General features: G+C 37.3%; 2 long non-coding RNA genes across 3 annotated transcripts; one reads left to right on the top strand and one right to left on the bottom strand.

Annotated features, from left to right (window-relative positions):
• Positions 1-34,863: 34,863 nt before the first annotated feature.
• On the bottom strand, positions 34,864-49,534 carry LOC110345870 (uncharacterized). Its single transcript, XR_002389507.2, has 4 exons — positions 45,578-49,534; positions 45,315-45,475; positions 41,729-41,867; positions 34,864-35,569 (listed from the first exon to the last, which is right to left on the bottom strand). It is a non-coding gene; the product is annotated as an uncharacterized LOC110345870 (long non-coding RNA).
• Positions 49,523-65,950, top strand: LOC110345871 (uncharacterized). 2 transcript variants are annotated; one of them, XR_002389508.2, is made up of 4 exons: positions 49,523-50,012; positions 52,036-52,158; positions 55,542-55,588; positions 65,557-65,950. It is a non-coding gene; the product is annotated as an uncharacterized LOC110345871 (long non-coding RNA). The 2 variants fall into 2 exon arrangements; XR_002389509.2 differs by having other exon boundaries at positions 55,539-55,588.
• Positions 65,951-72,089: the final 6,139 nt, after the last annotated feature.

Below are 72,089 nucleotides of genomic sequence, written 5' to 3'. Positions count from 1 at the left end.
TTGTTATTTACAATAATGCTTGTTACTTTCTCACTTATATTGTCAAGAAGATAATCACTATCACCACAGATTTCGGCAAAGTTTATCCAAGAATAATTTTAAACTAAGGAAATTCTCTCCATTCACCTAACTTTTATCTTCAGACTCAGAAAATCTTTTCATTATTCAATTTCATCATAGGTTAAACTGAAGAAAGTGTAGGGGCTCACTATGATGCCCAAGAATCCAAAAGATGCTCTGCTAATGCCCATTAGTAGATGCCATGGGGTACAAGTATTCCTAAGTCAAATAAGGTAGAAAAATGCTAAGTAAATATCTTTACCTAAGCAGCACGCTACCACTTTACACGTGATCTCAGCCAAAAGCCCGAGAAGTGATGCTACCACTTTAACGTGCTAATCTGCAATACAAACTTGCAAAGGAAAGCAGTGACTGTGGAATTCTTTGTTCATGGAACAGGTTGTTAAATTGGAAGTCACATAGGAAAATATTCTCTAGTCACCTCAGAATGCAATCATTCTGGCAAAAAAAAAATTCTATTATAAGTTTTCATAACACATTACATATGAGTCAGCTGTAGAATTCTAGGAAGTTAAGCATAAAAACTGTGGTAACATTATTTGTTAATTTCCTTATTTTCCTGTATGTTAGTATCCCCTTGGAATTTAACAAGGAAATACACAGGGTTGACACATCCAAGAACAGAGGAGTGAACAGCAGCTACAAAGTGTAAGAAACAAATCAATCATAGTCTGTAGATTCAATTTACTATACAAGAAGCATAAGAAATACGAAAAACTGAATCTCCATGAATATACAAGTATGTAATAGCATATCATATATGATTATAGCTATATAGCATATGATATATACATATGACACCCACTATTATGGCTTAGATCTAAAATGCCCCTCAAATATGTTTGGAAAGTGACTGTGTCATGGCAGTACTACAGCTGACTTGTTGTTAGGAGTTGTAAACTGGTTAAAGGTTAGTCACTGGGGGTGTGATTTGGAAGGGTGGATCATTGTCCCTAGCTCCTTCCTTTTTTTCTCTGCTTCCTGGCTGGCATGGGTGAGTGCCTTTTCCTCTGGCATGCTGTTCTGCCATTGTTTCTGCCTTAGAGCCAACCAACCATGGACTAAAACAGTGAGCTAAAATAAACCTACTCTCCTTTAAGTTGTGAGTGTCAGGTATTGTGTCTCAGTGATGGGAAAGTGACTAAAACATTCTATATATGTACATATACTGTATGATATATATGAGTATAAAGATATGTATGTATAAAAGTATGTACTATATAGGTATGTAAATGTTTATAAGTATAAATGTATATATGAGTATAAAGCTATATGACATATAAGTATATTAAAATATATGATATATAAATGTATATATACATATATGTTTGAAAGTACGTATATAAAATTACATGAAAAACAGAATTGTCAGCTAGGAGAAAATGTTTAGGTTGCATTTTGGGAAGTGTAATTAAGCGTTTCTAGCAAAAGAGGGTAAGAGTGACCTCTTGTGGACAGAACCTCTTATTTTAATTGTGTAACCTGCTCAACTCCTGCCAGAACTTCATAGAGTGCCATTTATATATGTAATGTGGGCAAAAATCATAATGCATGAGTAAAGTGTATCTTCCCAACCCAAACTTTATTTGTATTGGGAGCCTTACTGGAATTAAATATCAGTTACTATTACCATTCTATTAGTAAGGATTACATTTGTGTTTGAGTGATAAAAATGTAAAATAGCACGTTAGAAGTGTATTTATATTTCAGGAGGATAAAACCCAGACAAAGGCTGTGTCAGGTTGGTCAGTTCCACAGTCATCCACACCATCAGCATAGGGCTTCCACTTCATTGTCCATTCTACAACTATCATGCCCTTGTTGCTGCCAAAGAGAGGGTAAAAAATGGACCAAGCCTCTCTACTTAAACAGGCTTACAAGAATTTACACACGGACCATGATAAAAGAGGCTGAGAAATGTAGTCTTTACTCCAAGCAGCCATCTGGAAAATGTGGGGGCTGAGGTATCCACATGGAGGCTTTGGAAAATCTCAGCTAAAAGTCTGGGATTTTATTTTTACAAAAGAAGGAGAAAAGGGCACATTATTTAATAAATTACTGTACCTTTGTTAAAGAAAGTAAAAGTAATCTGGGCATGGTTGTATGCACCTGTAATTCTAGCACTTGGGAGGTTGAGGCAGAACTGAAAATTAGAGGCTAGCCTGGGAAATAATGTATTCCAGGCCATTCCAGACTGTATACTGAGACCTTGTCTCAAAAACAAAAAAGTATATGAAAAACTTCAGGAAAACTGTCATCTGGAAGAAAATCTTTAGCTTTCTTCTCAGGAATTGTAAGCAAATGTTTCTAGCAGAGATATCCAAATACTTAAAAGAAGTGCCCAAAGAAAGAAATTTATTCACCCTTTCATCTGACCTTCTTCCTTTCCCTCTCCAACCTAAATTAGGGAATTGAGAGTTAAGCAGACCCCATAAAAATTGGAAATTACTAAATTATAATCAGTGGTCTACTTAAAGTAGGAGTTTCAAGTGGCAAAAAGAAATCAGAAACATCATAGTTGGGCCTGAAGGTTTTATTTAAAGGCAAGGAAAGAACTCTCCTACTTAAAACCATTTTATAGGATGGTGAGGTATCTTTTAACTATAGCTTCTGCAAAGCAAAGGTCATATAACAAGTACCTCACATATTTTTTTTACTGATTTGTTAGAAAACAAAAAGAAATGTGAGAAAGGAATGGAAAGCAAGGCATAGAGAGACATTAAGTCAGTGTTTGTTTCCTCCCCTTGATGGTTCCTACTCACTCAACATTTGTTGAATTCATAGTATTTGCTAGTTATGGTTTTCAAAAGTCTTTAAAAAATCATAGAGAACAATAGATGGATACTTTAAGAAATTGCATCTCAATTTTCCCTGTCTAAAAAGAATCCCAATGATCTCGCTCATTACCACCTGTGGGCAGCTGCTGAAATTTTAGACTCAGCTCCCAGGAGAGCCTCTGACAAACTTGAGGCTTGGAACATTAACCCCATCTTACTGACAGACATCATGATAACACACTTCTTGAGTTTTGTAAGCATATTTAATTATTTTTCTGTCAAAAGCCAATTCCAACTACCAAAAAGATATGGCACAAGAAGTTTGAAACCATCTCCTGGGAGCTGTGGGGTAGAGAGAGGCCACTTTCCAGGTGTTCGGTAAGGGTCAGAATCCAACTTTCTCTATTAATATGGTAAATTCCCCACTAACATTATGAAAATCTTTTATACTCCCATCATTATAATCTCCAATACAATGTCAGCAAGTTTTGTCTTGAGTGACCCCTTGTGGTTTCATGTTGCAATGAGAATACTTAGGCTTTGAAGGTTTCTCTGGTTAACAGGCCAAGAGGGGCTAGGTTTGAATTTTGATTCTCTAACCTTGTCAGATAGTCATATGAGAAAAAAATGACTTCGTATCATGGCAACACAGATTTCTCTCTTCTTCCTTGAAAAACTTAGTGACATTTTTTGTTACCATTTCACTGATGGGCTATCAAAACTATCTGGAAGAGGGATTCTGTTTTTTCAAGTGGTTGAGATTCTAAAGCAGTTTCTTTGTCTTCCTCAGAAACTATGGAGGTGCTACAAACTAACATGGAAGGTGAAAGAAGAGAAACAAAGATAACCATTTTCCTTTCCTGGCCAGAGCAGACAGATACTATGAAGAGTTCCTGACAGGAAGAAGCCCATAATTCACAATTTTTTTGGTTTGAATTTGAGACTATTTTTAGAAGAAAATGCAAACCAGAATTTGACATTCCATATTTGAAAATATTTTGCAATGTTTATAAAATGCCACCAGGTGGAAGTACATCAGCATCTTTTGAAACTAAAAGCTAGAACCAACCAGTTTAGAATAGTCATGGAAGCATAAACTTCACTAGGTTAAATTCTCTTTTTAAAAATATATTTATTTTTTAAAATGTTGAGAAAAAATTATATTAGCTTATGTTTGTGATACATAGAAATTATATTCACCTTTGTTATTGATATATATACATATTGCATCATTTTTAATCCTGTTTCCCCCACACACACCCCTCTCTTTCTTTACCCAAATCCCCTTTCCATCTCCACCAAGTCTATCTATTTCTACCATTTCTCTTTTATTTTGGTCACAAAATTATTTACATTTGAGCTTTTTATATTTGAGAAACCATGTAATCTTTAACCTTCTGTTACAGTCTCATTTCACTTAGTATTATGGCCTCAAGATTCATCCGGCTTCCTACAAATGGCTCAAATTTTTACTTATTCATGGGTGAAAAGTACTCCGTTGTGTATACATACCATGTCATCTGTTGATGGACATTGTCTTACTTCTCTCATTGCTGAGACAAAATACCCGATGCCCAAAGTTAAAGGAAAGGCTCACAGTTTGTACAGGTTCAAGTTAATAGTTGGCTGGCTCCGAGGCAGGATGGCATGGCAAAGGGGCATCACAAAGGAAAAACAGTTTCATAGAAGGCAGAAGGCAACAAGGCAGGAAGCAGCAAGCTGCAAAGTGACAATGGCAGCTTGTTTCTGTCCCTTTATATTCTACCTAGGCTACTCACCCTAGGGGTGGGTAGCACTCACACCCAGAGCTATGCCAAACCAATTACTGCATCAATTGAACAATCACACACACTTAATCCTAGCATCACACATTCTAGATCCAGCCACCTCTGAAAAAACCTATGACCTGCATGAGGCTTTGCAGGGACACAAGCCATAACAGACATACAGGCTACTGCCAAGATTTAGCTACTGTGAATTCTGTTGCTATAAATATGGATATGAATGTATAAATGTAATATGATGACATAAATTCTTTTGGATAGATAACAAAGAGAGGTATACTTGGGTCAATTGAAATTTCTGTTCAGTTTTTTGAGAATCTTCATACTGATTTTCATAGTGGTTGTGCTAGTTTACATTCCCACCAACAATATGGAAGCTTTCCTTTTCCTCACAGTCTCCCAGTATTTGCTGTTGAGTCATTGATAACAGCCATTCTTACTGGAGTGAGGTGGAATTTCATTGTTTTGTTTTTTTTTAATATTGGGGATCGAACTCAGGACCTTGCACTTGCGAAGCAGGTGTGGCACCACTGAGCTAAATCCCTGGCCCCTTCATTGTTGTTTTGATCACATTTCTCTAAAGGCCAAAGTTGCTGAACATTTTTTAATGTAGTCATTGGTCATCTGTACTTCTGAGAGGTGTCTATTCATTTTAATTACCCATTTTTATTGAGTCTTTTATTTTGGAGGGGGGTCTGATTTTTAGTTCTTTATATATTTCAGATATTAGTCCTCTACCCAAGGAATACCTGGGAAAAATTTTTCCCATTCTGTACATTGTCTCTTCACTCTGTTGTTTACTTTGTTGTACAGAAGCTGTTTGATATGATCCCACTTATTGATTCTCGATGTTATTTCTTGTGCAATTGGGGTTATGTTCAGAAAGTCCTTCCCTGCATCTATGTCTTCAAGAGTTTTACCTATCTTATCTTCCAGCAGATTAAGTGTTTCTGTTCCAACATTTATCTTCGATCCATTTTGTGAGATATATGGGTTTTGATTCAATTAAAACTTTTAAAAGCTCTCACCTGTGCCATTTGCTCTTGATTCTCAATGCAGAGCTGGCTAAAAGCCCCTAACTGTATTTTCTCCTCTATTTGAATTGTTGGGCTGTCTTAAAATTTCTTCCACCAGATTAATTAGAAAAGTGAATCTCATCCTTTGACTTCTAATTCTTCTGTTTCTTTTTGGAGGGTAGTTTTTTGTATGCAACATTTTGTTCTGCTTTGTTTTAATCTAAGCTGCCAATCTCTATCTTTTGATTGGGGAGTTAAAATCATTTTATATTGAGAGTTATACTGAAAAATACTGATTAAATTCTGTCACTGCATTTTCCCTTCTGTTTCTGATTCTGTTACTTTCTTTTTTACTTAACTATTTTCCACTCTAGATGTATTCTTTATTTTCAGGTATTTGGTGCTGTTGCCCTCATCATCTCTGTCTAGGGTTTCTTTGAATATTTTCTGCAGTGATGGTTTGGTGGTCATGAATTTCTTTATGAGACTTTTGTTATGGAAATTCTTTACTTCTCCATCAATTTTGAAAGATAGTTTTGCAGGGTAAATTAATCTATGTTCAAAGTTTTACTGGGGGGAGAGGGACTTAAAAATGTCACTACAAGCTCTCCTGGTATTTAAGGTTTGTGTTAGAAATCTGTTGTCACTCTGATAAGCTTGCCTTTATAAGTTACCTAATGTTTTTCTCTAAGAGCTTTAAAAATTCTATCCTTGTGCTGGATTTCTGAGATTTTAACTATGATATGTTGTGGAGAACTTCATCACTGATCATGGCTATTTAGAATTCTATATACCTCATTTACCTGGAAGTTGAATTTTTTCCCTAGACTTGGAAAAATTTTGGCTATGATTTCCATAAATGAATTTTGTATACCTTTTGGGTACTTTGTTATGATTTTTCCTTCACTTGTATACTTCCAATGTTATTATTTGAGTCATTCAGCAATTTTGGATCAAGCTTCCATGGTCTCTTGTTGTTTTGATGTTATCTCTGAATATATGCTCTGCTGCATCAAATTTATATGTTAGTTTTGACACTCTCCTCTCAAACTGGTCATTTTTGCTGCCCATACTTTCAAGAGTGGATTTCTGTTCAATGTATTTTCATGGTCACTAATTCTTTATGAAAATGATCATTTAAATCTTGTATTGTGTTGGTTAGTTCACTCAAGTTTTAATTTGCGTCCATTTAAAGCTTGCTGATAATTTTATCAGTTAATTCCTCTATTGGTTTAATTACATCATCTTTGAGCATGCTGAACAACTTATGGGTCTGTTTGTTTCTTCTTTTTTCCCTTCAAACATTTTAAAAATTTGGCATTTTACTTTCTCCCCATCAGCTTTTGGGGACTAAATAATTTTTGGAACTATGTTGTTGTCTTGTTTTTTTCATATTTCTATTGTTTTTAATTCTGTCAAGAAATGACTTTTTTTTTTTGGTACCAGGGATTGAACTTGGGACCTTGCATTTGTGAGCTAAATCCCTGGCCACATGTTTCTATTGTTTTTGTGCTGAGGGTTGAGGCTCAAATTAGTGCAGAAAATTTCTGTTTTTCGTGTGGAGATCTCTTTAGTTAGGTACATTTCCCTATGATGCGATCTTGGTTTTTATTATGTTTTGGTATTTATACATCTCTTCAATGTATTCAAGTGTGACAGGATCAGTCTCAGTCACTGTGATGCAAGGAATCACTAGCAGTTATATTTCCATATATAGAACAAAACATACATGAATCGCGTAATTTAAAACTTTAACAATTTCACTCTTTTTTGCAAATGACCCATTAAGATTGTGATATATTACTACTTAAAGGATAGGCTTAGATGTACAGCATGAAGAAAGAAAGAAAAAGGAGTGGATAAGGAGAAGAAAATTAGAAAAAAAGAGATAACAAATGAAAGAAAGGAAAAAGATCCAACTTTGTTGATTATATGATTTTTATAACTGTAGTGGCAGGCTGGTGGAGAGAAGGTTTGGGAGAACATTTGTAGGAACAAAAGGGGGACAGAGAGAGGAAAGTGCAATCAGAGATCAAGGGAAGCTACAAGGTCAAAACCTGTTAATATGGTGACAGAAACCTTGAATGTGTATCTGCTATACATAACATTTTGCAGGGGTAACCCTGACATCCTCAAGAAAACTATTAAAATTCAAGCACAGGTTAATCCTTATTCTTTTTTTTTTCACATATATAGATACTTGTCATATATATATACACACACACACACACACACACACACAAGACAAAAGGGAAAAATGAGAAAAGAATAAAAGAAAGAACACATTCAGTACAAAAACACAAAATTAAAGCATCTTCTCAGTCCTATTCATACTGCAGTCTGAATTCAACCAGTATGCTCTTCCCTTATGTTCCCAACTGGAGAAGATTTTAGTTTTAGGGGATATCTGGATAGACTGCTGTATCTGGCTCTTTCCTATACCTATACACCTCACAAAACATCACTGAGTCCACAAAGTGCTTTTCCTCCTCCCCCTTATCAGACTGTTGTCCCCCCATAATTCATTATACTCACCTCCTCTGATGTGAATCAACCTCCCTTTGCAAGCATCACTGTGCCTAGTTTTAATTTCATTCCTGTGGTTATGACTAGCTGAAGATTTTTGCCTTTGCCTTGTGATCAGACATTTTCAATTGGCTCAGGGTGGGGACATTACCAAGTCTTTCACTGATTTCCTAAAAGACTTTCTTGATCTGCTCCATTCCCTCCATGATAAATCCCAGGACTGACCTCTGTATTCACTTTCTGTAAGGCACCAGATGAGAGTGCTTTACCAAACCCACTAGGTAAGCTGTCTCTATTTCCCCCACATCATTCTTTTCACACTGAACAAAGCATCATTTTCCAGTCCTTGAATTTTTTGGTGTCTTAGGTCTCATGGTGCTTAGCTGCCTTTGGCTGGCCCTGAAGGAGTTGCCATGTGAGCACCAAAAGGTGAGCAGTGGGCAAGGTATCTCACAGGTATAAAAAACCCCAGTGTTTAGAGAAACAGTGGAAGAGTGCCTACTTGGCACTGCTCAAAATATTTTTCTCTCAAGTTTTACAGGTCACATTCACTACCTGCCTCTGCAATTCCCTGAAATGTGGCTGTCTAGAGTCCAGCTTTGGATCTTTAATCAGAACTGTGTCCTTGTTCTTTACTTTCCCAAGAGTCCACTGGTACTAGCTCTGCCTTCTAAGTGATTCTGTGGCTTCCTGTATCTTCGATGTTCCAATCTGTGAATATCTCATTCACTGGGCTCCCTCTCCCACTAAGAAAGATGAATAGGTTAAGAGCTTTTCCTGGGGATCTGACTGTCAGGTGACACTGGCTTGCTCCCTCAGGGCATTTATATCTTCCCCAAAGATGGCATGGTCACCAAACAGGTAATGTAAAGGCTGCTGTGATCCAGAGGTGGCCCTCTTTCCTTTGTAAACACATTTAATACTGGAATTGATCTGGTAGGTTCTCTTTCAGGTTGACTTTCTCTATCTAGCTTTGTTTGCATTCCCTTTTTTTTCCATACCTGTGTTTTCCCATGCATATCCTCTGGGATTCCCTCATGCAGTTCTTCCTCTGCAGTGGCTCCAGAAGCAAGATACTGCCACTCCAACTGCTACCTAATGGTGTGCACCCAATCATGCCCAGTCTGGCCCAGCCCCACTGCTGCAGTAGCTCCTCTGACCCTTAAAGTCTGTGTTGAGAAATCTGCTGTTATTCTGATAGGCTTGCCTTTATAAATTACTTGATGTTTTTCTCTGACAGTTTTTAGTATTCTATATTTGGGCTGAAATTCTGAAATTTTCACTGTGATGTGTCATGGGGAAGTTCTTTTCTGGACAATAACTACTTGGGGTTCTCTATGCCTCATTTACCTGACAGTTGAATTCTTTCCCTAGAAGCTTGTAAAGATGAGGTGATAGTTTCATTTTATTTAAATGAATATCATTTTCCAATGGTGGAAAATTTGTATCTCAGAGTACTGAAAGTAATGGCAGGTTTGACTTTAGAATAATGATCACATTCTCAAAGGATCATGGTGAAATTTCTAAGCAAAAACCATAATGAAATAGCTAGCACATTGGTTATTTATTGTAGTAAGTACCAGGTTCTCTTCAAAGCAGTTAAACAAAAGGAAAAATAAAATAAGGAAAATAGTAACAGGAAAATAATGCAATAACTCTAATAAGTCAATACCTCTCAGTAATAACTCTCAGTGTGAGCGATCTCAATTCCCCAATCAAAAGCCACAGGTTCATGGAATAGATCAGGAATAAAACTCAATGATATGACGTATATAATAAACACATTTAATTCAAAAAGAAAATCACAGATCAAAAAATCAAATGATAGGAAAAAATATTCTGTGAAATGGGAACCCAAAAAAAGCAGGAGTACCTATCCTAACTTCAGACAAAGGGAATTTCAAGCCAAAACTGATCAGAAGAGACAAAGAAGGTCACTATACATTAGCTGAGGGAACAGTTAAACAAGAAGGGATAACAATTATAAACATACATATAACAAATACTGGCATACCTAACTTCATAAAACAAACACTAATGGACACAAAAAAATCAGAAAAACATCAATAAAAATGTAACGGGGGACCTCAATACCACACAATCAGAAATGGACAGATCAATTATACAAAAAATTAACAAAGAAATATCAGAGTTAAACCAACTTTCAAATGAATGGATTTAATAGATATCTACAGAATGTTCCATCCAACAACAGAATACACATTCTCAGCAGCACATGTGACTTTCTCCAAAACAGACAATATATTAGCCCATAAAGCATGCTTAAATAAATGAAAAAGAATCTAAATTATCCTTTATCTAATCATAGTGCAATGAAACTAGAAATCAATGGCAAAAGAAACTATGCAAAGACATGAAAATTAAATAATATCCTCTTGCATAATCAATGGCCACAGAAGAAATTAAGAAAAAATTAGTTCCTACAATCAAACAATAATGCCATTACAACATACTGGAACATGTGGGACACAATGAAAGCAGTGCTAAGAGGAAAGTTTACACCAGTGAAAAAGAGAGAAAAACATTAACATTAGAAAAACAGAGCAAGCTCAAATAAATAACCTAATGATGCATCTCAAAGTTCTAGAAAAACAAGAACAATTCAAACCCAAAGTTAATATGAGGAAAGAAGTTATAAAGATCACAGCAGAAATTAATGAACTTGAGACTAAAAAAAGATACAAAGAATAAATGAATGGAAGAATTATTTCTTTGAAAGAATGAACAAAATAAAGAAATTCAGCCAATCCTACCTAAATAAGAAAAGACCCAAATCCATGCAAGCAAAAACTACAAAGGTGAAATCACAATAGATTGTGCCAAAATCCAAAAGATCATTTGTAACTACTTTGAGAACCTATACTCTCATAAAATGGAAAATTCAAAAGAAATGCATAGATTCCAAGATACATATGTACTACAAAAGTTGAACCAAGAAGACAGAAAAATCCTGAATAATCCAATATCAGTCGATGAAACTGAAAGAAAATTTTTAAAAAACTACCAACTAGGAAAAGCCCAGATCCTAACAGATTCATTGCTGACAGATTCCACAAAAACTTTACATAAGAAATAATGCCAGTATTCCTGTCTTTAAGTTACTTTTCTCATTGCTGAGACAAAATGCCCAACATGAACAAGTTAAAGGAGAAAAGGTTTATTTTGGCTCACAGTTTGTAGAGGTTTCAGTACATGGCTGGCTCCAAGGCAGAGTGGTATGGCAGAGGGGCATGGCAGAGGAGAAACAGTTCATGGAAGAGCAGGCAGGTGGCAGCAAGCAACAAACAGTGAAGAAAGCCTCCATTTTCCTTTTATACCATCTAGGGTACAAGCCTTTTGGATGGTGCCACCCACACCCAAGGTGGGCCTTCCCATTATCCACACCCAGAACTATGCTATACCAATCAATGGACTAATTTAGTACCACACACCCTTAATCCTAGTATCACACAGCCTAGATCCAGCCACTCAAAAAAGCCTTACTTATGAGTACATAAGGATTTGGGGGACATCTACATATAAGCCATAACATCCTCAAACTCTTTAATGAAACTGAAAGGAAAGCAGCACCCTTGAAATGATTCATTAGGCTGAATCAAAAACCATAAAAGGACTCAACCAAAAAAGAGAACAATAGGTCAATCTCTAATGACCACAGATGCAAAATTCCTCAATGATATACTGGCAAACAAAATGCAGCAAATCATCAAAAAGATCATATATATCATGAACAAGTAGGATACATTCCACGGGTTAGATATGGTTCACCATAAGTAAATTAATATATATAATACACAACATAAAAAGGAGCAAGGACAAAAACGTCATATTATCATCTCAATATCTGCAGAAAAAGCATTTGACAAAGTTCAACATCAATTTATGATTGAAAAAATGAAGGAAATAGATATAGAAGGTTTTTATCTTAATCTGAAAGATGCCATCTATTACAATCAAATGGCCAAAATCATACTAAATGGAGATAAGTTGAAAGCTTTCCCTTTAAAATCAGAAATAAGACAAGGATGTTCAATCTCACCTCTTCTACTAAATACAGTTTTTGAAATATTAGCCAGAGCAATGGACAAGAAAAAAAAAAGGGATATGAATAGGAAAGGAAGAAGTTAAATTATAATTATTTGCAGATGACATGATCCTCTACATAGAAGACTTCAAAAAAATCCACCAAAAGACTCCTAAAATTAATAACCAAATTCAGTAGTGTAGCAGGATACAAAGTCAACACTCAAAAATAAATAGCATTTTTGTATACAAATAATAAATTCACTGAGAAAGAAATTAGAGAAACAATATTTTTCACAATAGCATAAAGAAAAATGAAATACTTAGGAATTAATCTAACCAGGAAGTGAAAGACCTTTACAGTGAAAACTAAATTAAATGAAAAAGGAGATCAAACAGGACATCAGAAAATGGAAAGACATCCTCTGTTCCTGGAAAGGCAGAACCAATATCATCAAAATGGTGATAGATTTAATGCAATCCAAATCAAAATACCAGTAGCATTCTGCACAGAAATAGAGAATTCAATCCTAAAGTTCATACAGAATCAGAAGAGATCGAAAATAGCAAAAGCAATTCTATGCAACAAGGACAAAAGAGGGGGCATCACAACTTTTGACTTTAAGTTACACCACTAAGCTAAAGACAGAGGAGAGGCCCCACCTCACTTCTGCCACCAAGACCAGAGCTTTGTATGCCTCACAGGTCAGAGTCCCTACCTCACCCATCAACAACACAGGAGCCTTGTAGGTCCCAAAGGAGAGGAGAAAGTCTCTGTCCCCACCCCTGCCACCATCACCAAAGCCTCATGATACCCACAGAAGAGGAGAGATGCCCAGCCCTGCTCCTCATGCTGACACCAGCACCTCATGCATCCCACTGGAGAAAAGAGAGGCCCTGCCCCACCACTGACACTGGTACTTCATGGGTCCAACAGGTGAGGCATGAGGCTATGCCCAACTCATGCCACCAACACCTTGTTTGGTCCACCAAGGTGGCAGAAGTGACAACAAAAAGGCTGACCTAACTGAGAAAAAGACCAATGCCCAAGGAAGAGCTTTGCTCCAGGACTGACATGTTACCTTACTGCATAGACTGGCTGATAGAGAGCCTTGGGGAAAAGATTTGGAGAGGGTAAGAACTAGACAGACATCTCCTAAGATTCCTTAAAAAGCTCTTGCTCAGGTCAGGAGGATCACAGGGCCTGTGTTCTGTGATGAGAGGCCAGGTTTGGTGTGCACAACCTTTAACAGGGGGATCTGAAGAAGATGCAATTTAGCCCAATGGTCTGCTTGAGATTTTGCACTGCTGCCTACATGCAGCAGAAACTAGTGATCTGATTTACTATAGATCACTATCTGGGTTGCATAAGAGTCTACACTAAAATCATGGGCATCTTTGCTCTAGTTAAGGGTGGTTTATGAGTGGGTCTTAGGGTTTGTTAGTACCCAGTTTATATTTGATGCCGTCACTGACTTTACTATTATAGCCAAGGTGACATAGTTGGTGCTGTCAGCTAGTTTTCTCTGTATGCCAATATCCATATTGTTTGGAGGTCATAAACAATACTGTGGTTCATTCTTGAAGAACCAGGCACTGGACCAAAGTAGCTATAAACCCCAGCACAGAAAACAAAACCCTCCAAAAAAAATAGAAACATTAGAAAACAACTAAATGTCTCCAAAAACTTCCAACTATCCCAAATCCAATGCAGAGGATATTGAAGGGGACACTGAGGAAATCATAAGCTACACAGAAGAAATGTCTGAAAGGGTATTAATGGAAGGAACAAAACAGTTCAATAAGGTACCTGGCTAATTCAAATAAGGTATGACTAGACAGATAATGATGTAAATAAAACAAATGATCCTTGAGTCCAGAGAAGGCACTAATAAAAATCTAGCGGAACTAAAGAAAGAGATGCAAAACACAAAAACCCAACACAGAAAAGACTAGAAGTCCACAAAAAATTCTGAGCAGTAGAAGCGACTAATGAAAGAACAGAGTATCAGATCTAGAAGACAGGGATGTGGTTCCTGATCAGTTAATGAAAGACACCATAAAAGCAATAAAACATGCTAAAGTAAATGCAAAAAAATCAAAATTTTAACAAGTATATTATCAGATAACAGTGCACTGAAATGAATAATAAATAGCAAAAGAAACTATGCAAACATATGGAAATTAAATCACACTCTTGAATAATCAAGGAGTCACAGATGAAATTAAAGAATAACACAGTTCCTATATGAAATAATAATGCCAGTACAACATACCAGACTTATGGGACACAAAGAAAGCAGTCTGAAAAGGGAAGTTTATAGCTATGAATGTCCACATCAGAAAAACAATATAAGCCCAAATAAACAACCTAATGATGCATTTCAATGTCTTAGAAAAACAAGAAAAATCCAAATGCAGAGGTTGTATAAGGAAGGAAATTATAAAGATCAGAGCAGAAATCAATGAAATGGTACTAAAAAAAACAATATAAAGAATTAGTGAATCAGAGTTGGTTCTTTGAAAGAATAAACAAAATAATTTTGTTAATCAAAATTATTATGTTAATCAAAACAATTCTGATTTTTTTTGCATTTACTTTAGCATGTTTATTTGTTAGTAAGTGGCCTGTTCTGTACATAGTACCATGTGTGGCCCCCCAAAAATGTATTCTGTTGTTGGATAGAACATTCTGTTCATATCTATTAAGTTCATTGGTTCAAAGGTTAGGTTCAACTCTGATGTTTCTTTGTTGATTTTTTGTTTAACTGATCTGTCTATTGTTGTTAGTGGGATATTAAAGTTTCCTCACTCTAATTTTATTGATTTTTTTCCTGATATTTTATGTCCATTAGTGCTTATTTTATGAAGTTAGGTGCACTGTGGTTTGGTGCAAATGTGTTTATAATTGTTATCTCTTCTGGTTGAACAGTTCCATTAACCAATATGTAATGTCCTTCATTTTCTCTTTTAATCAGCTTTTTCTTAAAGTCCAACCCTTAGCCAATCTTATCAAAAGAGGAAGACACAAATCAATTCAATTAGAAATGAAAAAGGTGAAATCACAACATAAACTGCCAAAACCTAGAACATTATTAGCAAATACTTCATAAATCCATGTCAAAAAATTGAAAACCTCAGAAAAATGTGGATTCCTAGATATTTATGAATTACCAAAACTGAACTAAGAAGATTTAAAAATCTTGAATAACTGAATAATAAGCAATGAAATTGAAGCAGTAATAAAAAACCTACAACTAATACAAAACTAGGATCTGATGGATATGCTTCTGAATTCTACAAGAACTTCAGTGAAGATCTAACAATACTCTTAAATTTTGTTAATGAAATTGAAAAGAAAGGAGAACTCCAAAAGTCATACTTGGAAGCTAGCATTACTCTTCATCTTAGTTACTTTTCTTGTTGCTGAAACAAAATATCTGAAACCCAAAGTTAAAGGAGGAAAGGTTGGTAGAGGTTTCACTTCATGGTTGGCTGGCTCCAAGCCAGGGTAGCATGGCAGAAGGGCATCATAGAGGAGAAACAGTTCATGGTGGCAGAAGGCACCAAAGTAGTAAAGAACGGCAAGCTACAAGCAATGACAGCACCCTCTTTCCATCCCTTATATTTTATCCAGGTCACTCATCCTTAGGGCAGGTAGCACTCACAGCCAGGGTGGGGCACCCTTAATCCTAACCAGGTCTATGCCAAACCAGTCAGTGAACTAATTTAGCAATCACACATCCTTGATCCCAGCATCACAAACTTAAACTCAGCATCACACACTCTAGGTCCAGTCACCTCTGAAATGGCCCACATATGATCAAATGAGGCTGGAGGTGGGGGGACATCTAAACATGAACCATAACACCCTGATCCCAAAACCAGAGAAGGATCCAATCAAAAAAGAGAACTACAGGCCAATTTTTCCAATGATTACAGAAGGAAAAGTGCTCAACAAGATACTGGCAAACAGATGTAACAAATTATGAAAAAGATTATACGTCATAACCAAGTAGGGTTCATCAAGGGATGCAAGGATGGTTCAATACCACCTCCCTTTTTTATTCCCTCTTGTCCTAAATCCCATTTATCTTTATAGGGGTATAGACTGGTTTTAATAGTTCCTCAGAGACTAAGAATAAGGCTAGGGTCTTGAGGGGGTGGAAGGCTGCCCAACTTGGTTATCAGGCCTTTGATTTCTGAAAGAGGAGACTGTAGATATTTGCCTTTGGTGTCTCTTGCAATGCATGACAATGATCAGTGTCATTGTACAGGACGAGGTTCACAGGGTCCACAGTAGGGTACCCCTTCCCCAATGTGGGCTCTATGTTGGTTCTGGATTGAGGTCAGTCATGTGGACTTGCATATGCCTAAAGTGAGTGAGGAGGGGCAGAAAACGGGCTGTGAGGACTATGAGGCTCTTTGCTGACATTAGGGCCAAGGTTTGTGATCATCCCCGCAATAAGAAGGGCCAGACCCATGGAAAAGGCATAGGATTCTATGTCAAAAGGTTTCCTGGCCAGAGTGCATGGCTCAGATTCCCTGAGTCCACCCTACCTTAGCCAGAATCACCCAACACAGAAGACTGCTAGTGGAGATGGGAGATTTCCTGTGAGAGCTTTAGATGAAATTTTAATTTTGATATTATGAAGTATCATAACATAGTATTTGTTTACCCTGAAAGTTAAATTTTTTGTCTTTCATTTTTTTTAAATTCAGGTAAGTGATCAGTATCTGCATACATCTGGATGCATTTACTTCTCTCTTAATGAATAGCTTCCTAATTTACTTGCAGTTATGTTCTACTTTGCCCCCAAATTGATGTTTTGTTTGCCTTTTAGTTTTCTTTAAAATTGCTGGTAGAATATATCTTCCATTAACAAATCTCTTATACTTCCTTTGATGGATTCTAATGTTCTGAGGCTCCAGTTAAAACTCTAAGGAAATTAAGAAGATAGGCCCTCAATTTCCATTGCACTGTAGTGAGACGTATGTGTGAAAATTTATCTTTTAGTTAAAAAGTAAAACTGAGAAAGTAATGTTGTTTGGTAGGGTGGACCTTATTGTTCTACTTTTCTTCAAACAGTTAATTTTCATTTTTGTTAGATGAGGTGAAAGTTAAAAATGTCAACATAATGTTTCTATAACTTTATACTTTAAGCTCACCAGATCTTAAAAATCTTTCAAATAGTTTCCAGATATTTCACACATTTAACTGGCTTTCTCTGTAAAGGCAGAAGAGGATGCTTTTGTTTATATGCAACCTCTTGGTGACTATCACATGTGGCTCCAAATATGACATGTTGCTGATGAAACCTACTCAGAATGGCACCCCTCAGAGCTTGGGTACCACCGTGCGAAGGTTTGCAGAGTTGGCTCACTTGGTTCAGCCTCAGAAATGCAGGTAATGGGTTATTTTTATCATTATGTCCAGTGGGTGGCCAGCTCCTGGTTATCTTTCCACACTAGCTGGTGTGCCTTTTTCATAGGTCTTCCTCATCTACTCTGCCTAAACTCAGCCACCTCTACCATTCCACAATTTCACTTGACATTCCCTCCTTATATTTTCTTCATAGTACTAATCCCTGACAGGAACATCCTTGTGCATTTTATTAGTGTGCTTGTTTTTTTCCCATCCTCCCCCAAGAGATTTATGGGATGTGGACTCCAGAGGAGCAGGGGTGTTGCTATCTTGTTCTCTGCCACAGCCCCAAACTAACTGCCAATCTTATTATCACCAGGAATTACAGAAAAACAGACAATTATCTATTACATTGGTTAAAAACATGAATGTAGAAATGTGCATAGTTTTGACTACTTGAAACAGTTCTTAGTGGATTAAAAAAATAATGCAGCTCCTTCCTTCTCTAAAACTGGCAAAACATACCCATGTCTCTGAGATCCTCAGTTTCCTCCCTGAGAAACTCATAGAAGTGCCCAAACCCTCACTGTTCACATGTTAACGCCAATGTATTCCACTGAAGTTGTTCTTGAATAGGCATCTTGTGTGGCTGCAGGGGTATGATCACTAAGGAAATTTATTTTTATAAACCTTTCATTACTTTTGTATTTATGTATATACATATGTGCTGAGAATTGAACCCAGGGCCTGAGGCATGCTTAGCATGCACTCTACCAGTGAGCCACATGTTCCCAACCCAACTATCCTTATTTTGAAATATTTGTTCTATTTCTGAAGCAACACATGTCAAGTTCAACATGTAACAGCTGAAGCGATCTTAACAAAGTAATTGTCCTTGTTGTTCTCTTCCCTACACTTTCTTACTCATCTGCCAGTGCCCTTCAGATGCAATCCAGACCTCTTATCTAGGCCCACTGGCCCCATCCCTGCAGGCACATTGTGTTGTTTCATTGGCCTGAGTTTTGTTCTTCAAACAAGTTAGGTTTCTCTTCTTTCTGATGGCTGGCTCATATTTCCCAATTTCATGGGGGTTTGGAATTATCAAGGAAGATCATAAATCTAAAGAATTTAGTGTAGTAACTAAATCATCATGCTCGGTGAGAGGGAGCCACTGCTGCTCTTATATTCATTCCTCCCTCTTTGGAATGGGGGTGGGTACTCCAGGATTTGCAAGATAGAAAAGGTGTGCATCCCCTGTGTGTCTCCCTAAACACTGGGCCTGTTGAGGACAGGTGCCTTTTTTATAACTCTGGCTGTCAGGGGTCAGAGACCAGGCAGGTGGTAGGTAGTAATTTTTTTCTTTCAATACTGGGGATCAAACTTATGGGTACTCTACCACTGAGCACCAGCCTCAGCCCTTTTTGAGACAGCATCTCCTTGTTGCTCAGGCTGGCTTCAAAATTGTGATCCTTCTGCCTCAGTCCTCATGAGTAGCTGATATTACGGTATGTGTCACCTGGAGAAAGGTAGTAGGATTTTTCTTCTTTTGTGGTACTGAAGATTGAACCCAGAATCTCTGTGCTGAGTCACATCCCCGGCCCTTTTTAAAATTGTGAGACAGGGTCTTGGTAGGTCCTAACTTCTCCAGGCAGGGCTTGTGATTCTTCTGCCTCAGCCTCCTAAAGTAGATAATTTTATTTGCTCTTTTAGTTATTTTATATTATCACTATTATTGTTGTTATATTATTATTATTAGTGTATAGAGCAACCATTATCTCCTTCCAGAACCTATGGCATTTAAAAAAGTCTGTTTCTCCGCTTCTCTGTCCTTGCACATTTATTATCATTGAAATTCAGAAGTACTAAAAGTACTATAAATAAAGAATAGTAACCCCCCCTCCTCTTCTCACCCTAATCCCTGTCTCATGAGCAGACACAGCTCTTAATGTTTCCCATTTCTAAATAACATGCCTAGACTTCTACTTTTGCATTTTTGCATTTTAGACATATTACTATGGAAGAGATAAATTTAGTTCTAATCTTTCACCTATCTTTTCACTAGTTATATGTGCTACCTCTCCCTCAGGATCACTGGGATTATAGGCATGTGCCACCATGCTTGGCTCAGTGTGTATGTTTTTATGTGCAAGGAAGTAGCCACATCTGGCTATGTAGGATATTTCATTGTACAATTTTGTTTTCCTAGTTAATAACTGCCTCTTTTACACTTACTTATATTCACTGGCCATTTATGTCTTCTCATCCCATCCAGTTTTGTATGATGCATTTCACTATAGTTTTCCATATGACAGGTAGTTTATTGGACTCTTCCTCCATCAGAGTCCATCCTAGAATTCCCCATCTCTCCCTCACGTAGCTGGGCTGCTCCTGGGTCTGTTGCACAGTTGGCACCAAGGGCTTCATCTTTGTCATCATCCTGGGATTCCCTTTGCTTCTCCTATGAGATCCCCAGTTCCTAGAGGCTGTGGCTTTTATCTTGCTCCTTCACTTTGATAGAGCACATTCTCTGATAGCTTCCTAAGAAGGAATGAATTGGCTGCAAATTGAGATTTTGCATTCCTAAGAATACCTTCATTCTCTCTGATGCTATCATTTCTCTCTGGGTGTCTATAGTACTTTGAGAGGGACATTTTTCCTCAGGAGTGTGAGGTTTTTGCCCTATTGTGTAGGATCCAACCAGGCTACAGGGAAGTCACATGACCTAATGCTTTAATCTTTGAATTTGTTACTTGGTAGGCTTTTACTGTGAATGTATCTTTTAATTCTGGGGAGTTTTCTCATATTTCTCTGACAAGTTGTTTTCTGTGTTCTCTCTGAAATTAGTTAGATGTTGGTTCTTCTGGATTGAAACACATAGTCTTTACTTTTTGTGATACTGGGGATCAAACTCTGAAATGTTCTACCACTGAGCTTCACTCCTAGCCCTCTTTTATTTTTATTCTGAGACAGGATATCACCAAATTGCCCATGCTGGCCCTGATCTTGGGATCCTCCCACCTCAGTCTCCCAAGTAGCTGGGTTATAAGCCATGTGCCACCATATGCAGCTACCGGTATTATCTTTTTTCTTTCTTCTATATTTTCTAGATATCCATCCCAATCCCCTTCTGTCAATTCCGTTCCCCTGCTGTTATTTTGAATTCTTAAGCACTCACCATATTCCTGTTCTATGTCCTCTTGTTTCATACAGGCATTGTCTTCCGAGGATATCGATGAGTTTGTGGGATACCTTCTTTTGACCTTGTCTGTCTGCTCTCACTTCCCTAGTCTGTGTTTTCTGGTTTTTCTCTATGCTCAAGGCTGTCCATGTGGACTTGGTGAGACACTATTGAGGTTCTTGGAGCAGGCATATAGCAGAGCTGTCCTTTGTGGGCTTTCTCAGTTGATGGATGTAAACCTGATTTTGCACTACTGGACTTTTGGGTGTCAATAGCATTAAGTCTTTTCCTCTTGGGCCAGTAAGAATCACTAGGGCAGAGACAGGGATCCTTTTAGAGCTTTCAATGATAACAGCCCACTATGGCACTCGTGCCTTGGTTCACCACTGCCCTAAGGGAAAATTACTCACTCTCCAGCTTGGAAGCCATGATTTTGGCTGTGTTTGTCCAGGAACCTGAAACTGGAAGGGGTCTGACAGTACGACTGGTCACGAGGTGTTTCATTAATTTTCCCCATACTTTCTGTATGTGTCTTCTGCCTGTTCTGTTGTGCAAACACCACTTTAGATTATCCCTCATTTTTGCAGATGACAAAGAAGGACAGCTGCAGCCTAGGCTGTGCAGGGCTGAGTGGGTGGGAGTTGGCATGGGGGCCGGTGCATGGCAGCTGTTTCAACCCCCTACCCTCCGTTTTTGTATATTTTTGGTGCCTCAGGGCCTAACCCTCTCTCAGAATTCTGTGGCTTTAATCTGCTTGGTTTTGGGAGGGACCCTTCATACCTTAACCCCAGATCCCAGCAAAGCTCGTTTGACCTTTTTCCTGTGGGCTAGATCAGTCTGTAACCACTTGTTACTTTCCAAAGTTTTGTTGGCACCTGTGGTCTGCTGGTATTCCTGTTCTGGGTTGGTTTTTTTTGTTGTTTTTTTGTCCTCATAGGTGTTTCCTTTTAAAAACCTCTTTACTTGATTCTTGTGGGGTTCCTGGGTATTAAAGGTTCAGACTGCATGGGAAGTATCCTAACCTGTGGTATATTTTTGTCCTTAGGATTACCTGTCAAATACTCAGACTCCTGGATTTTTCTTCTATTTTTCCCCTAAATATACAGTGTATAAACAGGACAATGAATAGATCATAAATGTAACCTTGATGAATAATGACAAAGAGAATTTACTCTTGTGTCCACTACTCAGGCTAAGAAACAGAATCTTACCTGCACCCTGGTAGCCCACCATGAGCTCCCTCTTGCCTCCCCAGAGGTAGGAAAGCTCCTGGCTTCCAAGGGCACAGAGAGTCTGTTTTTAAATTCTGTGTGTAGAACCATCTAGTATGTATCATTTATGGTCTGGTTTCTTTTGTTCAACATTAAGTTTGTGAGCATCTTCTATATTATTGCATTTTAGTGTTTCAGACAATTTTCCTAGTTGGGGAACAATCCATTGTGTGAGTATGCCATACTATGCTACCGTGTTGTAGCTGGATACTTGGGTCATTTCAAGATTCTGCTTTTGTGACCAGTGCTGCTGTGACCATTCTTGTGTGTATCTTTGTAGCACAGGTCCCATTCCTGTTGTGGGACCCTAGAGATGGAGTGCTAGGGTTGCAGGACACTTGAGTCTCAGCTTCAGCACATACTGCCAGGTCGAGCTCCTTACGTGGCCACACTAGTTGACCTTCTGTTAGTCATATGTGGACTCCGGGGCCTCTTCATCTTCACTAGCACTTGAAATTTTCATTCGTTTGAGTTTTGGTCATTATAATGAATATGTTCTAGCACTGCATTGTGATTTTTAAGTTTCCATTTTCAGGCTCTAAAGTACTCTTGACTCTAAAGTTATTTATGAATTTTTTCCTTTCTGAAGTATTCTTGAAAACATGTCATGAGTGTATTTTGAAAAATGTAATCATCCACTTAGTGCAACCCCCATCCCCTATTCTGAGAATCGTTTAAGCCTGGTCTAGGTAACTCCTGCCAAGTAAAATGTTCTTGAGATTAGATTTCTATATTAGAAGATCCATTGGAACTCTCAGGTTAGATTTTATTATTATTCCAAACTACTTAGATTCCTACTATACTTAGGTTAGATCTTTATAATACTGCTTATCTCTCATTATGCATGTAAGTTTGGAGTAACATAGAATAATGCATACATGCCTGCAGCCCTCTCTTTTTTTTTTTTTTTTCCAGTGCTGGGGATTGAATCCAGGGCCTTGAGCATGCTAGGCAAATGCTCTACTACTGAATTATATCCTCAGCCTTTTTTTAAATTTCATTTTGAGACAAGGTCTCATTAAGTTGCCCAGACTTGTCTGGAACTTGCAAGTCTCCTGACTCTGGCTCTTGAGTTGCTGGGATTGCAGGATGGGCTACCACACTCAGTTTTAATTTACTTTTTCAATTGTGTGCATGTATGTGTTTTCAAGGGGGTTCTTCCAGGTGCTGACATCTTTTCTCATAGCTTACATGTTTGTCAAGAGATAACAAGTTGGATTCTCTGGGTGGTATCCTGGGAAGAACTACAAGTCCCTGGACTGGGACGAATCCTCTGCTTTGCTCACTCCAGTATCATCTGTAAAATCACTGAACTCCTGAGAACAGTTTATGCAGTCCCACTTTGGAGTATACCTGGCAGTCAGATGCCAGTTGATTAGTGTGTGCTGGCTTACCTGATAGTCCCTAGCATGGGTCATGCATACTCATCTGGGCCCTGGTGTGGCTCAGAGAATGGTTTAGCTTGATGAGAGTGGTTATTTATTTATTTAATTTGCTGGAGATCAAACCCAGGGTCCCACCCATGCTAGACATGTACTCTGCCACTGAGCTACACCTCCAGCTCTGAGAGGGGATATTAAAGTGACAGTCACCACCCAAGTGTAGCTAGGTAGCCACTCCTTCTCATTCTTTGGATAGTTTTTGCTAAGACTACATAGCCACCACTATAGTTACAGCCCCTTCTCCTTGAGCTCATCCTGGGGTCCAGTGAGCACTTCTTGTCTCTAATCTCTTAGGGAACAGTGGTGGGCAGTGTGCTATCGCATCCCCCTGCAGACAGTCCTGAGGACATTTTCAGTGACATTAGCAGCACTTTTCTGGGTGTCTCTTGTGCCAGGACATTACTATAGTTGCCTTGTACTTTTGTTCCTTTTCCTTAGTATTTGTTAATGTGGTCTTTTTACTGCTTTTATAGTGGCATTTCTGATTTGTCCCCAAACCATGTGGGTGCACCTTCTCTGGAAGCTGAAGCCTCCACCCCCACAGAGAGGACATGGATGCTAAATCAAGTCCTCAATGTAGTTTATAAAGAAGTAAACAGACCACCTGTTCATAAATTGCCTCTGACTATCCCAGGTTTAGGATTCTTCAAGTCTCAATTATTTATAATTTATACTTTGCAAGAATTTGAACCTCCTAATTCTTGTTTTTTCCTCCTCCTACTTTTTCTGAATTTTTGAGTCAGGGTCCTGCCATGTAGTCCATGCTAGCTTTAAATTTGCAATCCTTCTGACTCAGCCTGAGCTCTGGGATTATAGATGTATGCCACTACATCTGACTTTTTTGTATGTGTGCCATTGATCAAATCCATGTTAAAGCTAGGAGAGTGTTTTATCTTCACTAAGTTGCATCCACTGCTCTGGAGCTTCTAATTCAAGTCCATTTTTTATGAAATATGTGATAAACTTCAAAGCAGACTCATCTTTTGCCTGCTTGGAGTTTGGCTTTCAGAGATCTGTTAAAGGCTTCCATAGTGAATCTGAAGTCTGGCTCTCCTGTGGTTTTGACAGACAGCAACTGGCTCAGTGGTGAGCATCTGCCAGCACTCCAGAACAATGCAGTACTTTTACAGCTGGCTGCTAAACATGCCCCTACGTAAGGTGGAGGCCCATGTCTGGTCCCGTCTCTAGCACTTATTCAATATAGACCTTTGAAACGTCATATAAACCAGCTGATCCCTCAGCTTCCAGACTAGGCCACTGTCACTGGCTACCAAGTAAATGTGAATTCCATGGGGGCTGCTATGAGCCCATGTGGGTCTGTGACTGCAGATGCTGCAGTGCCCAAGGGCATTTAGCAGGGCAGTGGATGTGGGCCAGTGTGTAGCAAGACTATCAATCTCCATAGGTCTGCTGCTCAGTTTCTCCTGTAGTTCCGGTGACTGTGTAAACCAATGCTAGTGAGTGCTGGAGTGAGAAGGTGGATTTTCTGTATAAAATAACTGCCTTACCTAAGTATTACCACACTCTGTGAGGGCTGTGCTAAGCTAAACTACTCCTGGATCTGGGTACCAGCCAGTTTGTCCAGTCATGTTTGTGCCATCCTCATATTCCTCACACCAGCCTTAGAAAATGGTAATCCTATAGGTCTCTTGTTTTTAAAAGTGTGCTGTGAATCTCTGAGCAGTAGATCAGTCATTGAGAAATCCTGTGGCTGCCTTTGTAAATCTGCTAGTTCCAGTGGACGAATACCCCACACTCTTGATCCTCAGAGTCCCTCCTCACTCTGAGGTGTCTGCTGCTCTTGCTGTAGCAACAGGACAATTACATGAGCCCATAAGGCAGCTTTGGGTTGAATCAAAAAGAGAGGGAAGTCTCTCCATCTGCAGAGAAGCTTGTTCAGGTAGGACTCTTGCCTCTGCACTTAAACAGTGAACATTCAAAGATCCAATTAATTTGTGTGAGAAGGGGTGGAGCTGAGTATATCTTAGGCTCTGGAACATAGCTGGTTAACTGGTGACCTTCATGTAACAGTTATGAGAACAGTGAGGTGCTGAGGGTATCATATATGCCCCTCAGACTTGTCCATAACAGGGGTCATGAAACATGCTCATGTACTCATTAAGTACTGATTGAGTGTCCACTCAACTAGGCATAGGAACGGGTGTTGAGGAGACAACGGTGAGCATACTAGTGTCAATGTCTGCCCTCTGGCCCATGGCCTAGCACACTGGTCAAGGAAGAATGCACACTAAACGTGTGGATAGAATGTGGATTCTGGTAGCCTGACAGGTGCTTAGTGTGCCCTGCACATACGCTTTTAGAAAAGAATTGCTTGAAGATGTATTTCAGCAAAATGAGATTCAATAAAAGTGGAAGCCCTGAAATCCAAGAAACAAAGTATCTCACCAAGGAATGTGCTCAGAGTAATTCTGCCAACGGTTGTCTAAACTGCAATTCAGATGAAGAACTCCAAGAAGCATTCCCACAACAAATGTTACAACTATGAAGCTGAAAGAAAGGGAAGATACAGTACATGCGATATTGCTAAGAAGGAGGGGAGAAGGCAATAAGCAACTTTAGGAAAACCTGCAACTTTATAAAAGAAATTTATGACCCAATACTGAAGCCAGAAAAGATGCAGAATAATTTTAAGCAAGTAATAAATTATAAAAAGACTTTATTTGACTATTACCCTGAGAATGTCCTATTTAAGTAACATATAGTAATAATGGAATATTCCTTTTTGAGTTATCACATTAATAGTCTTTGCAGTGAATACGTATTTACAGATGACAAGATAAATACTATTCTACATTACAGTGGCTTTTGCACTGAGCTGCATCCCCGGCCCTTTTATTTTGAGACAAGGTCTTGCTAAGTGGCCAAGTTGCCCAGGCTGGGATCAGACTTAATTGTTATGTCTTATATCTAGATGTTTCCCTAAAGCCTCATACACTCTTATGTGTAGCTTTTGGGAGGTCGATAAATCATGGGTGTGTGATACAGGGATTATGGTTGTGTGGTACTAGATTAATCAACTGATTTAGCATAGTTCTGGCTGTGGCTGAATGGATTTACTCAAGGTAGGAGCCCCACCCTGAGTGTGAATGACACCAACTAATAAGCTTGTAGCCTGAATGGAATAAAAGGGAAAGAGAGACTTACTGCTTGCTGCTTCCTTCCTGCCCGCTATGAACTGTTTCTCCTCTGCTGTGCCCCTCTGCCATGCCACCCTGCCTTGGAGCCAGCTGACTATGAACTGAAACCTCTACAAACTGTGACTTTAACTTTGGCTCTTGGGTATTTTGTCTCAGCAACACACAAAGTAACTAAGGCACTTAAGATCCTCCTGCTTCAGCCTCCCAGAGTACTGGGATTACAGTTGTGCACCATCAAGCATTTCATACAGTTAAAATTAAGTTTTAGGCTTGACTTCTTGGCAGATCAGATTTAAACAGTGTTACATAGTAGAATATGAATGTGGTAAATCTGGGGGAACAAATTTTTTTAAAGGCAAGAAGGTTCTTGGAAAAGTTAAAGTTCTCAAGTTAGGAGAGATTTCTAGATACATGGTGAAGTTACTTTGGTAACTCATTTCTTAGTCACTTTGTCTTGAGATTTAAAAAAATGAGTGATTGATGTTGAAATGAGTTGTTCTGTCTTCTGTTAGGAAAGAGGATGTTTTTTCAATCTGTTCTTAATTTTTTCAGGTTTCTTTTTTCATTTAGAGCTACAGTTTTCAAGCTTTTTTATTATAGCAGCAAAATTCTTTTTTTTTTTGTAAATAAAATCTGCCAGTATAGAATATAAAAGCAGAGTCATGTTGGGTGAAGGCTTAGGGTAAGAGTGGCTGGGTGGCCTGGAGCCCCTTCTCTGATGGCAGTCCTATCCCACTGTCCATTGGTTTGAGGAATATCCCCCACCCTGCCCTGGGGAAGGCTTATGGAACATGTCTGAAAAAACACTGACTTGGAGGGTGGGACTACTTTCATTAAGATCCATTTCCACCATGGGGTGTGGTGGTACATGCCTGTATCTGAGCTACTCGGGCTGATACAGGAGGATCCCAAATTCCAGACCAGCCATCTCAAAATAAACAAGGACTGGAGATATAGCTCAGTGTTCCTGAGGTACAATCCTTAGTATCTGGTGGAGGAAAAAAAGATCCAAATTCATTGTTGTGGAATTTGATAAGATTTCTGTAAATAAATCAGTAGGTGTTTTGTTTTGTTCTTTTTTTTTTTTTTTTTTGACATGATATTTCATCAGGCTGGCCTCAAACTCAAGATCTTTCTACCTCAGCCTCCAGAATAGCTGAGATAATAGTCATGTGCCACTGCTTCCAGCATTAATAAAAGGCTCTGTTTTGTATTGAGTTGCTGTGTTAATTTCATCTAGATTTGGGTGTTCTGAGTTTGTGAATTTTTCCTCTACTAAATTTTTTTTCTGCCTTTAATGTTATATATGTAACTTTATGGAAGTTATTACAACTCTGACTTACATTAGAAGTTGGAAATGGCCAGAAATTATTTAGATAGTGACATTAATGTGTAATGTAGCTATAGTGATTTACGAGGTCAGTTAAGTTATATTAAAATTTTGGGGGGTTGTTCTAATATAATTTTGAATATTAATTATAAAATCTTTCATTAAAACCCTGCAAACAAAATATTATTTCATTTTCTCAGACCATAATACTAGAATTCTGATTGTTAACAACCGAGTCTAGAAAACTAAAATATAAAATGAAAGTGACTTATAAGTGAGTTTTTTGTATAAATTCTGATGTGCCATTGGAGATAGTTTATGAACATCCCCAATTTTTTTTTTTACATCCCAAGTTTAATAGAATTGGACCCTTCATGGTATACCAGTTCTAAGTTGAATACTAGTATGTTATTTAGCAGTAATGCTAATCTAAATCAATAAATATTACTTATTAAAATATTATGCAGTACAGTTAATCATTGCCTTTAACTTCTTTCATACATTTGATTTTAATAATATTCTAAAGATAGTATTTCTGTATTCTTTGTTTTTAACACTCTAAAGGTATAACAATATACAGTGATAAACAATATGAAGGTAAATAAAATAAGCTCATAATTTTCACTTTAGAATGTACACTTCATTTTTAAAGTTCTTATTTTTAACAAACATAAGAGGAATATTGCTGCACTCTTAGGAGAAGCAGCAGCTTGGAAGAAGACTCTGACTCAAAGTCAAATGTCAACAGCTCAGCCCCTGTAGGTAGTTATCGCTAGTGAGTGACCAGTGTCATCCTCGTTTATGTCCTGTTCTCCACCTCTGCCCACTCACCCCTCAGCCAGCAGACAGCACGTGAAGAGGAGAGCAGTGGAGCCAGCCTGCTCAAACAGTGGTTAATTCAGGTCCTTTATCATGTGCACTTTGAAATGTGTGTGTCTGTGTGTTTTCCTTGGGTTAGGCTGTTTAGAGACCTTTAGGGCAGAGGATGGTTGGTGGAGCTGTCTCCTGAATGACATGGGTCACAGTGAGGGGAAGAGCATGAAACACTGCCCATGAACAGTATAACCTGCAAGACTCTACCTCTGTCTATAGATAGTTACCGAATTATTTGTGAACTTTGTAAACTTATTCTATTGACTTAAGACACTAATAACTGGATTAAATTAGAGTAGTTTGGGTTGTCTGATCCTATCTAAGAAAAATATTTTTTGGTAAATGAAAATAAAGCCATGATATTCAGGAAAGAATATCTGAATAATACTAGTGGTAATTATTTATCCTTTATCTTACAAAATAAAAAGTTTTTTTCTGATTAAAAAGCTAAAATAACACAACAAAAAATTACCCCTGCCTGGGGCAGCACAGAGCTTAAGTGCTCATGACTCAGTTATCCTCAAGACTGATCACTACCTACAGCTTGGTGGCCATTTTGAAGTGGTTTTTACGCAGTTTTTAATGAGAATGTAAAAATGAAACGAGGAAAACGTGATACATATTTGTCCTGCAGGTAAATGGGCCTCGATTAGAGATTTTGAACAAGACTTGGAAGAAGGGAGATGCACCAAAAGGAGCCTGTGACTCTGTCCTTTCTCTGATCCTGCCTGCTTAGACCCTTGAATGTTTATGCCCTTCCAGCCTCTTGTCCCTGCCAGGTTGCCTCTGACTTACATTGTATATTCCTCTAACCACAGCTGGAGTAGATGCTTAAGTACTTGAACTCTGGTTTTTGCAGTGAAACACCATTTGAGAACATTCACAGCATTTAAAAAAATCTCTGTAGGTTATCTTTATCTTTCTAGTACAAGCGCCATCATCAGATTTCAAGGATGCACTCTGTGAAGTTAGAACATTTGATGACACTGAACTTTTTGTGATTGCACGCCTGTGTTCCCCTTGTGGATGTTTCCTTTGGCTGTCTAACCACTGGACCTTTCTGTCCTTAGCCTCTGTGAAAGGTGAGATCACTGCAGAGCTACCTGCATCCTTGGGGGTCTCCACTTCTAATTCCTTGGGCCATGACCTCATCATTGAGCAGCACCATCACAGCACACATGACTGTGTGGATCCGTCCAGCTGTGACTTGACCAGCACTGCCACCGAAGGGATGAGGACATCTTGAGCCACAGCTCCAGCCAGATCAACATTGTCCCATCAGACCCTGCTATGGACTTAAACAGCAGGACGCAGGCCTCCTCGCCCATCAGTGACAGTTCCCAGACCATCACTGAAGGACCTGACTCAGCTGTGACCCTTTCTGACTGTTCTGAAGTTGTAAGGGGGCAGAGTACCCCATTTGTCCCCAAAGAAGCCCACTGTTTTCGTACCAGCTCTTTCCCAGAGGCCCAGACCTAAGCCTTCCTGTTATTTTTTTCTTCCTTTATGACCCTACCAATAGCAGGGTAGAGGTCACCAGCTCAGATTGTTAATGGAGAGCCTGGCTTCCTCTGATAATTTTGCTGAAAGAAGCAACCTAGTTAGTGTCTTGTATGTTAACATGGAGGTCAAACATCAGATTAGTGATTATATTCACTGAGTACATTGGACCTTCTTTAAGGCTTTGTTGGGCTCTGGCTATTGAATAATATCCTTAAGGAGACTATTATTCTATAGATCTGTGGCCTTAATACTATGCATTATTTTTTAAATACATATAGACTTTTAAAAACATATACAATGTATCCCATGTTATAAGAGCATGGATTTCAGTCCCTCTGGTCTCTGAATGAATAGAAGACACCTCAAGGGTTGTCTAGTCAGAGTTTGGTACAAGTATATACTGAGTTTTATACTCCTCTTTTTTATTGTGGTAAGTTGTACATAACATAAATTTTGACATCTTGTGTGTGTGTGTGTGTGGTACTGGGGAATGAACCCAGGAGCTTGTGCATACTAAGCAAGCGTTCTATCAGTAATCTATACACCTAGCCCTTTAAAAATTTATTTTACAACAGGGTCTCACTGAGTTGCCCAGGACAGGCTTGAACTTGTGACCCTCCTATTTGATCCTCCCATGCAGTTGGAATTATAGGCATATGCCACCCAACCAGTTCTCAACCATTTTTAAGTGTTCAGTTCAGCGGTATTAATGTCACAGAATTATCAGTACCATTCATCTCTAAGTCTTTCCCTCTTTTTAAACTGAAACTGTCACCACTAAATACTAACTAAATACTAACTCTATCAGTCCCTGAAAATCACTATTCTGTTTTCTATCCTTAAGAGTCTGATGATTTTGGTTCCTCACATAAGTGGAATCATGTAGTCTTTGTTCATCTGTGACTGGTTTGTTTCACCTAGCATAATTCCCTCAAGGTTTATCATGCTGTAGCATGTAAGAGAATTCATACGACCCCCTTTTTTTTTTAACAGTATATGGGCTTGAACCTAGAGGCTTGTGTATACTAGGCAACTGCTGTACCACTGTGTTACATTCCCAGCTCATTCATTTTGAGACAGGCTCTTTCTACATTGTTCAGGCTGCCTTTGAACTTGTGATCCTCCTGCCTCAGCCTCCTAAGGAGCTAAGATTACAGTCAAGTGTTACTATGCCTTGCCAGACTTTCTTAACTTGTTCTTTTTTTTTTTTTTTTTTTTTACCGGGGATCGAACTCAGGACTTCCTGCTTGCAAGGCAGGCGGCGGAACCACACTGAGCTAAATCCCTGGCCCTATTAAGCAACAGCCCTCTTTTTTTTTTTTTTTTTTTTTTTTGGTACTGGGGATCGAACTTAGGTCCTTGCGCTTGTGCAGCAGGCAGCGAAACCACTGAGCTAAATCCTTGGTCTTTCTTAACTTGTTAAAGCTCAATAATATTCCATTATTTGGACAGGTCATATTTTGCTTATTCATTTATCAATCAATGGACAGCTGGGTTGATTTCATCTTCTAGCTACTGTGAATAATGCTGCTGTGAACATGGTTATACAAATATCTTTTGAGACCCTTTCAACTCTTTTTTAAAAGATTTAATAGTGTATGTTTGCAATACAGAATGGTGATGTTTGTGTGGGGGAATTGGTACATACATGTAATATAATTTCATCATTTTCAATCCCTTTACCTTCTTTTTTCTTTTACTTCTTGATCTCTTCTATCCCATCTTCAAGAGTCTGCCTCTTGCTTCCTACCATCTCTCCTGTATTTTACTCATTTACAGTGGACCCCTCACTTATGAACTCATGTTTGCTAGGGCTGGTTGTAGCTCAAGTTGTCAAGGCTCCTCCACACAGCCTTCAAAGTCTCTCCTGTATACAGGCAGATCTCTGTGTCCTTAGAGAGACATTGGCCCAGGACTTCTCAATTAACTTCATGCAGGAAAGGATGTTATAATGTTCCTTCCAGAACTCTTTAAGGGTTAATTCTGTATCTGAGATCATCTGAAGGACAAGCAGCTGGCATTCAGGTCGTAACTCAAGACTTTGTTCAAAAGTTAAAAACTAAAATTCCGATCTTAACCCAAGTTGTTCATATGACAGGCTGATCATAACTTGAAGGTCCACTGTATTTATTCATAATTTAGGTTTCTTACATAAATCATGTGTTATTTAATTTCTGTTTCTGAATTATTTCATCTTGTATGACAGTCTCAAGTTCCATTCATTTTCCTGAAAATGACATAACTGCATTCTTTAAGGCTGAATATTTCATTGTGTATATATGCCACATTTTCTTTATCCATTTCCCTACTGACAGGCATTGAGGTTGTTTCCTGCTTTCAATTCTTTTGGGTATATATCCAAAGGTGGAATTAGTTTTACATCTCAATTTTAGCTTTCAAAAGGTTATATTGACACTTGAGGAGCCTGAGGTAGGAGGATGGCAAGTCTGAGGACAACTTAAGCAGCTTAGTGACTTAGCAAGACCCTTTCTCAAAAAAGGGGCTTCAACTCAGTATCAAAAAAAAGCTTGCTTGCTTTATGAGAAACAGTTTCACCAACACTGAATGTATTTTGTTAAGGAAATGTATTCCTTGACTTGCTTCTAAATTTTAAATTGTGCAAAGCATTTCCAAAATATAGAGATGCTGGAATAAATACAAAATGCTGAATTCTAAATCTGCAGTACAGCATGCTTTGAGTCCTGCTCTAGGCCCACTCCGCCTGTCCCCTCCGTGTTGCTGTGCTGTCACAGCATCTTCATATGACACTGTAGGTAGGGATCTGTAAAGAGGTCCCAGGTCCAATCCTTGGTACTGGGCTGGGGGGTAGGCATCCCGAGCTAACAAAAAAACCCCACCATCACCCAGGGACAGTAAAACTTCACAAATAAGCCACATTATAGATTATCTTATACAAAAATAAATTACAAATTTGAAAAACATTTAGTCACTGTGTGTTTTGTTTTATATATATATATATATATATATATATATATATATATATGTATTTCATTTATTCTCTCCTCTCCTTTTGGGACTACATTTACTTACAGGTATGCTTGGTTAATTTATATTATCCCACATGAAACTTATGTTCTGTTCAGCTCTATGTTTAGTTTGGATAATATCTATTGACCTGAATTTAACCTTAGTATTCCTTTCTTCTACTGTGCTTAACATGCTGTTAAGCCATACATTTAACTTCTAATTTCAAATAAATTTTCTGACCTACCAAAACAAAAAGCATTATGCCAATATAAAATAAAACATGTATATATAATTTTTTTGCCTTTGGTATTTATCACCACACCAGCTATTATTCACGTATAAGGCACTAGTTAAGAACAAAAGATAACTAAAACTCACATGGAATCTAACCTTCAAAAGCTTTCATTTCCAATTATTTTAAGCAAGCAGATAAAAATTTATTAAAACATCATGAGGGCCAGGGATTTAGCTCAGTAGTGCTGTGCCTGCCTCACAAGCACAAGGTCCTGAGTTCAACTGCCTTCACCAAAAAATAAAAAATCATGAAAAATTACTCTGCTGTTTTATTTTAAAATGTTACAGACTTTAGCTCTGCATACTTATATTTTAATAATCATAAAGCATATTTTACCTATATATCTGAAGATAAAAATAGTGCAATGTATAGTTAAGCATCAGAGAAGAAATTTTTAAAAAAAACTTCATTCTTAGCATAACATGCCTTTCTGGTACACATCTTCTCCCAAAGGCATGTAAAACAAAATAAAAGCCTAGATGTGCCACATTTAAAAAAAAAAAGTCTTCCATGAGAATGAAAAGAAAAATGAGACAAGTACTTAAAATTGCTTACTGTTACAACTACATCATAACCACAATTAATAACTATCACTACTGTGAGCACCTACTATGTAACCAGACATGTATCAGGTGATTTCACAAACATTATTTTAGTCCTCCCCCCAAAATTTATTACACTATTATCCTCATTTCACAAACTAGAAAAATGAAGCTCAGAGATCAAATAACTTTATCACATAACTAACAACCAGTAAGGCTGGGATTGAAGTGAAAGTCATTTGTATACCATTATGACTAGGTTATCTCTTAGAAAGAAATAGTATATATTAGCTTATAAGACATAGGAAAAAAAAGTGATTAATTTAAAAGTTTTTTAAATTCCTGATAAAATTATTTTTTAAATGGCATAATTAAGGAAAATTTTTACCTTCTATATACCAAGCCAACATTAGATGGGCAACTACCCATCATGGGTGAGTGGGGCACTTCCCCCAGTCTACCTCTGCCCCTGGAACACACACCATGCAAGCTGTTGGGAACCCAGCACCAGAAGCGAACTACTACTGTAAAGAGGCTGGAGGCTAGGGATTTAGCTCAATGGCGCCGCACCTGCCCAAGTGCAACATCCTGAGTTCAATCACCAAAAATAAATAAATAAATAAATAAATAGGCAACTGCCCGGGACGACCAACTTGGTGGGTACACCAAATAGGACACCAATGTGTTTGCAGCAAGTGTGTAGGCTATGGAATTCTAACTATAGTAAAGTCATTGGAGATCCTTATCTTCCTTACAGAGGAAGATTACAAGGTCGAATCTACATTCAACATGGACAATGGTTTTTGAAAAACCAGTAACTATTACTAATAATTTATCTTTCACTGTCTTCTATTCTCGCCAAATAATCTGCCTATGTACTTTATTTATTCTACTCATATAACATCAAATATCACTGCTATTCTGATCATTCCCAAATATGCAGATTGCCTTAAAACTGTGAGTTCCAAAGGTTTGAACATTTAAATGTTAACAACATAGTTTAGAAGCAGAGCAGAAGTAACTTGTAAATGGTATTTAAAGGCAAATGGAAATACCTTCTGAAACTGATATGCTCATGGAAATAAATTTTTATATTTATGCATACAAATAATCTTTTCAGAGAACGGAATATAATGATGAGGTTAACAACTTAAATAACAGGTACTCAATAAAGAATATTACAATATTTTAAAACTCTCCAAATTATACTTAACAAAATAACTTCAAAAGATTGGTTTTGGTAGGAATCACTTTAAAAAGATGATTTATAATTTAGTGGGTAGGTTTAATATTTATGCATTATAAAAACCAGGCCTTACCTTTATGTAGTGCAAAAGGGAAATGGCAAACGACACAATTTGAGTATTTTCTGAAATAATCTATAGTCAGCATTGTCCTGTTCCCAAAAAAAGGAAATAAGTGTAATAAAAATAAGAATATAAAATTAGCTAAACTTGTAAATAAGACAATATTTTCTAAGAAGACCTCTTAACATCCAATAACATGCTTAAAATGGGTGTGGGGAGAAAGGAACCCTTCTCCATTGTTGGTGGGAGTGCAGACTGGTGCAATCACTGTGGAAATCAGTATGGAGATACATCAAAGCACTAGGCTTAGAGGTCCCATTTGACCCAGCTAGTCCCCTGCTGGGTATCTTCCCAAAAGAATTTAAAAAATCATACCACAGCGATATAGGTGCACCCATGTTTTATAACGGCACAGTTTGTAATAGCTAAAGCTTGGAAACAGCCCAAGTGCCCATCAACTGGAAACTGGATAAAGAAGATGTGCTGTGGTTTTTTTAATAAAATGGAGTACTACTCAGCCATAAAGAATGAGAAACTAGAGGTATTTATAGCTAAATGGATGCATATTGAGGCCACCCTTTTAAGTGAAATAAATAGGACACACACGTGTAAATACCGAATAGTTTCTCTAGTGTGAGAAACAAAGTGTAATTAAGGATTAAGATGATTAAAATGAATAATTGATAATTTGAAACAGGAAGAAAAAGTTCAAAGGGGTAGGGGTGGCAGGAGTGGAAGGGGAAAGATCAGAGTTACAGGCTAGAATCTGGAAAGAATCCACATATAGACAGTGTTTAAAACTATAGGAAGAGATGTAGATAGAGACTAGGCTGGAGCTCATCAGTGGGTTGGGAAGGAAGAGTCACTAAGATCAAAAGAGAGAAGGGTGTGTTTCCAGAAGAAGTACATACAACTATGTACAGTACACAGAACTCAATAGTGTGATAAATGACTGTCACTGTTTTACGTACTTATCATAACATGCTGTGCTTTTCATCATTTAGAGCATAATCCTACTTATATAAAAGAGTTTACTGTAAAACAGTGTGCTGCTATGGCAATGGTAGCCTCATGCATCTCGTGTTTAACTGTGTATTTGGATAATATCAAGGGGCCATCACAGATGATTGACATACACCCTCTCAGTTTGCACTTAGAAGTTAGCACTCTGTGTGGTACTTTGCAATACACATGGATGAAATTGCCTAATAACATATTTCTCAGATATTTCCATCACGTGTCACATGACTGTATTGAAAATTAAATTTAAAAAATTTGGCCTATGTGGAGTCTACTAGATAATTAGAACTTTTTTCTCCAGACCACTATTTGTACAATATTAGTTTGAAAATCTTTCTAAAACAAATTACATCCTCTGATGTCTTGTTAATGCTTGTTTTTTTTAATTATATGGAAAAATGTTTAAGTACTTTTCAGTTTTGCTTTGGTTGAGTTCTGTTATATTTGAATATTATTATAGTTTTTTCCCTTGCATTGCTTTTCTTTGAATAATTTTAATTTTTGTATATATGTGTGTTTAGTGAATGATAATGAAGTTATACATTTAAAAAAATAAAAAACAAAAAAGACCTCTTAATAAACAGAATGTAAAAAATTTCTAAGAAAACATAATTATTCTTCATTCTTGGTAGAAACAATACAAATACCAAATGACAAGTTATTTCCAAAAAATTAAATTATACATTACGAAAAATAAATAGTAACTATAATAGCAAAAGAAGTGATCATGGGCTGAGGATTTAGCTCAGTGGCACCACGCTTGCCTTGCAAGCGCAAGGTTCTGAGTTCGATCCCCGGTCCAAAAAAAAGAAGTGATCCTTTTCATTGATTTGAAAGTGAAAGAAATTTAAATAGTTTATTGTTCTTGGTAAAACAGAGATCAAGTTAATAGTCAAAAGAAAAAGATTTCTGATACATAAAAGAAAACGAGGAAAAGACATGAAAAGGCAGTTTGGAGAGAAAATACAAACTGCCCTCAACTAACACTGAAAAAGTTCAAATTACAACCTTATTACATATCCTTGGGGAAGTGGAAGGATTGAGGGCTTTTTGTTTTGTTTTCGGTGCCAGGGATCGAACTCGGGACCTTGAGCTTGCAAGGCAGGTGGTGGATTGAGGGCTTTTTGATTAGCAAACATTAAAAAGATGTAATATCCCTGAGCTGGAGAAATACGGTAACAAGCACTTTACCACTGGTGCAAGCATAAATAATATGTCCTTTTTTAATTAAGAGATAAAATGTTAAAATTCCTTGATTAAGCAGCAATTCCTTTTCTAGAGCTATATCCTATAGAAATACTAGCAACAGGGCCAGGGATTTAGCTCAGTGGTTTTGCTGCCTACTGCGCAAGCGCAAGGACCCGAGTTCGATCTCCGGTACCAAAAAGAAAAAAGAAAAATACTAGCAACAGTAATGTAATGCAGTGTTTTTTACATTGTGAAAACTAAAATGAACCAAGTCTCCATCATGCAGAGAATGGTTAAATATGTTTATGGAATATTTATAAACCATAATTCCAGATAGTTATTAAAAAGATTAAGGCACATATGTCATAGGCACAGAAAATCCTAATTACTGCTATAAAACTAAATTGAATAGGTAAGTTATCTTAATTTTGAGAATAATATTATATGAAAATAACCTATCTTAACATTAATGTCACCTTACTGTTCAATTATTTTCAAACAATATAGCAAAATCTTAACACACCCCATCAAAGTGGAATAGGATGATATATAAATTGTATATAAGCATTCATTAATAAAAAGTTTGTCTCAGTAGAAATAGGGCAGATGAACATTCAAATTTCTTTGACAGTTATGAGCATGAATTTTCTTATGTAGTGTTAAGTATAGAAATACAGCAATTAAAGATGAGTCCACACTGACTTTAAAATGTATCTTGTTCAGCATACAGGTCATATCCTCCAAGAAACCTTCCTCGATTTCATGACTGGGGACTTCCTTTACATTCTTATGAGCCAAGTAAGATCACACTATTCTATAATTATTTATATTTGTCTCCTCAGCAAGACTCTAACTTGCTGAGGACATAGAATGTCACCAACTTAGCAGCTAGTACATTTGGGAAATACTAAATCGTGAAATAAGACATCAGTTTTTTACATTTTATCTCATAAGGTGGATATCATGCATGATAGGCAGGTGTTTTGCTGCTAAGCTACACATCATAGTAATATCATAGTAATTTTAGAGGCAATAATGCACTGAACTGTATCTCTCTGAAAAAGATACACTGAAGTTCTAACCCACATCACTTCAGAAAGTGACTTTATTGGAAAATAGGAAAATAGGATTATAGACATAACTAATTAAGACAATACCACACTAGATTAAGGTATGCATTTAGTCTAATATGACTGGTGTTCTGCTAAGAAAACATGCAGACAAGAGAAGCAGACGGAGATGATGTGAGGACAGAGGCAGAAGTGGGAGATACTCAGCTGCGTGCTGAGGGTCAGCAGCACAGGGAGCTAAGACAAGGTCATGGAACAGTCTCCCCTGGAGCCTTCAAGACAATAGGGCCCTGTTGCCACATTTTGGACTTCTTGCCTCCCAAACTATGTGAGAATTCGTTGTTTTAATTCAGTTTGTGATCATTTTTATGGCAGCCCCAGAAAAGTGACACAGGGAATAATCCATCCATATACCATACTATTATTAATTAATTTTGCAAGTAAGATGCTATGTATGTTGTCCCCATTCATATTTTGGGACCAAATACCCAATGGGATAGTATTAAGAGGTGGGGCTGTTGGGGAAAGGATTAAGTCTTGAGGGCTCTGCCCTCGTGCATGGGATCCATGCCCTTTTAAAAGAGGCTGGAGGGAGCTGCCATGCCCTTTCACCATGTGAGCAAGCCCTCACCATGCACAGAATCTGCTGGCACCTTGATCTTGGACCTCCTAGCTTACAAAACTGTGGGAAATGTTTCTATTATTTATAAATTATTCAGTTTATGCTATTTTCTTGTAGTAGCTCAAAGGACTAAGAGGAAAGATACAAACTGCTTGGAAAACTTTGATTCCTAAATAAATATCAATAGTGAACAGTAGAGGGCATTGTCGATCAGAGCTTAAGAGTTCAGAATGGAGCAAGGCTACGATCAATTTCAGAGCTCCAGGACAGGCAACAGCAATGGGTGGAGCTGGTCACATTTACCAGTCCCATATTTGCACAAGTGAGTAAAAGCATGAAGATTTGCTATTTTCAATTCTCTGATTTTCATATAAAGCAGTTTATGTAAGATAAACTAAGACACTCTATGTAGTCACCCTGCCTAGGTGCCCCCAGACTTCACTTCCTCTTGCCCCAAAAGACTGTGCTGTTGCTTGGCTTTCCCCATCTCAGTCCTGTCCAGTAATCTGCCTAATCTTGCTCTCCAATTACTAGCTGTGTAATGTGGTGTCAATGCGGGCAAAAAGAAAACTGGAAAAGGGAGGCTGGGGTTGAAGATAGGATACACAGGCTAACGGCAGACAAGGGAACAGTCTTTGCACCACTGACAAATCAGGATACTCAACCAAGTAACATGTCTTTCAGCAAGGTGAGAGGATCCAGAAAGGGTACATGAAGGGAGTAAGAACAAAAAAGAAAAGGGAAAAACAAACAAGTGATTTAAAGGGAGAATAGATAAGAGAAAAAGAAGAGAAGCAAGAAGACAGAGGTTAGCCCCTTCCTAAAGCTTCTTACTTCCTTCAGAACTCCTTTTCAAAGTTCCCCCTCACCTAGGGTCTGTCCTTCCAGCCACCCCTCCTCCAGAAGTGCTATCGGCTTGGGATTTGGATGAATCTCCACACCTCCCTCCCCACAGTGCCTGACCCGGAAGAACACAGACACACAAGTGCCTGGATCAGCGTGCAGGTCCACAAGAGGAGGGGTGCACTGCTGCTACTCCAGGAAGAAACTTCAATTCATTTTCCCGATGAAGTTACTACATATGACTGTTAGGTCCTGAGTACTACTAATCCTATAATGTAGGGCTGTAGAGCAGAAATAAGAGGGCTAGTCTCAGAACAAAAAGCTCTATGTAGAATATTATAGGAAAATGAGCTATAGTTCTTCCAAATTATATTACAGATTTTTAGAGCACAATTTGATAAGTAGTATGCCAATTCAATACTATAACTTCCTGAAATCAAAATATATATAAGTAGAGCCCAATTTTATTTTATTTTATTTGTTTATTATCTTTTTTTTTGGAGACAAGGTCTCACTATATAATCCAGGGGGACCTTGAACTCACTATGTAGCACAGGCAGGCTTTGAACTCAAATGGCAATCCTGCTTCAGCCTCTCAAGTGCTGTGATTACAGGTGTGTGCCACCACACCTGGCAAAGTAATATCAATTTGAAAAGACTGATACACACAGGTACAAGCACATACACACACATATCACTAACTGTTGAAATGTAATGATGAAGACAGAAAAGTCAAGGTGGCTATATCAAGGAAATCTTATATAAACAAGGAAGAAGGAATTAGAGTATGTTCTAGAGAACATGTATGCCTTCATCAACTAGGTAGTATGCAAAGAAAACAGGTAGACACTAGAGATGATGAGTGCAGTTAAGAATGCAACAATGTTCTTGGGGAAAAGTAATTATAGGTTGTGGTGTTACGGAAATCTCGGAAAGAAATACACAGAGACACAGAATTCGGATGAAATAATAAAATTTCTTCTCGCGACCGGACGGGAATGCCAGAAACCAGTCTGGTCAATATCTGCACCCTCTTTGTTCAGCATTTCCCTTTTTATATCCTTTTTAGCCATTATCTCATCTCTAGTGGTCTTTGATATGCAAATGCAATTCCAGTTCCTATTTACAAGTCACAGACACAACATAGGCCACATACATTGTAAATTCACCCTGCCACAGTAACTTTGTTAGGTTAATGAAGTTACTGGTTAGAGTCAGATAATCTTCACCTTAAACAAGGAGTTACAGGAAAAGCAAATCTTAAAAGAACACATTACTTATTTTGCTTTTACAACTACCATAATATTCAATCTATTAAGTTATCTAAAACTTTTCCATATCAGTGGAGGGAGGGAAGAAAAAAGGAAGGAGAGAAGGAAGGGAAAGAGTGAGAGGAAGAAAAGGAAAGAAGGAATTAACACCGCCTTAAGTAAAGTGACCCATCTGTCTAAATGAGATTTAGTAACTGCCAAAGGAAGTAATAGCTGTTTAGCATGATATTTTACCTGCGCATCTGAAAGTGACATTGGTTCAGGTAACTGTAAACAAGAATGGAAGGAGAAAAGCATGTCTTCACACAAGCTAGCAATTATAACTTTGTGTTTCAGTTGGCTCTTTAGAACTGACTGGTGCTTGTGGCTCTGCCTAAATGAACAAAAGAAAACAATACAATCACCAAAAGTAACACATCAAGTAACTTAAGCCATAAAGATATCTATTTACATAGTATTTCTTTAATCCAGAATGCATCACATATATTAGACATGGCATAATTCAATATACTAACTTTATCTCTGAAGTTATGTTTAAGTTGCTCTTTTTTCTCTGTGTGAAACATTAAATAAACTCTTACTATGTGCCAGGCACTCCACTGGCCCTGGGAATAAAAGTAAATCAAATGGATATAATTTTTGCCACTGGAACTTGTTGGTCTAGCATGAGACAAAACGTTAAATAATTATAAGAATAATTAATTACAGTTGTGATAAATTCTAATATAGAAAAGTGTAAACTACTGCAATAGACTAGATCTTATTCTTAAGGTGAGGCTATCAAAGAATCTTAAGTATAAAATATGTAAGCTGAGAACTGAAAGTATAGTAAGTCCCCAACTTAGCAATGAGTTTCGATTAGGGAGAACATTCATAACTCAGATTCACTCCTAAGTCTGACAAAGTGAGTCTTATATACCCTGGACACAAATATACAATGTAAAGCATAAAAAACCAAACACTCACACACACAAATACTTCTGCACATCCTGGGCTCTGAGTGAGCATTGTACTTCTGTACACTATCACACTGTACAGTATCCACACAGCAGCACAGGCCAGACCATGTCCAGCAGACACATGAGCTACTCCCATTATTTGTTTGCACCTTCGAATATTCCTAATGAGAGGTCTGTTATATCTGTGAAAACTTGCAACTCAAAGGTTTGTAAATTGGGGACTTAATGTAAACAAGACTTAACAAGGTGCTGAGAGAGGAACATCTTTGGCAGAGGGAAAAGCTGTGACAGGCTCTGGGCCAGAATTTGGAAGCCTGAGGAACTAAGAACAGAGAGAGCAGAACAACATGGGCTGGTGAGAGCAGCAGGTTCCAGGGAGGATTAGGCTGTTGCTCTTGGTACAATGGGATAGATTTAAAGCAGAAAAGGGAAATCATCTGATTTACTTTTTAAAAGAGCAATCTAATTGTTGGGTAAAAAATGGAGGAGAAGGTAGAAGAGTGGCAAACACACAAGGATAATGATGAGGATGAAACTAATGTTTGAGAACTCAGTGTGTGGCACAGTTCTAAGCATTTCAGTGATGAATTCAGTACTCACTACAACACTATCAAGAAAATGCTACACTTATTACTTCCATTGTCAGATGAGCAAACTAAGGTGCAGAGAAGTTACTCAATTGCCCAAAGGCTCAAAGGATTCAAAGATTTCAGGAGGGACTCAGTACATGCAGTATGGCTCCCAGAGGGAACGCTCTTAACTGCCAGACTACACTTGATGGCAACCTAATGTCCTGGTGGTATGAGAAAATCACTTAAGACCTGAAAACATTATACTGACCTTTCTGATTGTATGTATATGTGTAGTTTCTTAATCATTTTTACATTTCAACCATGTCTTCTCCCACCCCTAAAAATCTGATGAGTGCTATGGGCACTTGTCCTAGTAACACCTCAAAAACACTCCAATTTCAGAAAGTTAGTTTCTAAATGGATTTAAGTTTGAACAATTCAAATATATATAATGAAAGGATCACAATCAGTTCTACCTATAGTTAATAATTTATTAAGCTTAACAGTAGGATACTTTATGGTTAAACAATAGTAGCAGCAGGCAAGTAAAGTCTAGTCTAGTCTGATTCATGGTCCAAGGAAGTCCAAATTGCTTTGTGAGTTACATGTGAAAGATTTGGATTATGAGACAGCAATATCAGTAGACATTTATACACCCGCAAAAAAATAATCCAAATACATCCTAAGAAAATATAAAAACTAGGGTTTGGGTTACAGAAAATATATTCTAAAAAAGTAAAAGATAAAAGCTTAATTATAAACTTCCACATAATGACATGAAATGCTTGGTCTATATTGAAAGCAACAGCAGATATCCCATAGTGAATGAAAAACTACAAAGAAAAACAATAGAACTCTTAGGATATTCAAATGACAGATGGGGTGAGTTTCTCCTATTTTTAAGAGTATCAAGTGACTATTCAACATTTGAATTAAAATCAGTAATATGATTTCAAAATAATCATTAAAAACACATTTTAAGGCTTTTATAAATTGTGTAAAACTTTCAGAATTTATACTTACCCTGTAACTTCAATAAAACTAAAAATGTTCAGTAATAAGTCATAACTAATTATAATCAAAACATTCTATAGCTACAATTCTTATTCGAACTGAGAAACTGCTAGAGAAGAAAACCTAACAAGGAAGCATTAAAGCTAACAGTATTCATACAAAGCTTTTGATCCATTTATGGTAGAAAATTTGTAAAAATGACCACAATAATTGCCCTTCCTGAATCCATACTCTTTCATACTGACTCTGGACATATTCCCATGACTTGTTTTGGACAAAGCAACAATAACAGTGACACAACTGGAAAAATGAAAAGTACTTGCATACTGGAACTTGCCTTTTTTTGCTACTTTGGGAAACCCTGAGACCACAAGAAGTTGACAGTGCTTCAGCCTCTGCTGAGAGCCAGATGTGAGTAAAGTCATCAGCTGCAAACACGAGTGAGCCAGATGCACTACGTGGGTATAGCTGATCCCAGCCTAAACTGCAGGCTCAGAATTGTGAAAAAATAATAATGGTTGGTTTAAACTAATACTTTTGGGCTGGTTTGTTACAAACCAAAAGGTACCTGACACACTGCATAAAATCCAGCTATTCTCTTTATGCCAGTTATGAATTTAATATTTGCCTTTAAATATTACCTAGGTCATAATCCCATTAGTGAGTGATGAAATCAATAAAGTAGGTTACAATAACCAATTCCTTAAAAATCAAGAAGTATAGCTGGGCAGAGTATCACAGGTCTATGATCCAGGCATTTAGGAGGAGGAGGTAGGAGGATCATGAGTTCAACCTAGCCTGGGATACATAGTGAGAACCTACCTCAAAAACCAAAGAGGAGGGGAAAAAAGTATTAAGTGCACCAAATGTAAAATGGGTGTTACTTCATTATAATAAATAAAATATGTATGTGGTATGCAGGTACACATTCACAAACATACACACGTACTTGTATATGTTCTGGGAAGGAATGTAAACTGCATTTCTTGCTTTTAATTATGATGGAAAAAATTGAAAGCTACTCTCTCCAAATACAGACTACTTTAGAGGGTGTACATTAGTTAATATAAGCTTTAACTGAGTATGTAAATTTAAGACACCAAAAGTAAATTTTATAAATTTCAAAATTTTAAAGACTAAAACTTTGTCCAGTAATTATTTTTATGCATAATAAGTAAGATATTATTATTCAATAGAAACAATGTTGGGTTCAATAATTTAACTGCTATATGAATTATATTTATTTTACATTTATATTATATTTTCTTCACATACCTAGTACCATATTAAAAAAAAAATCATCATTCTCATCTATTAAAGAGTCCATGCAAACGATGCTTCTGAAAAGAACAGGCTTCCTTGAAGAGAGTCTGGAGAAGGTATGAAACTAGATATAAACACCCAGAATATACCACTTCACTATTCTGATCACCAAACTATAAAAATGAGAAAAAAAGCAAATCAGAAGCTCAAGAGCCAAATATACTTTAGTTCAATATTATCAGAGATCATAAATGTACTGTTTTTAACTAACTCACATATTCATTAAAATGTTTTAGTGGACATTCATGTTATATAATATACTTCTAGAGATATATTCACGTATAAAATGACTTCTATAATCTTGCAACTGTAGAAGAGAGAAATAACAACTGGTCAAGTGCATGACATTTTAACACTCTATTACCAAAAAAAAGTACTAATTAACTAGTGATTTTCATTTATGTAACAAATAGCAGTACCAAAACTGGCTATGCCCTACAAATTCTAGGCAAGCTTTTCTGCCTTAGAGTTGATTCAGAAATGTACAAATGGACTAAGAACTAACTTCTCTTTGTAATCTAGGCACTAATTGTTAAGGTGATCAATCACTAATCCACCAATGCTATATGACAGAACAATTTCAGGATCACTGACTCAACATAAATCCTATTATTTATTTCTTATAGAGAAAAAATTTTTTAAAGCCCATTTGTATGATTTCAATATACCCATTTATTTTGAAATAAATATTATATACATGCTCTTTGTACTATGGAAAAGACCATCCCATTAACACTGAAATGTAAACTCTTATGTACACACTTTCTTACTCAGCCCCTTTACTCACTGATTCTAGGCTAATTTAAAGTGCACCTAGACCTGTTATGCACATTACAGTGTACAAATGTACTTTCAATTACATGAAAGACTGAGGAGGGGAGACCACATTTTTTGGAATGATGGATTCTTGTGTGGCACAGACATGCTGAACACATCCCATAAGAGCTCCTAAGATATGCACCACTGTCTGCAAATAAAAGACATTTCATGCTAGGTATATATTTTTATGTACAATAAAAAAGTATGAGACATTATGCTGGGTGCTAGGGATACAGCAGTGAACAAAACAGTCACTGTTTCTTTTTTCACAGAACTTGTGTATCAAAGAACTACCAATATTGGAACAACTAGTAAACCACCTAGAATCCTAACCCACACCTCAAAGCACACGGCAGGTATTCCACACATATGCCTTGAAATTAGAGGGAGGCATGCTATCTTGACTTATCTTCTTGTAAGAATACAGATATTTAACTAGAATAAAATTTTATTTAAAAATTCAGATTCATCTTTCTGTACTGATATCTGTAAGTCCATAAATTTACTTCCAGCATTAGGCCATTACATGAGGAGGACATGGCTAATCAACATCAGCATAAAAATTCTCACTTTCCACCCATGCCTCCCATACATTTAAATCACTAGTAAAATATTCCTTAAGAGTGGTCTGAATTTCTAGATTTTGGCTTGACAGTCCTCCGGCTTGAGTTAATTCATACATCATCTCTTCATATAATTTTATAGTCTGTGAAACCAAATCAGGTTATAAATAAATAGGAAAAATATAAATCATTAGAAAAGGACTGTTTTTTTCCTTCACGTTATAGCTTGTGTTTAAACATGTGTAGAAATGAGGAAACTATTAACAATAATCCAGGTGGTAGGAGTTTAGAATCAGTGGTAGCAATAGGCATGGAGATATATGGATTGACTCAAGGTAAGTTAGGAATGAGAAATAATAATTTCCTAACTATGAGAGATAGAACTCGAGGTTCAGTTTGAATTTTTGTTTTGTTAGGGTTTTTTTTTTTTTTTTTAAGGCTTTGGTTTATAAAATCACTTAGATGAAGAAAACTGGAAGAAGAGATATGAGTTCTCCTAAATATGTTAAATTTGAGATATAAAGCAAGGTGGGAATGTTAACTTTCTTTTTTATTTTTCCAACTGAGTTAGTCTTTTTATTCTTTTGGTGATCTCTTCCAGGGTTAACTACTTCCACTGCAGGTGATGAAATATATATAAGGCTCCACTTCAAATGGTGACACTGCTATGAGCATGGTCTTTTCCCCTTCACTGCAACTCAGAATTAAAACTTTGATCCTTGTCTTATATTCCAGTCCCAGTAGTTTCCACTGCAGAAGTTATCTGAAGACAGTCTTATGCTTTCTAGCAGTGCTGTGACCAGCCTCTATCTTCTCTATGAACACTACGATCAATTTAGTTTACACATGTATTAAACTAAGAGGCATTCTCTCAAATGATTTTAAATGCACTTTATTTTTGGACAACCTACATGACATGTTTTGGGTTTTTTTCCCCAAAAAAACAATGCCTCCACTCCAAATAAATCACGGTCAAAAAAATGAAGGGTTCAATATGACATCAGTCCCATTTGTCTAAAATCCCAGTGTTGTGTGGATGACAAGCAGCAGCCAGTTATGACAAGTGATAGATCCAAGGTAACCGCCAAATCCATTAACATTTTTCCCTTTCTAAACCATGCTTAAAGAAAATCATAAATGGGGTCACACCATCCTCACGATAGTCCAGGAGAGCAACCATGCCATCTGGATTCATGTTTGCACCAATAAAGAACTGATAGTTTTTGAAATTAGCAAGGATGTGCTTGATTTGTTCTGCAGCCCCTGTCATAAAACGTTTCACTCTTTCTGGTTTTGTTCTTCCAGTTTGCCTTTGATTGATTTCATATAGTCTTTGACGTACTTCTTGTAGGCCTCTTATGAAGCTGGTTTCCTGCAAGTGAGGGTTCATGACAATATCAACACCAGTGACTACTGTGCTTTCGGTACCTTCGCCCTCCCGGCCTTCAGCGGAGTCATTTCCACCAATGAGCGTGTCATCAATGTGACCCTCTGTATTACTGACCATCTTGGCCTCCACCTCCAGGCACAGCCTGCCCGCGATCTCCCGGATCTTGTAAATGTCAGAGACTATCTCATCGTGGCTGATGAGGTCCCATAATCATGATGGTGGCTGCTAGCTTCGCGGGAGCCTGGAGCTCAGAGTGGGCACTGAGCAACCAACCTGAGCCGCGCAAACCAGGAGGGGGGAGCGGGTGGAAAAGAGGGAATGTTAACTTTCAGTTAGGTGAAGTTCCCATAAGTCTGAGAGGACAAGGAACCATGTTCCTTATCTTTTCTGCCATAAAGCTAACACAATGTCTGACACTGTGTACACAATAAGTGGTTTTGAGTAGAAGGATGGTCATTTGTTTCCAAGCTGGAACTCCTCAACGATAGAAATCCATATCTGCACAATAACTAAAAAGGGCTTTGGTAACGTATGGAATTTTGCTAATGCCAAGGCATTATTCTACGATTTAATGTTAACAATATTACTACATGATAATATTAGTTAAACTGGGCTTTCACTGTGAAAAATTATGCAGTGTCGAGGCTTTCTTTAGCAAGAGTCATTTTTTTTCTTTAGAGTATAATTTTATGTAGAAGGTGAGCTCAACGAGGTAAAGGAAAAAGTACCTTTTAACAGGTGGGGAGACTCCAGCTACACTGACAAGCACAGGGACATTAAAAAACAGAGAACTGTCTGTACTTTGCAACAGTGACATTAAATACCTCAAAGCCAGGGCCGAGGATGTAGCTCAGTGGTAGAGCACTAGCCCAGCATGCACTTGGCCCTGGGCTTGAACCCCAGCCCCACCAACAACAAAAGACATAACCAGTCAAAGTGCTTAGCACAGAACCTGGCACGTAAAAAGTACCGAAACAATGTTAGTTATTAAAAGTAAAAAATAAAAAAACTCAAATGGAGCAGCTGAAAGTCAACAACTCAAGCAACTCTTTTCAATCAGTTATAATCAAGAGGCCCGAGGAGGAGGAGGAAAATATTTGAATTAACATATTTTTAAAAGATCTGGCACCTTGATAGAGCTCTGTCCTTTCATTCTCAGAACACCGAGAAGGGGTGACGACTCAGATTCCGCACCCCGTGCGCGGATGTTTTGTACAAGCTCAGAGAATCCCTCTTCGCCACAGCAGCCGCGCCCTAGCTCCAGTCTGTGTCCTCGCCTCCCCCACGGCCCGCAAAGGCTGGCCTGCAACTAAGGAGCACACAGAAACCACCAAGGAAGAGAAATGGGAAACGCCGCGGCCCGCCGAAGCCTCGCAAGTCTGCGCGCCCCAAGCCGAAGGCCTGGTCTCGCGGACGCTCAGGCCCCACCGTCTTCGCGCTCCCCGCTGGAGATAGGGTCTGACGCACGCCGCCCTGCGAAGCAACAGTAACCAAGGATATGAGGAGCCGGGGCGAACAGATGGCAGCTCCCGGCGGCACTGCTCCTCCGGCCAGCTGCGCAACTCCTCCAGGGTGCTCTAGCCTTCCTCGGACATGCGGCCACCTGAGACGCCAACTTCAAACCACTCTCACCTCAGCCAGGACCGGAAGTCCAGCCATCCCGGCAAGCCTTGCGAGACCTCATCTGGACTGAATCCTAGAGAGGACGCGGCCTAGGCTCCATGGCGGCCAAGAGGGAAACCGGGCCTATCTGGTTCCCGGGAGGAATCCACTCAGTGATGCGCACTTCCTGAAGCAGAGGACTTCAGAACTCTCCAGACCACTTGCCTCCCAAGCCTGGGTTGCTGCAGACTTTCCATTATCTGGCGCTTGGGGAAGGTGAGGGCCAGAGTTTGCAAGCCTTGATTCCTTGGGTCTTGGAGGTTGCCCTTCTAAGGTCAGGTTTTCCCAGGACCCGTCCACGAAGTGACTCACAACCCCTCCTGAGTCGTGGAATCGGGGATATGCACCCCATATGTATCCTAGGGGTAGAGGTGGAATAAAGACACACTAGGACTTCTGTGAAGATGGAACAGGTGGTATAGAGCTCTGGCACTATGGGAGGCTGAGGCAGGAGAGTCTCAGGTTCCAGACCAGACTAGGCAGTTAATGAGACCCTGTTAAATAAAATTGTAAAATAAAAAATTGATAATAATAATAAAAAGGGGTTAAGAGTGTAGCTTAGTGAGCCTCTGGCTCAATCTCCAGTACTGGGAAAAAAAAAAAGGTTTGTACCACTTTCTCCACTTCCTATGGTGTTCATGTAGAAAAGGTTAGTGCAATGCCCTTATTTTGTGATCAGCTCAACAACCAAACTAATTTTTATTAATTACTCCCAGATGACCCCAGTCTCCTACAATGTGGGCTGACGGTCAGGACCAGATGTCTGTAGTAAAATAATTTGGTTGAATTTACACACTCCAACGCATACCTGTGAATGTTTATTTTAAAGCAATGGTCACTTTCCAAAGTACAGTCGTCAACTCCTGCGTTTTGATGCACTAATAAAGTAAATAAATCCTGGAGATTCTAGGGCTGGCCATGCTCAGGTCCAGTCAGGACAGCTGAAAGACACTGAATAGGCTGTCCTATCCCAAAATCTTAGACTTTGTTCTACTAGTGGTGGCAGTAGCTGCTCTACTGTTGTTCTTCCTTGGTTTGTTTTTACAGTTTATTTTCTCCAGCTTTTTTAAAATTAATTTTATTGGTACATTTTAGGTATATAATATAATGACATTCATCATTGGAAATTTACACCTTTACATAATCTCTCTTGGTTCTTATTTTTTCCCCATTCCCCTGCCTGCCCTTCAACCCCTCCATCCCTCCCTATTTACAAAGACTTTGTTTCCATTTTTTCATTTTTTCATATTAATTCCATTCCCTTCTTTCCTTTTCTCTACCCCTCCCACTTCCCCTTCCCCTTTCCCTTTGCCCCTTTTCTTCCTATTTCACATTATCTATTATACCTTACACTTTCAGATTCTCACACTAGAGAAACTTTTCGGTATTTACACATGTGTCCTATTTCACTTAAGAGTATCACCTCAGTGTGCATCCATTTAGCTATAAGTGTCCCTAATTTCTCATTTTTATGGCTGAGTAGTACTCCACTTTAAAAAAACAGCATGGTAGTGGTAAAAAAAAAAAAAAAAAAAAAACCAGCATGGTACTGGTAAAGAAACAGACTTGAGGACCAGTGGAACAAATTAGAAGATGCAGAAACAACTCCAGACACACTCAGCTACCTCATCTTCAACAAAGGAGCCAAACACCCTCACTGGAGGAAAGATAGCCTCTTTAATAAATAGTGCTGGAAAAATTGAGTTTCAACTTGCTAAAGATTAAAACTAAACCTATATCTCTCATCATGCACTAAACTAAAATTGAAATGGATCTAAATATTAAAATAGAAACGCTGAACCAGCTGGAACAGAGGTTAGGTAGAAGTCTTGAAGACATTGGTGTAGGAAAAGATTTTATGAACAAAACCTCAGTTGCCTGTGAACTAGCACAAACAATCAACAAGTGGGATCTCTTCTTACTAAAAAGCTTCTGCACAGCAAGAGAAACCACCAACAGTGTGAAGAGACAACCCAAAATCTGGGGAAAAATTTTCACCTGCTGTTGCTCAGACAAAGGTATCTTGAATCTATAAAGAACTTAAAAAAAATCAGACCTCCCAAATTTAAAGACCCATTCTCCTCCAGTTTTTGAACCCGTAACATTTCTGCATGTTTTCCAAAAATCTCTTCTCTCCCCCTACAGCTGTTTTAGAAAAGGCAGTTGTATGGGGTAGGGTAGGTAAATTTTAGTGAAATGTGCCATTTTACTTTAATCATCATTTTATTTTTTTCTCCAGGGTCAAATAAAAGAGAATCAAAGACCTCTAAAAAAAGTCTTTGGAAACATCTCTAAGTGTTCATAGTGGTGTATAAGCAGCCAAAGAGAAATTCACCTCAGTGGAACTAATTGAATAATTGAGGTAGGTTTCTGTGTTTAATCAAATTTTATCCAGAAGTTGGGTCTGCTGTGCATTTAATATGAACATAAACTTTCAATTTAATTTCACCATAGAAGACCATCTATATAAATGAATTGACACCCCATGAGGATGGAGCTTTGACTTTAGATTCCTCAAAAGTATCATCAGCTTCAGAATGTCAGAAATGAAAACAAAAGGAGAGAATAAAAGTTCTGTAGAACAGTCTGACTTGCTCCTGGAGCACTTGTGGTAGCACAGGTCAGAGGGAAATATGACTCCCTCTGAAGACACTGAAGGCCCACTCATTACAGCCAATAGTTCAAGATCTAACAGACATAAAACATTTTATAAAATATCAACAGAGTACACATTCTTCTCAGATGCACATAAACATTTTCCAGGATAGAACATAGGTTAGAAAATAAGTCCCAGTAGATTTAAGGAAAGATACCACACAAAAGATCTGCCCTACACACGAGGGGATGAAGTTAAAAATCAGAAACAAACTGGAGTCTCCACAAGTTTGTGGAAATTAAGTAATATGCTCTTAATGAATCAAAGAAGAAATCACAGAAAAAATTAGAAAATTAAGAAATTTTCATTAAGGACTAATGAAAATGAAGACACAGCTTTCCAAAACTATTGGAAACAGCAAGGAGAAATTTATGGGTACAAATACTTGCATTAAAGAAAAATCTCAAATCAACAACCTAACTTTGCGGCTTAAATAACTAGAACAAGAACTATATACTAATCACAAAGCTAGCACATGGGAGGAAATAAAGAATGGAGAACATATAAGCAAAATAAAGAATAGAAAAACAATAGAGGAAATCATTGAAACCAAAACATGGTGTTTCAAAAGATCAATTTAAAAAAAAAATCAATAAAGTTGATTCATGTTTAGATACCTAGACAGATAACAGAGAATTCAGAAAACTAAAAGCCGAAGTAAAAGTAAGGGCAGAAATAAAAAGAATCATAAGGGTACTACTAGCAATCACAAACCAACAAATTTGATAATCTAGATGAAATGGAAAAATTTCCAGAAACAATACCTATCAAGACTAAAGAAGAGAAAAATCTGAATAGGATGTATTATTAATAAGAGTAAATTATTAGTCAAAAATTTCCTACCAAGAAAAAGCCCTAAACCTGATAATTTCATTCATAAATCTTTCACACCAATCCTCTCCTTTTCCAAAAACTTGCCTCATTCTAGCCAGACTACTTACCTCTGGCCAGTATTACCCTCATACCAAAAGCTACACAAAGACAAAATTAAAGACCAATATATTTTATGAATATTGATGTAAAAAAAACTCAACAGAATGCTAGCAAATCAAATATAACAGCATATTAAATCCAACACAAAAAATTAGCTGTATTTAGACACTAACAACAATCAGAAGAGGGAACTAAGAAAACTCCATTTGCAATAGGATCAAGAAGAAGAAAATACTTAGAAATTAAGGAGATAAAAAGACTTATACAATGAAAAATTCAAAACAGTCAAAGAAATTAGAAATGGAAGTACATGAAAACACATTATATATTCCTGGATTGGAAGACTTTCTATTATCGAGTTATCAGTATTACCTAAAGTCATATGTAGATTAATGATGCATATGAAAATCCCAATGATGTTTTTTGCAGAAGTAGAAAAACCCATTTTTCAATTAATATGCAACCTCAAGGGAATATTAATAGCCAAAACAATCATGAAAAAGAAAAAGCTGAAAGACTCATACTTCTTGATTTCAAATGTTATTACAAAGCTGTAATAATCAAAACAGTGTGGTGCTAGTATAAACAGTAATATACACCAGTGGAATACAACTGAAAGCTGAAAAATAAACCATACCATATATGCTCAAGTGATTTCAGTGAAGCTGCCAAAGACATTCAAGGAAGAAAGGACAGTATTTTCAACAAATCGTGCATGGAAACTGGGCATCTGCATGAAAAAAATGAAGTTGGACTCTTGCCTAGCACTATACACAAAAATTAACTCAAAATGAGTTGATATCTGAACACAAGGCTTAGATACCTATGAAACTTTTAGATGAAAACCTTCACAACATTGGATTTGGCAATAATTTCTTGGTTTTGACACAAATAGCAGAAGCAACATGAAAAATAGATAATAGACCTCATGAAAAGTTTAAAATTCTGTGCATCAAAAAACATCAACAGACTAAAAAGACAACCCATAGAATGGGATAAAATATCTTCCAATCACATATTTAGAAGGGATTACTATCCAGAATATCTGTGAACTTCTAAAATTTAACAAGAAAACAACATAATTTATAGACAAGCAAAGGACTTGAATAAACATTTCTCCAAAGAAGGTGTACAGTTGGCCAATAAACACATGAAAAGATGCTCAGCATCTAATCATTAGTGTAATGCACATGAAAACTAGAATTAGGTACTACCTCAAACCCATTAAGATGGCTACCAGTAAAAATACAGAAAAGTTAGGGAGGATGTGCAGAAATTAGAATCCTTGTGCACAGTTGGTGGACATGGAAATAGTACAGCTGTTATGGAAAACAATAATAGTTCCTTAAAATTAATAGAGCTATATAATCCACCAATTCCACATGTGAGTATATTCAAGATGATTGAAAACAGGGTCTCAATCAGATGTTTGTACACTTATTCATAACAGCATTGTTCACAATAGCTAAAAGGTGGAAATAACTCCAATGTACCTGAATGAACAGCTAAGAAAAATGTAATATGTATTCATACCCACAATGAAATATGATTCAGCCTTAGGAAGGAAAGAAATTCTAACATATGCTATAATATGAATGAACCTTGAGGATGTTATGCCATGTGAAATAAGTCAATCACAAAAGCACAAATACTTTGAGATTCCACTTACGTAAGGTACTGTAGATCTAAAATATTCTGTAGACCTTAAATTCTGTAGACATAAAATACTATGATGGTTGCTAGGTGGCATGGGAAGAGGGAAAGAAGGGCATAATCTTAGTTTGGGAAGATGAAAAGAGCTCTGGATGGTAGTGATAAGTGTACACTTAAAAAGGTTAAGGTAAATTTTGCTATGCATATGAATTGATTTACCAGCTATTTTTTCTTATACCCTAACTAGTAAATTTATATATCTAAGGAGCTAAGGAAATCCATAAATTTGACTTTTGCTTAAGATGAAAATATACTCTCCAAAGCCCTGATGATGAAATTGGGAAGGTATCTGTAGAAATAGGAACAAACAGGCAATGGTCCCTTGATGCCCAAGCCATGTGTAAACTTGCTAGGCTGTAGGGTAAATATGTATGTATTTAACTACATAAACTATTTATTTGGTTAAACATGCAGTGACTACAATTTTGCATTCCCACCAGCAGTGTATATGAGTACCAGTTGCTCCATATCCTTGCCAGAACTTGAAACGGTAAGCTTTTTAAATCCTTGCCATTCTAGTGGGAATGTATTTGCCTTTCTCCAATGACAAATAATCTTGAACATTTCAAATGTACTTGTTGCCATTTATATATCTATTTTGATGACATTTATTCAAAAGTTTTGCTTATTTTAACAATATTGATCTTATTGAGATGCAAATATTTTTTTTGTTGGGAAAGTTTCACTGCCATTTTTATTCAGTCATCTTTTTAAAATTATTCTGATATTAATCAAAGTGTACATTCACAGCTGAAATTCTTACCAATGTATCAATATATGTATGCAGAGATGTTTGATTTTTCTTTGTATTTTAAGTTTATTTTTATTAGTATATATTTGTTATACATATTGATCATATTCATCATAGGGAACTTTTACCTGTACATAATATACCTTAATTCTTCTCTTTTTCCCACTCCCCTCCCCTCCCTTCAAGCCTTCTTCCCCTCCTTTCTTACAAGAGCTTTGTTGCTGTTTTTTCCTTTCATTCTTTTTTTCTTTTCCCTTTCATCTCTTTTCCCTCCCCCCTGTCTTGCAGCCATTACCATTTGAACATGTCCTTCCTACTTTCCCATATCTGTCCTCTATTCCACTTATTCCCTTTGGGTTTCTCACAAAATGTTAACTTTGGATTTTTAATATATATTCTTTATTATGTTGAGGACATTTACTTCTACTCCTAGTTTGCTGATAATTTTCTTCAACAAAAGCATTGAATTTGAAAATAGTAAATGAAGGGAGATAATTATATACACTTTTTTTAGTCTGTTGAATTGATGTTATAGTTATAGTTTTGAATGTTGAACTAACACTGAATCCTTAAAAAGAAACACTTTATTCACAAGATGTTATTAAATTTAAACACTGGTGGGTTCAGCTTATTAAAATTTTGTTAAGGACTTTTGCATCTATATTCATGGAGCGTAGTGGTCTATAGTTTTATTTCCTTGTAATGTTTCTGTCTAGTTTTGGTATCAAGACAATGCTGACTCATAACTTTTGGAAGAATTTATATAAAATTTGTATTTTTTTGTAAGTTCATGATAGAATTCAGTAGTGAAGATGGTCTGGAGTTTTTGAGGTGACAGGCTTTTAAATTCTAATTTAATTGCCTTAAATGTTATTGGTCTACTTAAAATATTTATTCTTGAGAAAGTTGAAATAGTTTGTGTCTTATGAGGCATTTGTCCTTTCCACATGTGCTACAAATATATTTTGAAAAGTTGTTTATGCTATACTCTTGATATCTTTCTAATTTCTACAGGATCTAGCAATTTCTTTCTCTTTTAATCCTGATGTTAGTAGTTTGTATTTTCTTTTTTTCTTGATTAATATAATTAAATAATTTCTTAATTTTATTTTAAAAGTTTACTTATTTTGCTGTAAACTTTTTATCATTCACTTTATCTTTAAACTGCAATTACTGTTGTTATCCTAATTGTGTCCTTTCTTCTTTCTGTTTTATCTGTTTTGTTTCTAAACTCTTAAGTTGGAAGTACTGATTATTGATTTGAGACTTTTCTTTATTTTTAATACAGTGTAAATATTCAATAATATAATCATTTCCTAAACATTGCTTTAACTAAGTACCACAGAGTTTTTAACTGTTTTGTTCTATTTAATTGACATATGAGTAAATATATATATTTAAAATATATGATTTTATAAATTTGTAAACATATATATGTGTGTATATATATATGTATGTGTATATATATATATGTGTGTGTGTGTATATATATATATATATATATATATAAATTAATCTCCGGTCAAGGTAATACACACACACACACACACACACACACACACACATATTCTTCACTCCCAAACACTTCCTAATGCTTTTTTATAATCTCTCCCTCCTATCCTTCTTTATCCCTATTCATCTGGGCAATCATTGATCTGTTCTCTGTCACTATAGATTAGCTTACTTTTCTATACTTTTATACAGTTGAAATAGTACAATATCTACTCTTCTTTTATAAAGCAAAATTATTTTAAGATTCATCTATCCTATAGTGTGTATTAATAGATAATCCTTTTTATTGCTTAATAACAGATATTTATCCCTTCACCTGTTGACTTAAACATTGTCACTACTTTATGTGATTATGTATAAAGTTGATTTGGTATTTGTGTTTTCAATTTCCCTTAATATATGCTTTCATTTTCTGTTGTATAAAATATATAGGAATGGAAAGGGTGAAGCAAACACTACATATACTATGATTCAAGACACTGAAATCCATTATTCAAAGTAGCTACCCACCTACATTCCCACCAGCAGAGAATAAGAATTCCACTTTTTCTAATACTGTATTTTCTGCTGAAATTCATATTTCACTTGAAAACTTGTCTGAAAATTTTTCTTCAACATTTCCAAACTCTTAAGACACCCGTTTTTATTTATAAATCAAAACCCTTCAAGCTATAATTACTCTTTAGATAATAGAACACGATGGTGCATTTTTACCAAAAATACAAGCTTCCCAACTGATGAAGCCTGATTTGCTGTCAAAGCTAAGATGTGAGTCTGGCTGTAGTGTTGCCAGCCGGCCCAAGAGAATGGGATAGTCTGCAAAGAAATGAGAGGAGAGAACCTCTGGCTCCAGCATCTGGTTACATGAGACAATATAGTCTAGATTTTGCCTTCAACAGTGTAGTGTGTGCTGTCCTTGCCCACAAATACATATTCTAGTTGGTGAGACCATGGTAACACAATAACAACATAGGAAACAATAAGTGAACAAGACAGAATATTATACAGTGCTAGTTTATATTTTTCTGCTTCTCCCATGTCCCTTGCCAAGCTAAGACTCCTCACCCAGTGCAGCCGGTATCAGGCAGTTTGGACTTAAACCGGATCCTTTTCTCTTTCAGCAGTCTGAAGGAATTTGTTTGAGAAATGCATGGAGGTGACTGGTACTCATACTTGTGCTTGTAAACTAGTGTTACAATTTATAATTTTATACTCCTTTATGTCTTTTAAAACTCCTAGCGGGCTTTGTCATGATGAGTTCTCTTAGAGTTTTTTAGTTAAAAGGTCTTGTTTTTGGATATTTTCATAGTCCATTTTACATGTTAGGAAGTTGCCCACAGATAAAACATGAAAATATCAAACCTTTCTCATAGGAATAAAAACCTAGCTCTAAAAGTCTTTTGTCTACCTGGGACAATCCACTTATTCATAAAGAAACTTCTACTAATATTTGGTATGGTAAAAAATTCCTTCAAAGCACTGTCATGGTATATACCATGACTTGTAAACTCTAAATGGTTTGAAATCTGATTAACTAAAAGATACCTCAGCTTATGCTTACTCTTGGTAATAAAAGATGGTGAAGCTACACTTGGGATTTTGGTAACCAAAGACCAATTCTTTTCTCTAAGGCTCTTCAGTCCAGTCAAAGGCAGACAGAATCCGTTAATTGAATATTGTGGAATGTTGATAACATCTGTATTTTCCCATTCAGGAAACATCTAGAAAGTAGTCTGTGATTACCTTCTTTTTCCCTTCAGAAAAAAATTTAGTCAGATTAATGACTGTAAATGTATTTACAATATATTTATGTATCCCAGCAACCATTGGTGTAATTTAATTGAATAAACATTACACAAAAAGTCCAAGTAGCTTAAAAAGTGACTAGCTAAGGTAATGTGAGTGATAGAAACTACAGGGTAATTTTCAAGGTGATTGAATTCCAGAGTGAATAAACTTCAAGATAGTAATAGAGAAGCTATGCCAGAAAGAGCAATGCCTGGGTCTCCTTCTAGCCAACCTGACCAATGCAATCAAGCCAGAGCTTTACCAGATGCCTACAGGGTCTGAAAGTATTGGCAGCTACCCAGTACTGCCAAGAATGAGGAGACTAGAGTATTTTTTTCAGTAAAAATCAAACAGCAAATTCTGTCCCAGCTGTACTATATGCTGTGCAAGGGAGACATCTTGTGTTCCCCTGGGCCTAGAGGCTTTATTTTAGGATCAATAGAAGCTTGTCCTTCATGAGCCAGGAGGATCTCTTAGATGGTAAATTTATTCTGAAAAGTCAAACACAATCTACACTCAGACTATAGATGAGGCCACTTGAGTTAAGGTTGAAATTCTTCAATCTCTCTCTTTTTTTTTTTAAGATTTAGACTTGGAATATACAAAGAATGCCCCAAAATAGTAATTTCAAAAGCTCATCAATTTCCCAGGCTACGTTAAAAATTTAAATTAGAGCTATTATGTTTATGATGGTGATTTTAAATGCAATTTGATAAATACTTAGAGTCTATTGTGTGCTGAGTGGAAACTAGAGTCATTGCTGCTTTAAGAGAGTTTTAGTCTAAAGGAAAACAGAGATGTATTTTAACAGGGCTATTTGGCATGTTAGAAATTAGAAAGAGCATCACACATAATTGCAGCTATAGTCACAGACCAAATTTCTGAATTCCCTGGGCTTGGGCAAAGAGCCTGAAAAGAATATGGGAAAGCAGATGGCTACTCCTCTGGGGCAGTCCTATACAGGGGTAAGGAAAGGGTTCTGCAAGTCACTCTGCCTCTTACTGGTACCATGCAATGGAAATGCAAAAGGAACTTGGATACCTGTTGCCAAATATATTTAAAATTGTTCTGGAAGAGAAAGCCACTACATGCCTCAGTTCAACACGCTTAGAGCTTAAGAGTGAAAGGGGCAGAAACACAACCGGAAAGTAATAGGCCCATGGTTCCAGAAGTGGTCCCCGGGGGCCTGTCCAATCCTAAGTAGCAAGGAGAAACAAGTGGCAATGGAATTTGACCTGAAGCCTTTGGAGGCTTAAGCTTTAAACAAAGCCTCAACCTTGCAAACAAAGTTCTGCTTGTAGAAATATTATCTTTCAGTGAAGCACTGTGTTGGGGCCCAGAAGGGTTTAACCAATCACTGGCATGTTAGGGAGACTTTCTGGCAGGGTGTGACAATTTTGAGGTGGCACTGAAAGGCCTGGTGTGTTTACCTGTGTCAGCAAAGACTTTGACAGGACTAAGAGAAGGAACTGTGACAGGCCACCAGTTATCCATGCTGCTGGAAACACCACTAGCCTGGCCAGCCAAAGAAAAACACAGGGGCTGCCAGAAGTAACAAAGTAATGGACTTGCCATGAGAGGATATCAGTTCCGGATGATTGGTGTTTTTAGAGAAAAGACTCATGCAGAGTAGGTACCATGAACATTAAGACCTGAACTGATGGGGCTCATGGATTCAGGATGGAGCAGGGAGTGATTAGTGAAGAAATGAAGCATCAATGCAGAGAATTTATGTTCCCGAAGGAACAGTAAGGTGCAAATATTGGGGAAAATATAGAAGCTCACATTTTAAAGCATGGAATGTCAACGTCTAAGGATGCTTTATGGCATGAACACATAGTTTGGAATGAGAACAAGGGTTTAGGAAATGTAAACAGTGTTATTAACAATCAACAGCTGTGCTGTTGAGTCTCAGTAATGAGAAGACAAGATGTATATGAGATTTCACACACATTAATAACTCCCAAGAGTCCTTGGCTAAACATTCTTGAGCTAGGATTTATGAATTCAATTTAGGATCTCTTTTAAATTTCCCAAAATTTCCATAGGAACAGTTTAACTGTTTGGCCACACACTTTCTGATCTTTATTAAAAGCTTTTGCAGCTTATCAAATAAAACTATGAAATTTCTAGGAGATGCAAGTAGATTAAACATTTTGAATGGTTCCTAGATTTTAAAAATCCTAGAAAACTAGTGAATATCAGGTACAACTATGTAAATACAAAATCTCTCAATATTTTACTAGACTTTAGCATAGTATCTTGCACAAGTTTAGTATCTAGGAAAATCCTGGACTGATAAAGAATGAACTTTTCTCATTAATAAGTAAGCCCTATATAAAAGATACACCCATTTTATTTTTCTAAGAAGCAGAAGCATCATTTAATCTAGTAGTGCCAGATATCATCATTCAAAAAGTATTCACTCTATTTATCTGAATACTTATGAACTCAGATGTCTAGGAAATGTCAAATTATGGATATTCTTGTGAAATATGTAGCAGAAACTGTTCAATGTGCATTCTTGGGAAAACTAGCTCCAGTAGAGTCTCTGATTTTACTCAGATTTTAGCTACAGGTCCATTTCTTTACTGAACACACCTTTTCTTATCAGCACTGGAACTTTTCGGTCAGAATCCCAATTTATTCCTTTCATATCAAACTACTTAGAAGAGAACAAGAGCTAATTGATCTTTTTAGCAATATATTCTTCATGGCTTCCCATCATGGATATCTGTCAAAGGTAAAACCAATCTCCAGAAGCCATTCACTTAAATTAATTTTTTTTCTTTTGCATTAATTTAAGTTAGAATGTTAAGTTATGAGAAGTTACAGTTGGGTATCCCAAATGACAGAAGAATCTGTATTTATCATAAAGGGTTTGACATGAAGAGCTATTAGTGAAAGGTTTGCAATCCTATATAGTTATAATTTGTGATGCATTCACATAGATCTTTATTACTGCATTATTACCACTTTGAGCAATAAACATTATAATTCTAAGTAGACTGTAAGGGGAAAATATGGTCCTACCCATAGATGACATGGCCAGAGGCGAATTAGATAGAATCTAATACAGAATGCAAGGAGAATAAAATTTAGAAAGACTGGTAAGTGATTGTGAGAATTGTGTAAAACAAAGCAGAAAGGAACAATTCAGTACTGCCTGGAGATTAGGATTGGATGTCCATGATGTAGCTGTCAAATTGTCAAGTACTACTAAATTATAGTAAAGAAAACAGAATTGGCTTTTGTGGCCACATTATTCAAATGCTTCCTATTGCATTTAGAAAAAAATCTTACCTCTTCATCATGGCCAACAGACTTATATGATGTGGCTTTGGCTGACTTGTCCAGTCTCATCTGCTTCAGCTTTCTATCTTTGTGACTCTCTAGTCACAGGGCCTTCTTTTGGACATAGAGAGATCCTTAAAGTGCTGATTTCAGTGTGTCCCACACACTGCTCTTTTCCCCTTCAAATGCTTTCTGTGATCCCCTCACATCGAGTTCTCCCTATGCTATGGATGACTCCAACATATCTTTAAAGCCTTAGCTTCATTTCCCTGCAATATGGGAGGCCTCTCCTGAACAATTTTAAGTGACTTTCTAGCATCCCAAGGACTCTCTATCATCTTTTCCTGTCTCCTTTATTTTTCTTCATAATATTTATTATGATGCAAATTATCCCCAATTTCCAGGGTTCTGTTTCTTTCAACTGGACTCAAACAACATTGGAAGTAAAAAGTTAGTCTGTCTTGTTCATAACTTACTTCAGGCACTTGGTGCCTATCACATGGAAGGAACTCAATAAATAGCTAGACAAATAGAAACTCAAATGGATTAAATGAAGTTCTGTTGTGGGTAATTGGATACTAATGTTGAGCTTATGAAAATTAAGTTTTCAAGAATCCAACCAAAGAAAGAGTTTATATTCACATTGTCTAGCTTTTATGTCCACAACCTTCTGACAAATTCAAGCAGAACTTCATCCCTATTTATCAGTCACTGCAAGCCTTTCATCTAGCCTCTCCTGTAATTCTCTTAGCTATTCTGTAAATGACAATGGGGCCCAACACACAATTGACTACATTTCAACTAAGGCTCCATTTGGTCTTCGGGTGTTTGGACTGGCTGGCTGTCAGGGCCTGGGATTTTGATCACTCAGAACAGGAGTTTGCGTCCAATTAAGGAGGCTTTCTACATCTGTGTCATGGCTCTGTTTCAAGTGCTCAGAGCTGCAGAGGATTTGAATTAAACCACAGCATCCCGGGGGGAAAGTGGAGGCTTGGGAGGTCAATTATCTATGGTTGTAATCAAAATACTAGGCCCTGCGGCAGTTGATTTAAGGGAGGCTGCTTTGGCAGAGTGGTTTAGGAACTGGAGGGGCCAGAATGGTTCTGAGGCCTTGGTGAAAATCAAGAAAAGATTCGCTGACAGAAAATCACTTGGCTTGGCTGTATTATTCCATTTAATTGGAAAATATCGTAGGGTAGGCAAGGCTTAAGAGAGCATTAAAAATTTATATTATCCTCAATTAAAATATTTTGACTACGTACCCACAAAGGCAGGCTGTGGAACAGGACTCCAGCTACTGTGTCACCAACACACACATGAAGGTTAGCTTTCACATTTCCACACACTTCAGAGCTATTATTTGTGAACAACTTGGTGATTCGGTTATCCTGATACTATGGAAACAGAACAAAATAATGTTGTTGATTCTTCCTTCTTTTCTCCCTTCCTCCCTCAAATCCTTCTTTTCTCCCTTCCTTCCTTCTCTGTCTCCTCCTCCTCCTCCTTCTCCTTCTCTTTCTCCTCCTTTCCTTCCCCCTCTTTCTCTCTGTGTCCTCTTTAAGAGAATCTGATTTTGGAATCTTGAGTTCACATGTTCAGTTATCTTGATGTACTCACTTTTTCTCATAAGCAGGAAAGAGTGTTAGGTACCAGGCAACAAGGGAATTTTTGTTTTCCAATACCGCCTAGACTGTCCTCACTGTGTGCTCTGGTAATGGGAGAGGAAAGCCATCTGTTCTCCATCCAGTAGTCATGTCTTCCTGATCTGTCTCTTAAAATTACACAGTTACTGGGAGACTCTGTCATCCACTTCCTGTTGGCCAAGACACCTGTCACATGAACTTTGCATCCAATAACTGCTAGTCTATGGGAACACACAACTTTTCTGGAAAATTCGTGAAGAAAGAAGTTGAAGAGTAAAAATGCAGGATTCTTATCTTGTCTTTGTCATTCATGTTCCATGATGTGTAAAACATAATATCACCTATCTCACAGGGTTATTGTGGGCTCAGGCCGGTTAATGTGTATAAAGCAGTAAACAATAATATGAATATAAGCAGGAATTAAAGAAGGAACTGATTTCTAAAGAAATTCTTTACCAGAATTTCCCAAGTGGCTTCATTCATTAATTAGGAAGTTTCTATGTGTGTTGCCAAATTGACTGCATGTATTTTACATGGACTGTGTACACATTCTTAGGCCTATCCTAAAGTTATATTTTGTTTTGTAACAAGTATGAACTTCAGTTCATAATGCCAGCATGCAATAAATGGCAAGTTTCTCTACATCTAATTTGTTTCATTTTGGGTGTTCAAAAATAAAAAACTCAGGTATCTAATATTGGTAGAGATTTTGACATGGGTGGCAAAAGAGGAAGTCTTTCTCTTTGATGTTATTCAAGAACTATGAGAGTCTGGGGCAGCCCAAAACAGGGTATCTTGCATTTAGCCAATACTGCCCATCACTGGCATACTCATTATCAAGTACACACATCCTCTTGAAGTTGGGTGGCCTTTTTACTTCCACATCATCCTTGGGTTCTAGGGGTTTTGCTGATGCAGGGTATGTCCTCCTGTCTCAAAGTATCTCAAACCTTTTTAAATATATCAAGCAACCAGAGTCATTTTAGTTAGTGCTACCTTCTCAAACCACCGGAAAAAAACAGGCCACCAAAATGGAGCAGGGCAGACTGCTGCTTTTCCAAGCTTCCTATGCCTGCAGTCTCCCTTTTCCTTACTGATAGACTGAGAGGCTTTCCTTAACTCTCTCTTGCTTCCACATCATCATAGAGCTTACTTCTTATCCCTGTGAGATCATTATGCTCCTCAATGAGCCCAGACTCTCCAGCCCCATCCTCCCTTCAGAAATCAACAAAGTGGTTTTCTGCTAAGCATATGGCAATTTCAGCTTGCTTCCTTGAAATTTAAAAACCTCCTGTCAAGAAAACAAAAGATCTTGCTACCTTGGGATTAGGAGTGAAAAGTACCTATAATTTCAAAAATTGGTAAAATTAATGTATCAATTCATTCTGTTTTACTGCCACCATGGTGGTTATTATAATTTTTCTCCTTTCAATTTCTACTTTGTATGATAAACCTTGTATTGTGTTATAGGAAATATTGGAGAAAAGTCTAAGAAAATAGCTTGAATTCTGGAAGAAAACTGGAAATTGTTGAAAAATAATAAACACATGCGGTCTCCTAAAAGCTGGTACTTTTTGAAGAACATGGCGGTAGGCTGAGATCTTTTTTTACACATACCTTGTGGGATGGTTATTTGTTTGGACCGACACTACCAACTTGGTTTTAAAAAAACTCTTGTGGGCTGGGGATTTAGCTCAGTGGTTCCGCTGCCTGCCTCACAAGCCCAAGGTCCCAAGTTTGATCCCCGATACCAAAAACACAAAAAAGACTCTTGCTCCTAAAAACCAAGACTTCATCTAGAATGGTGTTGACCGTAAGGAAAGGACCTGCCAGTACCATCTGAAGGAAAATGTGGAAAAATAAAAACTAGGATTAATACACTTCTGAGTGGCCCAGGCACCTGTAATGAAGTTGATCAATTTTGTCCTAACACTAAGGATAACTGAATAGATCCCTTTTTTTTATTTCTCAGAATAGGCTTATGGCACCTGATCAAATAGAAAGAGAAATAGATTTTAAAAATCAACTGACTGGTTAATTTTGTTTTTATCTGTGAGTTATTTTTCACTGCAATTACCATTCTCTAAATTGAACCAGAGAAGCGGAAATCTTATATATGAATATGAAGGTATACTAGTTCTTCTATTTCACAATTTTATCAAGCACTTTCCCAAGTGCCATGCATTTATAAAGATAAAAAACACTTTCTCTGCCCTCAAAACTTTAGCTGATTTCAAATTCTTTCATGAAGTTCTCCTTATCTGACCTTTGAGTTAATAGATATTGCTGCATAATGAAGACACAGGCAGTGCTACAGCTTCCTTTTTTTAACTCAGAGAGGCACTTACATCATATTATGTCCAAGAAAAGGATGTGCCAGAAGTGCATCCAAATATTTCACTTCAGTAACTTTCACATTACTCCACCCTGACTTGGAATCCCAGGGGCTTTTTCAGAGAGGAAAGAATAGATTACAACGGATTTACTTTATCAACCAACAGGTGGAAGTGATTTGAATTTGGGGGGAACCTTTCCTAAAATGCCACAATAAGGGAAAGTTTCCCAACTACCTGGCTCATTTTTTGACAAGAGTCTCATTCATCATGGCATGGAAGAACACATGCTTTAGGGTAGACAGATTTCAATTTAATGCCAGCCCCCAAAAGTTCATCTTTGATGAAAAGCTCTACATGCCCCTGTTCTCTAAAAGTTCCAATGACTGATCTTACTGGATCCACGAGAAGAATGAGTGATTTAGCCCACATGGTGCTAGCCTGGCATGGTGGCTAATCCCAGAACTCTGGGAGGCTAAGGCAGGAGGATTGCAAGTTTCAGCCAAGCCTGGGCAACTTAGGGATTTAATAAGATCATATCTCACAATTAACAATAAAAAGAGCCTGGGGTTGTAGCTTATTGCAAAGGCCCTGATTCAATCTCTAGTAACCCCCCCCCCCCCACACACACAGTTCACACATTCAGTAAATAAATACTTACTAAACCCACATACTCTACAGGGATCTTTACTGGGAAGTGAGGATGCAAAGATAAATAACATCTAATTCTTGACTCCAGAGATTTGCACTGGTGAGTGGAGGAGATTTCAATCCAGAGCCACATCTAGAGGGAACTCTTGTTTCTTATGTCTTTTGTTCCCTGATATCTTCCATTTCTGTCACAGGAGTTTTCCTTATTTTTTAATCCTAAAATTAATTCCCTGGGAAAGAATAAGACTCAGTAACCCTCCAGCCTGAATGGTCAGGACAGCCCTTTCAAATTCAGCAATCCTGATGGGACACAGACAAGCAACAGTGCTATCTTGGCCCCAAGATACTGAAAAGCACAGGGCACATAAGAGGAAAATGTCTGTTCATATCCACTTTTCCTTCTCTAAATACTTGGAGCACTCACACTACATTTGCCATTTGACTTTCAATGAAACTGACTGTTAGGGCTTGTGTCTAGATGTCCCCCCAAAGCCTCATGCAGTCTTTTTCTGAGGTGGCTGAATCTAGAGAGTGTGATCAATTCATGGTACAATGCTAGGTTAAGGGCATTAGGATTAAGGTTGTGAGTGCTACCTGCATAAGATGTAAGGGATAGAAAGAGCTGTGGTTGTCCCTTGTTGCTTTTGCTACCTTCCACCTGCCATGAACTGTTCCCCCTCTGCCATGCCACCCTGCCTTGGCACCAACCATGGACTGAAACCTCTACAAACTGTGAGCTAAATAAACCTTTCCCCCTTTAACTTTGGGTGTTGGGTATTTTGTCTCAGCATCAAGAGGAAAGTAACTGAGACACTGACCAAATCTAATGTAGAAGAAAGCTGCCAAGATTTCTTGGTTACTTCCCTCCCTTTCCTCCAGAGGGTTCTCACCAGGGAGAGCCAACAGGCCTTGATGGACTCGGTTCTCACAGAGGTGGTGATTCTATGGCACACATATTGTAGTGGGCTGTTTGTTATCATAGAAAGCACTAAAAAGTTTCTCGTCACTAGTGGTGCATCAAAAAGAAGTGACAAGACCTGGGAATATTGCTCTGTGCATATTGTTTACTCACTTGGCAAAGAGTCAAACAGGATCCCCACTGAGAGGCAGACCTACAGTTGTGCAAATGATCCAGGAGGCAGGGCAGGGGAGGCCCTGGTGATTCTCATGAATAACCATCCAGGGACTCCGGGTCAAAAGCTTCCTTGCTATTTTGACTTATAAATAAAGCAGTTTGAATTTCAGCATTTTACTTGCTATTGTACTTTATGACCATGATTTCTTTGTTTTAATTCTCAGATGGTTGTTAAAATTGTTTGAAAATACTCCCTCCTCCCACATATTTATCCACTTTCCTTTCTCCAAAAACATATTTTCTCCCACCACACTGCTAAAGCTAGGCCTTACATTCTGAATATAAGGCTGGAGGAGAGGAGAATTTCCTTTTTTCTCATCCTCTGCCCATACACTGTCCCCCCAGGGATGAAGGAAACTGGTTTATTGTCCACTGTAAGATGCATTTAGTTCATGTAATATTATTTGGTATTATTTCTCCTTAGGATTCTTACCTGCTTTATCTATATTCTCACAGCTTACAGATGCAAGTCTGAGCTATGAACACCCAATTCCAAGTTTTACCTATTCCAAAACCTATATATTGGCTCTCCTCTTTTTCTTTCAATTTTATTCATTATAAAATTTTAGATTTTTTAGATTTAGGCCACCTTGGCCTTGTTTAGATAGATGCTTTTAAAAAATTGAATCAATGAGTACCATTATCCTTATTACAAATACTAAGGTTTTGTTATTAAAGTTTTGTTCTCTTTTTCTGTTTTAAAGTTTTGGTTTTCCGTAAGCCCCACAAGGCTGGAAGTAAAATGAAAGCCAAGAGTCTGACATTTCTTCAGGTTTTCATTCAAATAATATGTTATTCATTGGCTTGGCCTTTCTCCTCTAAAATCTTAATTTAGAGTGGTTTGATTTTATTTCTAATGATTGGTAGAGTTTATTGCATAGAAACAAATTATATGATCCCTTGGGAGAATATGAAAATCATCACCAGCTCAAGTGACCCGTGAACAAAATAGGTGAAAACTATTCTACCTAGGAAGAATTTATGAGGGAAATCATTTTTAGAGTAAAGTAATGATTATTGGAAATAATTTATTTTGAGCTAGATTTGTCATTTGTCTCCTTAGGTAACTTTTGGAGGATGAAACTTAAAAATAAATTTTATTTTTTGCAATCTGACATATATAATTGTTACAGGAAAATGTTTGGGCTAAAGAAGCAATCGAAATAATCACATATAAATCCCCTCATCGAGAGTAGAAATAAATACTTGATATATGAACTTCTAGCTCTTTTTCGTTGCATATATAATTTAATAAAATAGAATCATGCATAACACATCTATGAAATTTGATTTCTTACTTAATGCTATGTGTAACAATTGACAGCAATAAGAAAACATCTATAACACAATAACAAAGCATCTTATAGTATGATACTGTGTCCTGTGCCATAATTTATTTAACTTTCCCTTTACGATTAGACAATAAGATGAGGCTGTTTCCAATTTTTCAATTGTGAACAGCAGTTCAATGAATGCCAACAAAATCCTTTGTGTAAAGGAAACACTGAGTGGTAACAACAGATATCTGGAAATGAAACTGGTTTTTGTATTAAAGATATAAAAATTTTTGATTTTTGACAGATGTTCCCCAATTTTTTTTCTGAAAATTGTGTCACCACAAATAGTAGTGCATGGAAGTATACATTTCCCTAAACCCACAGATAAGTTGAAATAAATGTCATTTCATTTTCTTAATATGCATTTTTGATTAACAATAATGCTGAATAATTTTTGCTATTCATCTTGACTCTACAGTATATATTTCTTCTTTTATAAAATGCTTATCATCTTCTTTTGCCCTTGAGTTCCAAACTCTGTATTAGTCTTTCATTACTGATTTATAGAAACTCTTATTTTATTATTTTTTTTACTCTTATTATTTTAAATTCAATAATACATTACAATTTGAAAATATTTTTCGAGTTCATCTTTTTTCCTCTTTTAATTTTGCTCATGATGTTTTATGCAACAAACTGAGGCTTTATATTGTTTAGTCAAAATTTTCAGCACTTCCTTATTTGCTTTTTCCTTTTATTTTAAGCTTAAATAATTCTTAGGATTTTAAATCAACTTTGAAAAAGCCAGATGTAAGGTATCTACACTCAGGTGGGTATGCTGGTATACACTTGTAATCCCAGCACTCTGGGAGGATAAAGCAGGAGGATTACAAATTCAAGCCCAACCTGGACAACTTAGCAACTTAGTGAGACACTAACTCAAAATAAAAAGTAAAATGATCTGGAGATGCAGATCAGTGTAAAGGCTCTGGATTCAATCCCAAGTACTGGGAAAAAAATGATGTTTATACTCTAGAAACTCATTTAGAATTTCCATGTGTCTCTATTTATGATCCTAGTTATCAAACTATGCTTCTATAGAAAGCCATTTTTCCCACAATTTTTGACAGAGTGCTGTGCTATTAAATATGAATGATGGCAGTTTTCCCAATTTTTCAGGAAAATAAATTTAATTCTAAGGTTTCCCACCAGATTTTGCTTAAACATTTGGTGCTGCTACTCATTGCCTATATTAGTATCTAATAAAACCTGATCCTATATTATATATTCTGTTCTTTTAAATTTAATATGTCAATATTAAATAATGTGCAGAAATCACTATTACTTGTAGATGTTCTACTAACTGACAAGTTCAAGGATTTTTACTGCTTGATATGTTTGCAACCATTAAAACTAACAGGGAGGTAATGTTAACAATAGAAAATAAGAAACCTGAACTAAGAGTTCTGTTATAACCACTTGCCTTCATTAAGATCCCATACCTTGATTAAAAATATATCAAGCAGTCCTTGTTGCTGTACTGGGTCTGTAAAAAATATATACAAAGGCGCCTCTCAGCTGTCCCTCACAAACTGGAGCTTTGGAAACACACACCTATAAAATGCATGCATTTCCTGAACTGGTAGCTGCTTTATTCAGCAGACCACTAAAGCCAATTGGAGGAGCTCTCACAAGTTCATGTACTGTACAGGTACTTACAGCTGGTGAGCCCAGCATAGAAGAAACAAAATAAAACAAGATTGGACCAACCTTTACTAAACTTTACAGAGGAAAAAAAGCTACCTGCCAAAACCCGGTCTTTCTTCAACACTGAATCTCTTATAAAGAACAGATAAGGTGACAAAATCACCCCACTTCCAATCCCCCAATCAAAATCCTGTATTGCTCCTGTCCTCCAAATATCAAGCAGCCCAGGCAAGGCAAATGAATTTTTAATCAATAACAGCTACTGTTTCTTGTACTGAAGCTGTTATGATTTTAAAGAGGAGAACACTAAATCAATCCTGAGAAGAATGTTTTCTCTCTTGAAGATAAAAAGCAGCACATTGTGGAAAGGTGTATAGTTTCATGTGTTTCAAAGAGCACTAAAATGGATTGGTAAACCATGTTAGACTAGTGCCCAAATGCCTTCAGTCTTTGTCATCATACCATTGTATTTTCTGCTTATGTTCACACATTGTTATAAATTAAACTAAAGACAGAACTTAAGAAATACCTGTCTAAAGATGGTTACCTGGGACTCTTGCCACTGCAGCTGTTTAGGTTTAGGTATGAGAAAAGCACCTGGGAAGTTGTGAAGAAAATTCAAACAACCAAGAACTTTTAGACCATATTGGCTGATGAGACCGATCATATGTGACAAGCCAATATGTAGATCCTACAAAAGTAGATCTGCTTGGCTTGCAGTTCTTGCCCCTATCCCTACTCGTATCCCAGATAGTGTCCTTGTCTGGAATCTCCAGGGTTCTGCTGAAATGGTTTTTCAGCCCCAGTGTCAGCGACCTTTAAGCCTCTGGGTGTTCTTAATCTTTCTTGGTTGCTCCTCTGTTCCTTTAGGTCTTGTCCATGTAGGGCTGACTAATCACC

The sequence above is a fragment of the Heterocephalus glaber genome, unplaced genomic scaffold (assembly GCF_053883595.1).
Source record: "Heterocephalus glaber isolate CG9 unplaced genomic scaffold, H.glaber_assembly_v1.0 deba00000738, whole genome shotgun sequence".
Taxonomy (NCBI): domain Eukaryota; kingdom Metazoa; phylum Chordata; class Mammalia; order Rodentia; family Bathyergidae; genus Heterocephalus; species Heterocephalus glaber.
The sequence above is the reverse complement of the archived record's forward strand: the minus strand, read 5'-3'. Positions and strand labels throughout refer to the sequence as shown.